The 72,089-nt window shown below is 45.6% G+C and overlaps 1 protein-coding gene across 1 annotated transcript; it reads right to left on the bottom strand.

Moving 5' to 3' along the window:
* Positions 1–16,636: 16,636 nt before the first annotated feature.
* LOC129133651 (transitional endoplasmic reticulum ATPase-like) lies at positions 16,637–66,122 on the bottom strand. The gene is made up of 17 exons (XM_054653277.1): positions 65,988–66,122; positions 61,433–61,544; positions 59,307–59,479; positions 56,287–56,429; positions 54,630–54,760; positions 52,791–52,922; positions 52,243–52,345; positions 49,362–49,495; positions 48,960–49,095; positions 47,860–47,972; positions 47,131–47,295; positions 46,898–47,020; positions 31,130–31,342; positions 20,674–20,982; positions 18,955–19,110; positions 18,457–18,611; positions 16,637–17,082 (listed from the first exon to the last, which is right to left on the bottom strand). The coding sequence occupies exons 1-17, from the start codon at positions 66,002–66,004 to the stop codon at positions 16,977–16,979; spliced, it is 2,421 nt and encodes an 806-aa protein (XP_054509252.1). The 5' UTR covers positions 66,005–66,122; the 3' UTR covers positions 16,637–16,976.
* Between the last annotated feature and the right edge of the window lie 5,967 nt (positions 66,123–72,089).

Below are 72,089 nucleotides of genomic sequence, written 5' to 3'. Positions count from 1 at the left end.
AATTTCCGCCAACGTTAGCTGCTCCCCTTCTTCCAGTATATAATCCGTTATCCCCTTGGGCAAAATTAATTGATAGACAAGCAGTATCAGAAAAAGAACCCCAAGAATTTGAACTCCTTGGTTCTGCAAAAGCATTTTATTGTGTTCAGTTTACGTTTACACCAAAAGATCAAGTAGATTTGTACCATGAAGTTAAACAGTTTAAAGTGAATTATACAGCAAAAATTTGGTGTAAGAAAATTTCCCAAGTAGGAATGCCTTCTACCCCTGATAATAAGCCCCGTGCCCTCCCAAAAGGGTTTTTCCTCATTTGCGGTGACAGGGCATGGGCAGGCATCCCCTCTCGTCTAATCGGAGGTCCATGCACCATTGGAAAGCTGAGCCTGTTTACACCCAACAAAACCCAAATCATGGATTGGCGAACCAAAACCAGCGCCTGCGATTCGGCCCACAAAAAGAGAGATTTAAAGAATTTGGACCCAAATTGCGATTCTGAAATTGTACATTGGTCCAAACCAAAAGGGGTTGCGATCACCGTGTTTTTGCCATGGGTGTCTGCAGCTAAAGCTCTAGGTGAATTATCACATCTAGAGTGTTGGGTTGCTAAACAGGCCAATATTACATCAGCTGCACTTTCAGACCTCCTGGCAGACGATGAAACAACAAGGCAAGCCACCCTACAAAATCGTGCTGCAATTGATTTTCTTCTCTTGCTACATAATCATCGTTGTGAGGAGTTTGAAGGTCTCTGTTGCCTGAATCTGTCATCCAAGGCTGAAGATGTCCACAAAATCATCGGAAAGATGCAACAAATGGTCCAAGACATCAAGCAAGAAACAGCGGACTGGATGGACGGACTTTTTCAAGGATGGGGACTCTCGGGCTGGGTCAGATCCATATTGAAATCTGTATTTTTAGTTTTGCTTGTTCTTCTTGTTATTTTGATCAGTTTTGGGATCATCAAGAGCATTGTGACCAAACTGATATCGAAAGCTATTTCCCCTTTAGAGATCAATCAGGTGACTGTTCCCACCTCTTCTGAGGAAGAGACAGAAACCTCTGCAGAATTTACAAAACAGCCTTGGTTTGCTGATGCTTGATATCACTCCGAGCTGAAATTTAATGTTTAGGTGCCTCTTCCTTTTTTATTTAAACGAAAAGAGGGAGATGTTGTAGTGCGTTTTTATATTTTGTAATACTTTGAAGTAGTTTATTTTGTATTCCCATATTTTCCCAAATGGTTTATCCCAGACTGTACCCCCCTCCCTCTACCTGTGTTATCCCTTTCCCGGGATGAGATCATCTCCAAACCCCCACCCTGGCTCTCTGTCAATCACTCAGCATCCCATCCCCCCTATCCAGAAGTTTCGGTCCAAGTCATCGAGTGATTAGCCAGAGGCTAGGGGTCAGCCCCCCAAGCCCTGCCCCATACGCTGTTCTGTGTGTCTATCCCCCCAGCACCCATCCCCCAGAGATACCTATTGGTTGGTAAAATGTTATCTACTTTTGGTTTCCACCTCCCTTTAAATGTAACCTTGGGACATCCCCCGGGGCTCTCGGCAGGAGGCCCCCTGAGGTGCAGGAGCTCCTTCGGGACTCCTAATAAAACCTTGGATTAACCCCTGCTGGGAGTCGGCCCTTTCTCTTCTACCGATGTCTCTGCTGTCTCTGCTGCAGCGAAGGCAACCAGCCTAAGTGCCCTCAGCACCCTCGGGGCACAGAGAGTGTCTCCCTGCTGTCGGCCGTGTTGGGGCTGCTCCCCCCAGTGTCTGCCGACTCGGGTCTGGCCCAGGGGCTTTGAGAGGCTTGCAGAGAGACCGGGACACAGAAGCCCCTGTTGGATGCTATAACAGTTTATACGGATGCAGGAAGAAAATCCAAAACTGCTGCAGTAACCTGGCAAGAAGAGGGACAATGGCACCATCAAATACTCCAGGCTTCTGAGTTGGATACTTTACAAATGATGGAGTTATTGGCTGTTGTATGGGCTATGATGCATTTCTCTGGACCTCTTAACATTGTAACAGATTCCTTGTATGTTGCAGGAGTGTGTGAATGAATAGAGGATGCCTCTATAAAAGAGGTTCAAAACAGGAGGTTGCATGAGCTGTTCATACAGTTGCAGAGAGCAATTAAGCTAAGAAAGCATTCCTTTTGTGTTATCCATATCAGAAGTCACAAATGGGATATTGGTCTGGGAGAGGGTAACATGTGAGCAGATAAATTAGTCTCAATCACACAAGCAACTCCAATTCCCAAGCAAACTATAGCCAGAGAGGCACACTCCATGTTCCACCAAAATGCAAAAGGCCTCCATAGAGAATTTCAGATATCTATGGAGGAGGCACGGGCAATAGTCAAAGCCTGTCCTATATGTAGTCATCATAATGGAGGCTGTGGCTTAGGTCTGGGAGTTAACCCAAGAGGGCTGAGCACAAATGAGACCTGGCAAATGGATGTCACACATGTTGCTGAGTTTGGGAGGTTGAAGTACATGCATGTTACCATAGACACTTATAGTCATTTTATATGGGCCACAGCACAGACTGATGAGAAAGCAGGGCAGGTGGAGAGACATCTCAGTAGTTGTTTTGCAGTAATGGGAGTGCCACAGCGCATCAAGACAGATAATGGGCCTGCTTACTGTAGCAAAAGAATAAAGCAATTCCTGCAGATGTGGGGGATAAAACACATGACAGGCATCCCTAATTCTCCTACAGGGCAAGCAATCGTAGAGAGAGCAAATGGTACCTTGAAAACATATCTGAGTAAATACACAGATATCAGAGAGCCACAAGAAAGATTGCTGAAGTGTTTATTTGTTTTGAACCACTTGTGTGTTTTCGGGGAAAATAAAGTTCCTGCTGTGATTTGTCATTATGTACAGGAAAAGGATGGTGTGAAGCAAGATGTATGAGTAAGATATAGGGATCCTAAGACAGGACAATGGCAAGGTCCTGCTAAGGTGTTATATTGGGGCCGCGGATATCTTTGTGTTTCTACCCCTACAGGATCTCTGTGGGTACCTGCTAAGTGGACCCGAGCAGCTGCGTTTGATGGAACACCTCGATCAACTGAGCGAAGAAGATCGTCAGCGAGTGGAGACGAGGCTGTTGGTCATCCTTCGACCGATACTTCTTGAACTGAAAGGACAGTGTAGTTTTGCCATCGATCAAGCAGTTGATCGGTGCAAATCTGTTGATAATATATTAAGCTTGCATTTAGCGCTTTCTGATTTTGAATTTGAAGGGCCTAAGAATTTAGCTTGTATTAGCTGTCAAGATAGACATTGTGCTGCTTGGATACTGCTGTTTTGCAGAGGTTGTCAAGAAACTAAGTGGGTACATCAATCCAAATTACCTGAATTGTGGTGTAGGAGCTGTGGTTTCTATTGGCAATTAGACTCCTGGCAGAGAGAACTTAAATCATTTACAGGGCTACCTGGCCGGCAAGGATTACAGTTGTACGAATCACCAGAACAGAAAATCCTAGCATGGTTTAGGTGGGAAATTCAGCATTTAATTAAACGTGCTTTCGGGCAATCTAAGTCACACATTTTACAATCTAAGTGTGGTAGGGGTGTTCCCCTGTCACAGTCAAGTGTGATAGGTCCTATTTCAGAAGATCAGGATCCCAACCAAGTGTGGAGGGATTGTTTGAGGGACCTAAAGAAGCTAAATCTGGGAAAAAAGAGATATTCTTAAAGGTTTGTGACAAGCATGTTTGTTTCTGAAATGTCTGGATGGTTCAAAGTAATGCCTGGAAAGATCAGGGTGATGTGGAGACCTTATGCTATTATTTTATTAATTTTTGCTCTTTTTGTGAACAGTGCAGACCATCAAGCATGGGCCCCACTTCAACCCAAGACTAACATATGGGTCACCCTGGCAAAGCTAACTAAACAGGAGGCTATTTGCCTGTCATTATCTTCTCCTGGCAATCCATTCACAACCTGTTTGGTTGGATTACCGGCAGATCCCTGGCCGTGCCCTTCACATGTACCAACTTGTAAGGTCAGCAATGCTAGGACAAGTGTGGATAATTGGGATCAATGGGTTTCTCACTTTCCTATAGCACCGCAGGAACCCCAAGAGTTGGAGCTGTTAGGTTCAGTGATGGCAGATGCATGTATTCATTTTAACTATAGAAGCCAGCTGTCAGTCAAAAACCATTCTAATGTTGTAACTTCCAGCATGGCTGTCTACCGTAATGCATCGGCCTGGTGCAATTATACAACAAAGAGAGTGTCAGTCTCATCCAATGACCCTATTCAATTGCCAGCAGGATATTTCCTGATATGTGGAGACCGTGCTTGGGCCTGTATCCCATCAATGCTGCACGGGGGACCATGTACACTTGGACGGCTGTCTCTACTTACACCCAACATGTCCATGATACTTAACATGAGCCGCCGCCATTGTAGAAGCAAACGAATGGCTCATGCATTTGCTGCAGACTGCCGGGATGATGTAAAGTTTTGGTCTCCAGCGGCCATAGTTGCAGCATCTTTCTTAACTCCAGGGGTATCAGCAGCAGGTGCTCATGCTATTTTAAACAAGTTGGGATGTTGGCTTGCTAAACAAACAAATGCAACTTCTTTGGCAATTTCTAGTCTTTTGCTTGATGTTGATTCTATTCCCCATGCGACACTTCAAAATAGAGCTGCAATTGATTTTCTCTTACTTGCACAAGGCCATGGTTGCGAAGAATTTGAGGGCATGTGTTGCATGAATCTTTCTGATCATGCACAGTCTGTTCACTCACAGCTCTCTGAGTTGCGGAGGTTAACTGGGAACTTACAGGTAGAATCAGGCCTTGGTATTGATGGATGGCTCAAATCTTTAAGCTTAGGATCATGGTTACGCTCTATTGTTAAGGTTGGCATTATAGTAGCCATTGTAGCTTTGTTGTTAGTATTAATTTTACCGTGTTTTTGTATATGCTTACAGAATATGGTGCAAAAGATGATATCTACCACATTCAATCAGACCAGGCTTGTTCAACAGAGAAATGGGGGAAATGTGGAGAGCTTTGTGGATAATTGGCTAGCTGAGAAAGGCCACTTTGATATGATACCGTTGGATAAGTTTCAAGGAGACAAGCTGGGGATTAAGTAGTCAGTGTCCAATCACTGACAAGGGTCATGGTGACCTTGCTGCAACATGAAGATGGGGGAGAGAATCTTTTGCCAGAAAAATGAAGATAGCCTTGGTAGAATAGCCACAGGAATGTAAACGTAGAAACAAAATAATCATTAGAGCATAGAAGTAGGTGTGGTTGATTCATGTGTGTTTTAACCAATAATGAGCTCATCTTTGTAATATGTATAAGCTTCATTAACACCAATATAAATATGTGTGAGTGATCAATAAACTTTGGGATTTGCTGTTCACTCATATTGAGTGCTGTTCTTCCTCCGCCGACCTGACAATGAGGCAATCTGGCTTTGTTTTTAAATGCAGTTTTTTTTTTAAACCTTTGTATTTCCATTGGGAGAACTTTTATAGTTCTTACCTTTCTTGGCCCACTCTGCCTTGTGCCTTTTTCCTGGGAAGGCTCCTACAAAGTGTGAGGCACATTTGACTGACCTTTGTATTCTTCCACTACAGTACCACAGAGAAAACCTCTGGAATAATCTGCCAGGAATCCTTTTTTTTAAGGAGGAATCACTGACTTGAAACAGGGGGTCCTTTTGGATAGGGGAGGAAGGGCAAGCATCAGGTGTCCATCAGAGGCTAGGTGTACAGCTGTACATTGCATTGTACAGGGCAGGGAGGCTGGCTGCTGCCACAGCTCTGGCACAGGGTGAGGAGACTTCATTAGGCACTGTTTAATTTATCACCTGGTTTGAAAAGCAAGGGTATGCTATTGGTTCACTCCACTGGTCCTGGTGGAGTTTGACATAGAGAAACCTGGAGGGAGAAGACAAGTTAGTGCACAGATACAAGTTGCTTTGTTTTTCTCAGTTTTAATGAGATCCGAATGTTTTATAGTAAGGTTTTTTAAAAATATTTTTAATGTCAGTATTGAGAGAAAAAATAAAGTAAAAAATATACCTCCTTGGGGTGAGTTGTGATGGGAGATGCTGGGGCTGTGTTTGCCCTAGCCTGGGTGCAGACAGCAGGGCTAGGGGAAGGGGCCTGTCTCTCACTGGCACCAGGGCAACCCCATGGGGGTCCTGCATCCCCTTGGGGCTCCCAGCATGTGGCTGACAAAGGCAGGAGTGGGGGCCAGCTGAGAGGAATCTATGAATGGTGGAGTGGTGGAGCTGGGACAGTGAAGAGGGCTCCTTGCTGGCAGAGTGCCTGAGGGGGCTGGAGAGATGCCGGTGCTCAGCTCTTGAAAAAGAAAAGGTGGCCCTGAGGCTGGGTAAGAGGCAGCAGCACATGTACCCAGGGACATTTCCCACTGAAATCAGAAAAAATGCTTGCTCATAAGGCACCAAGCAAGAGCAGCCATAAAGGCAGATGGTTTGAACAAAATCCCATGGGCATTGCACTTGGGAGGGGCCTGGGCAGAGGCTGCCAAACCCCAAACGGGGGACATGGCTCACTGCCCTCTGCTGGCAGGAGCACCCTGCTAAGCCCAGAGACTTGGGGTGCTGCAAAGCCCCAATCTCTTGGGTCAGGGACCAACCTCTGATGCCAATGCCTTGGCTGGGGCAAGGGGATGCAATGCTTCATTCTGTATACACCATGGCTGGGCTACACATTGTGGATGCTGACAGTCTGGTCAGAGAGAAAGTCAGATAAACTTTCCCAGGCATTACTCTGGGGAAGCCTTCTCAAGCTCCCCCAGAGTAATGCCTGGGAAAGTTTATCTGACTTTCTCTCTGACCAGACTGTCAGCATCCACAACACATGGCCCATTGTGGAGCCTGGCTGTAAGGCTGGGGACAGGGGATGGACACGGGACACACAAGGACATGGGGATGTAACTCTGGGGCCACATGGGGAACCCCAGGGGGCACAAGAAGATGCTGACCACTGCAGTGAAGAAAGGGCCTCACTCAGCTGCTCACCTCACTAATCTTGCTCCATTCAGGACAAGCTCCAGCTGACAGCACATTCCTCCTGTCAGCACCTTTGGGGCTGCCCAGTCTCCCCAGCAAGATCCTGGGCAGGGGAGGAGTATGCTGTGGAAAGGCTCTTGCGCATGCAGCTTCCAGGGGTCTCTGCTGCAGGGGTGGCCCCCAGAAAAGAGCACAGATTGGGGCTGCTGGTGGTGGAGATGCGTGGGGGTGAGGGAGACCCAAGCCAAGCTCCCTGATAGATGCAGGTGTTGATTTGGGGAACACCTTCAGCCCCCCAGCAGTTTTAGACAGCTCCAGTGCAGGGCAGATGCTCTCAGTGCCACTGTGGGTGCTGTCCCCATGAGGAACCATGGAAGCATGTCCCAGAGGTGGCAGGGGAAAAAGATGAGGATTTCAAGCCCTTGTGATGGATTTAATTAGCTTTGGGGAGCTGGGACACATACATCCTAGTGTCCTATACACTGTTTGTCCCAGCCTGTTGCAGTGTGATTTCCTGTTTCACCTATCCCAACCCCCCCAGGTGTGCCAACCTTTCCCCTCCCCCTTTTTGCCCTCCTGCTAAGAGCTGTCCATCAATCTTAACATTCCAGCAAGGGCATCGTGTAGTTGGCAGAAGTTCAAAAGATGCCCCTCAGGTCCAGCCTCATTGGCCTGTCCAAGCGTCTATATCCCTTGAGCCTTCCCCTCCTCCCACCTGGTTGGCCCTCACCTGTCCCTTCCCCTCCCCCTGTCCCCGGGGCTTAAAAGGACACGAGACCATGCGGTCGGGGTTCTATTGGGAGTGGTTTCAGAGGTCTACCATTCTGAAATAAAACTCTGGATTAAGACTCTACGATAGAATCCGCTCTTTTCTCTTCACCGTCGCCTGAACCTTTTCCACCAGAGGTAAACTGAGTTCCTACTTTGCCTGGATTTGTTCCGAGTGCCTAGCTGCAGCATCCAGCCGGCCAAAGGTATCTCTGGGGTGAAAACGCCACAGCTGCTGCCTTTGGTCCAGCAGCGAGGGCTAGACGAAGCCAGGCACGACACACCCGGAAACATCGGGATTAATATTCTATATATTGGCACCCAAACGTGTGGCTGCACGGACCTGCAGCCCCAGAAGGAATCTCAGAACCTTGGAAAAGCGTTCAGGCAGCTTAGCTTCCACATGGTAGAGCTGTGGTTGCATAGCTCTCCAGAGGGACTTTGGGACTGAACCCACAAGAAGCCTCGCGGAACGCTCTGCGCCTCTGGAAAGTGCAGCTCCTTTCTGGTGAGCGAATTTTCCAGGGGAGAATAGGGGAGCCTCTCCTGCCCAAGGGGTCCTATTCAAGTGAAGAGACCAGCCTGCCTGACCTGGCCAGCAACAGCTTCGATTTCGGTGAGTATTTCTGCTCCTTGGGGGGGTAGAAGCTCAAATTCCATCTCTGCTGTGAGACTTGTTCCTTTTTTGCTCTTGCATTTAGGCTGCGCAGCCCTGCGGAGCGAAGGCGGTACCCTGTGTAAAGCTTTAGCTCTGCGGCGTGTTTTCACCGTTTTTAGAATTCACGCCGTCGGCTCGGAGGAGCGGGACAGCTCTGTCTGCCCCTCCCCCCGGCTCGGCTCTCGGTGCAGGGGGGCTGCTCTCTCTCGGTGCGGGGGGGGAGCTCTCTCATGCGGGGAGGCTGCTCTCTCTCGGGGCGGGGGTGCTCTCTACACGTGGCGCAGGGCGGCCTTGTTTTCGGCTTGCCACGCGGTGCCCGGGGGGGCTGCATTCTCGGGCGGGGGAGGCTTTGTCTGTCCCTAGGGGCTACACAAGATGGACGATGCCACGTGGCACCTTCCCAAACCTGGTCATCTTCTTCCCAAGATCCCCCTAAGTATCCCAAAATTCCTTTCCCATCCCCCTCTCCTCCTGTTCCTCGTGACACCTTCCCTCCCCCTCCCTTACCTGCTGGACCCTCAGCTCCACCCCTCTACTCCTCCCAGGGGGTGGCTGCTGAGGTGACGTCACCAGGTGTCCCCACCCCCTGTTCCCACAGTATCCCCGCCCCCTGCCTTCCCCCTGTCCCCGCCCCCTGTTCCCATTGCATCCCCGCCCCCTCCCCGAGTTCCCACGGTGGGGGCACGCCCACTGCATGTCCCCAAACTTGTATTTGTTATCTCAATTCCAATTCAAATGATACAGGGCAGGAAGCTGCAGACCCAATACAGGGTCCCACTTTGTCATTGGCCCCTGTTTTGTATCAGCCTGCAGCACAAGGAGGAGCAGCCCCAACTGCTAATTGGAGCTCTTTTGGACGACAATTGATTAAAGAGGTCTGTAAATCTCACCTGGAGTATGGCCCACACAGTCCATATTTCTGTGGCCTTTTAAATTCTGAATTGAGTAGGACTGTAGTAGTCCCACATGATTTAAAACAGCTTATCTCATGCCTCATGACCTCTACAGAATAAAAATTATGGGAATTAGCATGGAAACAACTGTTAAAGGAGGCTCTCCCAGGCTTGCATGCTGATCCAAAAACAGCGAAAGATGCTAATGGCATGCTAATTACCCTTGAGCATCTCTCCGGTGAAGGCCAATGGTCTTCACCCTCAATCCAAGCTACCACAATTCCTGTAGAAACACTCGAGAAGGTAAAAGAAGCAGCTGAAAAAGCATTCTTTTCCCTCCAACCTGAGGGGTCTTTTGACCCCTACAGTAAGATTAGCAGCTACCATCAGAGCCTTTTCTGAAATTTGTAGAAAGGTTAACTAGAGCCATTGAAATCCAAGTTAAAAAAGAGAATGCAAGGGAAGAGGTTTTAGAGGAAATGGCATTTACAAATGCAAATGAACGGTGTCGAGCGGCAAATTTGAGCCTTCCTCTAGAACCTCCCCCTACACTAAAAGATATGCTTCTAGTCTGTAACAGCAAAGTGCCTCTGATGAGTGTTGCTGAAGACACCAGACCAAGGCTGCTGCCAAGACCACCTCAGCGTGTTGCTGTGGCCAGCCTTGTGCCCATTCCCTCAGCACAGCAGTACCCTGGGCAGCAGCGACAACCACCAATGGTTGACCCCACAAAGCCATGCCTGCTTTGCCACAACCTTGGACATTGGAGTAGCCAGTGCCCCCTGAAAAAGCAATTTGATGAGTTTAGAAATGGCACAGGAGGAAAATTACAAACACTCCCAGGGGGGCAACAACAACAAAAAAACTGAAAGGGGAGCACCGGCCTGCCAGGCGTGCAGACACAAAAAGAGCAGGCCAAGGGAATAAGGAAAGCAAAACAAACCAAGCGCGCGGTAATATTACTGTTTCTGTAAGTGAAGCAGATGCTTCAAAGACCACGTGTGCTGGTCCACTGTTGAGAGTTAAACAAAATAACCTTTGTTATGATTTAGGTGAACCTATGTTAACCACGTCTTCTGTCAATGAGCCTTACAGGTTGCAACTGACAGAATCACTCCACCTGAAAGACACTGACTGGCATTTTGTCTCTGTCAACCCACAACAGCAGGGTACTTGGCACCGAATCCGTTGTAAGTACATCGTCATTGGGGACACCAAACACACACCACATGAGATTGAAATTGCTCCGGGAATGACAACATCAGATCCTGAGCAATTCGTTCTCGGGCTGCACTGTTTCCACCCACCCCTGTTTCTTCCCAAAGGACAAATTGTTGCACAAGCTATCCCTGTGCCGTTTTTGCCTGAAGGCACTGAAAAACAAGGGCCCACAGTCGCCCGGGTCCAAGTTATTGGGAGAGACAAACCCAAATTATGGTGTAACGTCAGTGGGGGTGGGGAGTCAAAACTCATTGAGATGCTTGTACACACGGGTGCAGACTGCACAGTGATCCCAGTACAAGACTGGCCAGCACATTGGCCTTTGCAAAACGTTGCTGGTCACGTTCCAGGTGTAGGAGGCCTGCAACTGGCGAGACAATCCAAAAGCATCATCCAAATCGAGGGACCAAACGGACAATTGGCAAATGTCCGTCCATTTGTGTTAGATTATTCGGAACCTTTGTTAGGGAGAGATTTAATGGCCCAGTGGGGTGTCACAATTGATATTCCAGATTCTCCACAGGATTTTTGTACAGCGGTCATTGAACAACAGCGCCCCACCCAAAAACTGAAGTGGAAAACAGACAAACCAGTTGAGGTGAAACAGTGGCCGCTCAGTAAACAAAAAATAAAGGCGCTTGAGGAGCTAGTGGAAGAGAAACTGAAAAAGGGTCACATTGTGGAGACCATGTCCCCGTGGAACTCTCCAGTGTTTGTCATTCAGAAAGCTGACAAAAAGAGATGGCGGCTCCTCCACGACCTCCAACAAATTAGTAATTTCATTGAAGATTTGGGCTCTCCCCAACCTGGTATGCCATCCCCAACAATGCTCCCCAGGATTGGATATTAGCTGCTATTGATATAAAAGATTGTTTTTTCAATATTCCCCTCCACCCTGACGACACACCGCGTTTCGCATTCTCGGTCCCCACCATCAACATGGAAGCCCCTATGAAAAGGCACCATTGGACAGTTCTTCCTCAGGGCCTTAAGGTCTCGCCAGCGATCTGCCAGTGGTATGTCTCTTCCCTGCTTTCCCCAGTGCGTGCAGCCGCAGAAAAGGCCATCATCTATCATTATATGGATGATATCCTTGTGTGTGCCCCCAATGATGATTTACTCACACATGCACTTGACCTAATGATCGATGCATTGATTGTTGCAGGGTTTGAGCTCCAGGAAAAGAAAATTCAAAAGATGCCACCTTGGAAATATTTGGGCTTAGAAATTGGAAATAAGACCATTGTTCCTCAAAAACTAGAAATCAACCCAAAGATCAAGACCCTTGCGGATGTCCACAAGTTGTGTGGGTCTTTGAATTGGGTAAGGCCATGGCTCGGTCTGACTAACAAAGACCTTGCCCCTCTTTTCAATGTATTGAAAGGGGGAGAGGACCCATGTGCTCCTAGGTCTATTACCCCAGAGGCACGGAAAGCTCTAGAAAAGGTTCAGATTGCAATGTCCACAAGACAGGCCCACCGATGTCGGCCTGACCTGCCATTCAAATTTATCATCTTTTAGGTAAGTTGCCACACGTCAATGGAATCATTTTCCAGTGGGAGGAAAAACAAACACCTAAGGCAAAGGGCACACCTAAAAAGGGCCAGGACCAGAGGGACCCTCTCTTGATCATAGAATGGGTTTTCCTCAGTCACAAAAGGTCCAAGAGAATGACAAAGCCTCAGGAGCTGGTAGCAGAACTGATCCAGAAAGCAAGAACCCGGATCAGGGAGTTAGCAGGATGTGACTTTAAGTGCATTCACATTCCAATTGAGTTAAAATCAGGTCAAAATACTATGCAAATATTGGAACAATTGTTTCGAGAAAATGAAGTGTTGCAGTTTGCTCTGGATTCCTACTCAGGACAAATTTCTGTCCACCGGCCTGCCCACAAAATGTTCCAACAAGATGTTCAATTTATTCTGAAATTAAGAAGTGCTCACAGTAGGAGAACTTTAAAAAAGGCTCTGACTCTCTTTACAGATGCGTCCGGGAGGTCCCACAAGTCCGTTATGACTTGGAAGGATCCTCAAACCCAGCAGTGGGAGACGGACATTGCTGAGGTGGAAGGTTCACCTCAGGTTGCTGAATTGGCTGCTGTTGTTAGGGCTTTTGAAAGGTTCTCAGAACCATTCAATCTGATTACGGATTCTGCATATGTGGCAGGAGTAGTATCCAGGGCAGATCAAGCAATACTGCAAGAAGTGTCTAACATCGCACTTTTCGAATTGCTCTCAAAACTTGTAAAGTTAGTCACTCACCGAGAGCAACCATTTTATGTGATGCACGTCAGGTCACACACCGACTTGCCAGGGTTTATCGCTGAAGGCAACAGAAGGGCAGATGCTCTTGCTGCACCTGCAGTGATGGCCACTCTCCCAAATGTTTTTGAACAGGCAAAAATCAGCCACCAGCTTTTCCACCAAAATGCACCTGGCCTGGTTCGTCAGTTTCACATCACTCGAGAACAGGCCAAAGCGATTGTGGACACATGCTCAAATTGCCAACAACATGCACTCCCTACAGTGAGTATGGGAGCAAACCCTAGGGGGTTGAACAGTTGTGAACTGTGGCAAACAGATGTTACGCACATACAGTAATTTGGACGGCAGAAATACGTTCATGTTAGTGTAGATACCTTTTCTGGAGTGGTCTATGCTTCTACCCACACAGGAAAATCATCTATCGATGCCATTAAGCACCTCTTACAGGCTTTTTCTTTCATGGGCATCCCCAAGGAGTTGAAAACTGATAATGAGCCTGCCTATAAATCCAAGGAATTCGGGAGCTTCCTGCAGCAATGGGGAGTAGAGCACAAAACTGGCATCCCCTACTCCCCTACAGGTCAAGCCATAGTAGAAAGGACTCACTGTGATATTAAAAGAGTTCTGGACCAGCAACAACAGGTTCTGAAGGTGGAACCTCCCCACATCCGGTTGTCCAGGGCGCTGTTCACAATCAATTTTCTGAATTGTTCCTTTGACAGCCTGAACCCGCCCATCCTACGCCACTTTGGGGGGAGCAGTCATACAATGATGAAACAAAAGCCTCTGGTTTTAGTAAAGGACCCTGAGACTTGGAAAACGGTGGGACCTTACAAATTGGTTACTTGGGGACGTGGATACACCTGTGTGTCCACCCCCTCTGGGTTAAAGTGGATTCCTTCCAAATGGGTAAGGCCCTATGTGCCCAAGGTCTCAGAGAAATCTACAGAAGTGCCCCAGGTTGCTAACGCTGCCTGGAGAAGGAAACGCCGCACACGTTCTCTGGAGGAAAGTCCATTTAAGCCTCCTATCTGGAATAGTTTGTAATATGTTTGTCTTAAGTTCCTTGTACCAGTTTAGATCCCATGGTTCGTGTGTAGCCTCAAGACGCCATGAGACCAAGCCTGCTCCTCATCCTACTCGCGATCATCTCACCAGCGATCTCCTGGATAGTCCCTCAGCCCAAAGCACATATGGACTACCTTGGCAAAAGCCCTCGGACATCAAGAGAGAAACTGACGACAGGCTGAGTGGACTGTTCAAAGGCCGGGGACTCTCAGGCTGGTTGGGATCTATTCTGAAAACTGTGTTTTTAGTACTGTTTATATTAGTTATTTTTGTTGTAGTTTTAGCATTGTTTTTGGACTAGTCAAACGCATGGTTCTCAAGTTGATTTCAAGCTCATCTCCCCCTCCTGAAGTTTACCATTTGGGAGCCCTTAGTGCTCCAATGAATGACATGGAACCCTCGGTGGAAGGCACTGAACCTCCTGTAGAGGAGGAACCAATTTACCATCCATGGTTTGGCAAGCATTCTGCACCCCAAACCCAGTCCTCTTCTTTTTAAACAAAACTAGGGGGAGATGTTGCAGTGTGATTTCCTGTTTCACCTATCCCAACCCCCCCAGGTGTGCCAACCTTTCCCCTCCCCCTTTTTGCCCTCCTGCTAAGAGCTGTCCATCAATCTTAACATTCCAGCAAGGGCGTCGTGTGGTTGGCAGAAGTTCAAAAGATGCCCCTCAGGTCCGGCCTCATTGGCCTGTCCAAGCGTCTATATCCCTTGAGCCTTCCCCTCCTCCCACCTGGTTGGCCCTCACCTGTCCCTTCCCCTCCCCCTGTCCCCGGGGCTTAAAAGGACACAAGACCATGCGGTCGGGGTTCTATTGGGAGCGGTTTCAGAGGTCTACCATTCTGAAATAAAACTCTGGATTAAGACTCTACGATAGAATCCGCTCTTTTCTCTTCACCGTCGCCTGAACCTTTTCCACCAGAGGTAAACTGAGTTCCTACTTTGCCTGGATTTGTTCCGAGTGCCTAGCTGCAGCATCCAGCCGGCCAAAGGTATCTCTGGGGTGAAAATGCCACAGCTGCTGCCTTTGGTCCAGCAGCGAGGGCTAGATGAAGCCAGGCATGACACACCCGGAAACATCGGGATTAATATTCTATACCAGCCTCCACAGCAGAGATGCCAGGATAGATCTGCTGGGGGCTTGCTGAATGGTCACATCCCCAAACTGGCAGGAAGAAATTCACCCAATACCAGAGCTGAGGAAGGTTTTTGGAAGAGTCCTAGAGAGCTCCCAACAGGGGTGGAGAGCCTTCCCAGGTGGCTGGTTCCTTCCCTGGCTGGAGCTGCCTCTCTTGGGCTTGCACTGATGAACAGGTAGGACACAATGAAAGCAAAGCCAGTACCTGCATCCACCCTGCTTGGAGGAGCACAGAGCAGCAGAGAAAAGTACAGGCAGGGAAGCAGCCCTGGAGTAAAGGTTTTCAGGTGCCAGTTATCCCCAGAAAGGGAAGTGCCAGCCTGAGAGGGACAGGCCATCCTTAACCCTGCTGCCATAGACAATGGCCAGCATTTTCTCTGCAAAGCAGAACAGAGGTGGCATAACGACAGGGCAAGAGTGGTGCTGGCGGGGAGACAGCTCTTAAATGGGACAGAGGACCTGAGAAGGGGCTACCCCCACTTCCCAGGGGCTTACAGGTTCTACCACAGCAGGTGTTCTTTTCCCCCATTGCTATGCACTAGTCCCCCTCTCATGGATAGTCCCATCCTTCTACCATTTTGAGACAAGACTCTTGCATGTCTCCCCTTAAATCTAGCCAGGTTGCTGTAGTTCTCCTAGGTCTGCCAAGCTCTTGGGCTGAAACTCACATTGCTCAGGCCCCACAAAACTCCTGCCGCAGGGGAGGTTGCCCTCTTCAGTGTGGCTCAGCCCCAAAAGCCTAGGGCACCCTTCTGCCACACAATCAACATTTTAACTTTGCAGAAATCCTCAGTTCCTGCACTCTCTCCAAGTCAATAGCACATGACCACTCTGGGAGTCTTATGGCCATTGTCTCAAACAGGCTATCCCCTTCAGTTCACAGCTGGGTCATATCCAGCATGCCACACTGCTCCTGTGTGCATGATGAGACCAGACCCAGGGCTTCTCTCATATAAAACACTGAAGTACAGCAGTACAGTTCAGAGAAGGGAAAATAAAACAAGGAGCAAGGCAGCAACCTGTAACCAGAAAGGAAGCATAAGAAATATGATCAAAACCCAACTACAGAGTATGAGGCAAAAAAAGGGGCAAGCTGGCAGCAGAGAGACATGCCTGTCATCAGAACTCCAAAAGTACTGCAGGGGAAGGGGGAAAATCTCTCCACAAAGCCTGATGAACAGTGCTGCAGCATCCCCTTTTATAATAATAATATCATGCTGCACCACAAACTTCAGAGACAGCCCAAGAGCCCCCTTGTACCAACCTTCAGGCAGGGCAGATCGAACCAGTATTACTGAAATCCTTTGCTGCAGAGGAGCCAAAGCAGCAGGAGACCCAACAGCTCAGGGCCAGCATCAGAGAAGCAAGAGATACCTGCTACCAGGCTCTCTTAGTTGGCGCTTCCTGCCAAATTGAAGCAGGGAAGAGACAGACTGCCAAACCAATTTCTTCTGTTAACTTGGGCTAAGAGACATAACAATGAAAAACAACCTTGAACACACCAGGGAAGCATGCATACAGATAGGCTCCACCAGACTGAGGAGTGTTCAGATAGCACAAGACATGGAGTTTACAGGGACAACACAAACTACACTGTACCAGGCACACACAAAGGAGTGTTGTGGGACTTTTATTAGTTTTTATCATTTTTGTGGGATTTTTTTTAATACAGGCTAGCATTGTATTCTTTACTAAAGCTGCTGATTCTGCCACATAAACTAGCACAGAAATTTCTCAGAAATTAAGTCAGTTCCCCTCCTTGTTAATTCACTGTCTGCCTCTCAACTGAACACCACTCTGGATTTGTGTTTGCAGAAAATATTCCCTGTACAAAGTCTGGTGTGCAGCTACACTGTTCTGACTGAAGAATGAAGAAGCTAAGAGTCCACTGAACACTGGATTTTTTTTGCTGTACAATGTGGCCTGATATGGAGCTGGTCCACCAAGCTGAGTGTTAACCATAGAGATCGTCGTCATTGTCTTCGCTGTACACGTTGCCCCCGCTGCCACCTCCTGTACCTTGGCTCGGACCGGTACTGCCCTGGTTGCCTGATGGGAACCTGCATGCAGCAGTGCAGGACAGGAGAGAAGAGATGCTGTTCAAAAGCCTCCTTGCAGCTCAGTGCCATACCCTCCCTCTGTGCCAAACCCCAGTGACAAGTAGGACAGGCAGGAGGAATGGGATGAAATCTTACAGCAGATCATGCAAAAGGCTTATATGACTTCTAGGTATCACTTGTCCTGGGTAACCCAAAATGTTATTGTAGTCCATATCCATCTGTGCCCAAAGATTGTTACTGTCTCCTTAAGACCCTGTGGCCAGAAATGGAACTGTGGGGCTGGGGGATTCTTGGGCTTTTTGAGGTTGAGGCATGAAGGCAGAGCTCTCTCTTGCCTCTACTAGCAACAGTAGCAACACAAGAAGCTGCATTTTGCAATCAAAAACTGCTACAGAGTGAATTTTGCCAGGTGAGGTTGGGCTACCATTCTTAGGTGCTCAGAAGTCCATTTTTTTTCTCCCCCATCAATCAGAACAGGGACCCGAGACAGCAGCACCAACACCAGTGGTTTGGAGGCTGCAGTGCCGACACTGGCTGGATCCAGCTGGCCAAGGAAGAGGCAAAGAGAGAGAGAGAGGAAACTTGCTGAGCCACCATGAGAGCCTATGTCAGCTCCCTGGCAGCATTGACTCTTTTTGGACAGAAATAGTTTTCCCAGGTTTTACTTTTTGTTTGCCCCTGCTCCAGTTGTTCGTTTTGGGGGGGGGGGGGAGCTTTGGAACTGTGGATGCTTGTTTGCCACATTGATTCCTTTGTTCTCTCTCTCAAATGCATGGCCCAGAAAGAGGACTCTCTGCCATTTTGTCATTGTTCCACGGGACAATTAGGGGGATCTCCTTTGCATTTATGGGTGGAGATTAAACCGTTTTCCCTTTGTTTCCCCACACATGGTCGTCTGTGGAGGGCACCATCTTCAGAGGGTTTACTCTGCCATTTTGAGTTTCTCTTCCTGGGGACTCTGTGAGATTTAGCAACTTTGTAACTAGTGATTATCACTGTTATTTTTTTGTTTTGTTTTTTTAGTAAACTTTTATTTTTTCACTTATATCTACTCATGTTTGTCTCTCCTTATTGGTAGAAAGGGATTATTTAAAGCTATAAGGGGAGGTAACTCATTTTAGAATGTTCCCCTTAAATTGTCTTAAACCAAGACACTTGTGTTAAAGGAAAAAGGGTTGTTGGACTTCAGGAGTACTGAGAGCAGCTAAAACCAACCAGCAGCACAGCCTACACCTGCCACACACTCAGCTTTCTGCTGTACATGCTGGGGAAAATGCAGTGGAAGAGGAAATTTTTTACCCAGAATCCAGCAGAAAGCTGCCTCAATGCTCTGTTCTGGGGCTAACTGAGCCACACCGCCCTTCTCATGTTTACCTGAAGCTGCCAAAGCCACGGCTCTGCTGTAGGGTCTGTGCAAACATCTCATATTTCCTGATGTCATTGTCACTGACAGAGCGGCGAGCAAAGCGCATGGCCTCCTCAAAGTGATCCCTGCGTATCTCAGGGACCGGGTCGTCCTCCTCCACCTCCTGCAGCAGGACAGAGGAACCAGGTGAGCTGCATGCCTAAGCTCTGTAGCCCAACAGCCACACACAGCATCCCACTAGATCAGGAGGCTCCAACACCCACCAAAGCTGGAACTGGAGAGAGACACTGTGGCAGACTAAGTCAGGGCTGCAGCAGGGGCTGGCTTTCTGAGCAATGCTGACAGTGAGGTACCCCAGGAGGGCCTCATGCTCCCATTCCATGCTCTCTGCTGAGACCCCACTCATCCCCAACTGAGGATTATGAAGAGGAATGCATTCTGCCTCACCCACAGGCAAAGGTGGGCTGCCTGTGTCATAAGTGGGGAAAGCTTGGTGTACCACTCACCATGGCAGAAGGGTTGGTCTGCCTCTCACGCTCTCGCCTGATCTCACTCTCGATAGATTCGCGGATGGCCAGTTTGCAGGCACGCTGGCAAATTTCTGTCAGGTCAGCCCCCGAAAAGCCATTGGTCATCTTAGCTAGGAAATCCAGGTCAACATCCTAGTGGAAAAAAACCCAAACAAAACAACAAAAACAACAGCAACAACAACAACAAAAAAACCCAACAAACAAAAAAAACCCCAAAACAAACAAAACAAAACAAACAAACAAAAACAACCAAAAAAACAACCCCCAAGAGAAGCCTATCCTTTATACCTTACATCCTCAGGTGACAAAAAAGTGTCTTTAGATCTCATGGTATAAAGGTGCTGCCTCCACTTTGGTCAATTTTGAAAAGATGAGCTGTTAAGGTTCTTGGTTTTGGGAAAAGTTAACCACATATAAAGGCAGGCCATACTCCCCACACACCCAGTAAGGTCCTGGGAAGCAGCTGTAAATCACAGAATGGTTTGGGTTGGAAGAGACCTCAAAGATCATCTAGTACCAACCCTCCTGCCATGGGTGGGGACACCTTCCACTAGACCAGGCTGCTTAGAGCCCTATCCAGTCTGACCTTGAACACTTCCAGGGATGGGGCATCCACAACTTCTCTGGGCAATCTGTGCCAGGGCATTACCACCCTCACAGTAAAAAATTTCTTCCCAGTATCCCATCTAACCCTGCCCTCTTTCAGTTTGAAGCCATTCACCCTTGTCCCATCACTACACACCCTGACAAAGAATCCCTCCCCATCTTTCCTGTAAGCCTCCTGTACGTATTGTAAGGCTGCTATGAAGTCTCCCCAGATCCTTCTCTTCTCCAGGCTGAACAGCCTTGTCTCTCAGTCTGTCTTCATAGCAGAGGAGCTCCAGCCCCCTGAGTATTTTTGTGGCCTCCTCTTGACCTGCTCCAACAGTTCCATGTCCTTCCTATGCTGGGGGGCCCAGAGCTGGACACAGTACTCCAGGTGGGGTATCACAAGACTGGAGTAAAGGGGAAAAATGCCTCTGCATTGGTTACCCTCAAGAAGATGCAGGTTGTCTTGTGGATTTAGGATATTATTTACTTTGGTCTCAGAATAAGGAGTCAAATGAAACACTGTCAGACTAGAAATAGGAATGATACACAGGCAGACCAAGACAACCAATCTTCTGCTCCTTCCCTTCAACTGAGGGAGTAGTACTGCAACCTCCTTTGAAGCTTTCCTTCCCAACAGCACCTAAAAAGGTAAACTTGGCATAAAATAACTTGAGCTCTCACTTGACATCTGTTTTTTTCTGATTAACTATCAGTTTCATTATTGCCTGCTCCCAATACAAGGAACATAGCTCTTGCAACAATTCAGTTCAGCAACAATTAACTTCAGTAGTTCCTCTTCAGTTTCCATTTCCAATCTGTTTTCTACATTTACTTTTCTTTCAGAGTACAATAATCTTTTCCATCTTACCATAACAGGCTTTCCTGTTCCCATGCTGTGGGCAGAACTTCACCATGTGACAAAGACCTGCTGTGATACCTACTCTCAGAGCTCAAGCGTCCCCCTACTTCTTCACTTCCATTTTTCAGGGACTGAAGATTTCCCAGCTCTGGATTGTAAGGAGCAGTCACCAGCCCTCTGCTTGTGAGGAGCAGGTACAGCTTACAGCAAACCAAAGCCAGACACAGTCAAAGCACAGATCCTACCTTGGCAACTGGTGATTTCCTCAGATTGGCCTTAAGAATTGCAACCCGGGACTTCTCATCAGGCAGGGGGATGTAGATGAGCTGATCCAGGCGGCCGGGGCGCAGGATGGCTGGGTCAATGATGTCTGGCCTGTTGGTGGCACCAATGATGAAGACGTTTTTCTTGGTGGACATGCCATCCATCTCGGTGAGAATCTGGTTGATGACACGATCTGCAGCACCACCGCCATCACCGATATTCCCACCTCGGGCCTTGGCAATGGAGTCCAGCTCATCAAAGAAGAGCACACATGGGGCTGCTTGGCGAGCCTGTAAGAAGCAAATGGGAACAATTACTCCATGTTAATACCACTAGGCAGTCTGGTATGGCTTTCTTGCCCCTACCTTACCATGCCTACGGGATTGCTGCCCGCAGCAGGGCTATAATCTTCTCAGTGGCGAACACAGGGGCCAACCTGATCTTGCCCTCTATTTCTTGTTTTATTTTACTTGTTGGTCCTTAAGGAAACTGCCCCAATACCTCTTACGGTTCCCCTGTGTACTTCCCCTCAACAGATGCTTGTAATTCCCATCTATTAAAACAGGACAATTACATTAACAAACTATACAGTTCAAACTCCCCGCCCAAAGTGTTAGTTAAAACAATCTTCAAGCTGGCTGGTGGAAGCTCGACTCTACTTTTTGGATGCCTTTGAGCTTCTTTGGTTATCTATCTCTCACCCAGTCTGGATGTTATAGTCTATTCTTTGGGTTCTTTTACTGGGCCTTTAATTCTGTTGACATGAGTCCACTCTTGTTCAGCGGTTCACACAGCCGATTCAGTTGTTAGTAGTACCTGAAAGGGACCTCCCCCCGCTGAGGGGTTAAACTGAAGACAATGCACATAGCACTGCCTCATATGTTTAAATGAGTCTTAAAGTAGTTACTACTGTTGACATAAGGGAACTATGGCCTAGGAAACATTACAATCACAGAGAGGTTTAGTACTTGGCCTAGCATCCCGTTTTGATGGCAGCAGTTTTTAGGGAACGTGGGTTAGAACAGCAGTGGATCACAGCAATTGTAGATACCCCTGTTTATAGGGATTTAATGGAAACTTAAACACTATTAAATTTGATGGAAATCACTATACACAACTTTACATAAACTTTTTGGCAAACTTATATGTAGAGGAAAATTTTTTCTCCTTACAAGAACAGAGTTTACACAGACAGCCAGGAGCCACTCTAGCCAGCAGAGCTAGGTAGTGACACACACACACACACACAAATACATATATACACACATGTCTGTTTTTTCAGGTGGGACAGCAGCTGGATGCACAGAGCTGTGTATCTAGAGCTATGTCCCTGGGTGTGCCCAGCCTGTGTGTGCACACAGGAACATATGCAGAGCTAGTGCACATACACACAGGTACCTGCTCACCGGCACAGAGCTCTTGTGCACTACAGTACTTGCTAGCAGCACACACTTGTGTACACCTAACCTGCCACACTAGCACACGCACAACACAGACACTCACTTATGTACAGTCCCTACTAATGCACATGTGCCTACAGACACAAGACCTGCTTCCACATAGAGCTTGAGTACACCAATATGTGCAGTGTCATACACATTAATATACGCATGTCCCACTCAGAGCCATGCTCACATTGCAGAACTTGTGCACACTCACAAGCATGGAGCTGTGCATAGACCCACTCACACCTGAGAGTGTGTAATTTAACACACATGTAAACAGCAGTGCACACATCACGTATACATGTCAGCAAATCTATATGAATAGTGCTGTGCACACTAACACACGTACATTATGCAAAGCAGGACGTGTACACCCACATCTGGGCACACTAGAAAACACATGTGAACACAGAGCCATACACACCAGTACACACGTGTACAGCACTCTCTCAAAGCTCTCCTGCCCCAGATGCCCTCGTGGGTCTCTCCTCGTGGGATCATGTCACGGTGGGGATGGGGACTGGAGAGGGAAGTATGGGTGGGACATTGTGGCACAGTTTAAAGAACACCCTCTGTGCCTTTGGGGTGGGAACAGACAGGCCTGTCTTAAAGAAAAGGTCAAAAAGAGACTATGTTGGATTCTTGCTTTTTGCCTCTCACTCTACAAGGGCAAAACTGAGCACTTTTTGCTGTCTTGTTTTCTCTAGGAGCTTGACTAGCACAAAGAAGAGGATTAGAAGGATTTATTGAAGATCACTGCTAGTGCATAGTACACGTGGTGTTTCTCATCCCTTACATTATCATGGGATGTTGGGGTAGGAACTAACAACAGTCTTACTCCACTGCCTTGGAAGCTTGTGTTTTGTCAAGAGGCACCTTTTATTTCTTAACTGAGGAGGGGTATTTGTGGCCTTTATTACTGTGGAGGGTAGCGCACAGTCCTCTGGAGATACAGTAAGGAAAGCTTCAGGCCTCTCTGCAGTGGTGACAGTGACTTTGAAACAAAGTTTTTTATCAAGATTTAATCTTGGACTGAAAGAGGGAAAGGTATCTATGTTATGCATGGAAATTTGAGTGGAAAACAACTGTAATTTCTAATAAATAATTCTCATCAATGTAAGGTCTCCTGTTTTCTAAAGAAGTTTGGTTCAGTCTGACAGAAAATCACTTCCGGATGTACAGCTGTCAGTGCTGGCTCAAGGTACACTTTTATGAGGTATATATTTAGTTTTCTACAGCAGTGCCAGAGATTCCATGAGCATCTGCATCCTTGCAGTGTAACAAAGCACATGAGCTATGACACACAAAAGAACATAAAATATATACACTTTGGGTTCAAACCTGAAACATTCATCTTTTGGGAATTCCATTTCCAAATGAAATGTGGCCAGATGAACACTACTGAAGCACACAAATACCAAGACCACTACCACAAACTGCAGAAATTACTGAAAGAGTAAACCTGTCTAAAGGTTTCTTTGTATGGAGAACAGCTACAATGAACGGTTTCAACATCAAAATCAACTGGAAAACAACAATTTCAGGTAAAGTGTTAAAAAATTAACACGGCATTTCAGGGATTTTCTCAGACACATTTTTAAGATGATGTACACAAACTAAACTGCCCAAGGGAAACAGAGCATTGCAGTGTACTGTAAGACTCAGCTTTTTCAGGGCGACGAGGGAAGAGCAGAAGCTTAGCAAAGCTTTGCCAACTTTCTTTCCTCTCACAGAGAACCTAAGTAAGGTTTAAAATAAAAGTGACTGCAGTAATGATCTACCAGTACTACTCAACACTATGCTACAAGAGCAGATCGAAAAATAGTATTCACAGAGAAAGAGACAAGAAGGCAGAAGGTGGTAAAAGGGAGGAGGAAAACAAAGTACACTCTAAGCTAGTGGGTTTTTTTCTGGAGTCTAGGATTTTCTTTGGATGGAGTAGGGTGTAGAGTAGTTAAAGCAATACATCTGCTTTTCTTTTGACTCACACCATGGCTAGTACATATATTCAATCTCCTTCTCATTGTATTTTATTACATAATATTGCATACTTTTGGTGTTGGGGTCACATCTCTACTGTTATAGATATATATTATAATATTGGCTTTTTGCAAATATTAAAATGAATACTATATGGGTTATGTTGGAAAGTAATGCTGTATTAATCTCTTTTAAGTAGTGTGGTAAATATAGTTTTTAGGCTATAACATAATATTAAAATAGAAGCTATGTGATGCAAGATACTTTTTGTAACTAGTTCAAGGAATGGAAAAGATAATCAAGAAATACTTCGCATTATCCTATCTGGATAGAGATAACAGCAACAAGACAACAAGACCCCAAGAGAAGAATGATTGCCTCCTTATCGGGAAAGCTCAGACTTTGAGGAACCAAGAAGACTGATTTACAAGATGAAGGGGGAAAGCTAAAATTAAGCAGAAACACCCCAGTGTGAAAGGAATGTTTGCATAATGTCTGAGATATATGAATATGCAATAGGCTATTGCTTTTAAGGGGTAATCCTTTGTTAGCAGGGTGTGCTGTGTGGCAGAGTGCCAGGCATCTGGACATCCATAATTCTTTGCTTTTTATTGTTTCTTATTGTCCTAATTTTTATTACTATTTTCATTACTGTTTTCATTACTATTAAACTTCTAAAATTTTAACAAAAGTGAATGGCGTTTTTCACATCTACCAGGTTTGTTTTCTTCTCAGTGGGTTATTGGGGGGTATACCTGTTGACATCTCTGTATTTCCTCCTTCTCTCTTTGGGGACTCCCTACTTGTTCTCAGTCTTATCTTAATCAGTCTAACTAAAGGGTCTCCCAGACGATCTAGGAGATCATTTGTGAGAAATGACCCTCACTTTTAAAATTTTAAAAGGTTTATTAAACCTTAAACAAAAAAATACAACCAAGGACTGAATAAGGAAAAATTGCAGTGCTGAGAGTCTTCGTGACTAGCAGCCACATGTTCGTCTACAAAATGGATGCTCTGACTTTTATACCCTTAGCCCCTCCCAAAGTTTTGCCTTGATTGGAGGTCAGGTGTTGTTATGCCGCACCTCCTAGTAATAAGCCAGCCCTCTCCAAATGCCAACTACTAAGGCTATTACAAGAGGGAGAGGAAAGAGGACTATGGCAGGACATATTACAATAACATCACTATACATCTTAACATACACATAATATCTATCTCTTAGTTGTGAGAGCCAACCATTACATTACTCATCTATAACATTCTGGAACTGTTCAGCTTTGCTCTGGTCCAAGAACAGACCATTGCCAGGAGCCAGTGGGGAGGCCCCAGGATGCTGCATTCCGGCTCTGGACCTTGGGAGGAGCCACGCCACACCTACAGAAAGAACTCTGAATCCATCAGCTTTTTCCACAGCGAGAAGGTTTTAATATTTAACATTATTTGTTTTTTCCCTGTGCCTGCATTACATTTTTTTTCACTTTCCTCCAAGAAATTCCTTTCATATCAGTGGTGGGGGAGTGTTGTGGTTTGAAATAGCTTGGTTTTAGTTAAGGGAAAAAAACCATCAGGTACAGAAGTAATTCTCTCTGTAAAGAACATTACAGCTTCCTCCATGCCTCGCAAAACCAAACTCTAGTTGGCTTTGATAACTGATACACCAATTAGCCAATTAGAGAAGCTAGAACCACCTCTATGAATACCATATTTAAGCAAGGAGAAACCATGAAAAGTTCTCTCTTATTTCCTGCTTTCTTCAAAAGAGTGGAGGCCCTCCCCCTCTACCCTTCCCAGTAAGGCCAGGCCAAGCCCGCATGGCCTGGCTGCTGGGCGGGAGGAGGGGAAGGCCAGGCTAGGCCGGGCCACAGCGCTGCTGCTGAAATCCTGCTGCTGCTGAACTCCACCCAGAGTCATCAGGCCAGGCCGGCTTTGCTGGGCTCTGGGCCCGGCCGGGCCCCGTTCCAGCTACAAGCTGCCAAGCCGTCCTGCTGGGGTCTGTCATGGCACAACGGGGCACCGTGTGGCTGAGACCAGTGAGCAGCTCTGCAGTCTGCGCAGGAAGTGGCCCCATGGTTGGAACTGAGAGCAGTCAGGGCCAGAAAACAGCCATGCGGCCAGAGCGGCCACCGCCATCCTAGCCCAGCCAGTGAGAGACTTTGCATGCCTGTCTGCTTCTAATCTGCCTCACTGCAGACAAAAGGACAGAAAACGGCGGCGGCCAGGCGCGGCTTGGGGAAGATCAGATGACCAGCAGCAAGAGGCAGAACATGCAATTCCCAGATGCAGGGCCTGGATGAGATGAACCCTTTCCGTACTGTACAATTCCACTTGAGATAAAACCTACAGACACCAATCTTCTCCCGAGTCAGAGAAAAGGAAAGGTGAAGGCACGTGAAGCAAACAACAGGGCGACACCAAGTTCAGTGAAGAAGGAGGGGCTGAAGCCCAGAAGAAAGAAGGAGAGGAGATGCTCCGGTTTTGGAGCTGAAAACCTTTTGCAAGCCAAGGTGAGAACATAATACACCAGACTATTTCCCTGTAATTCATAAAGCACGTGGGGGGGGATGCAGCATTCATCCTCAGCTCAGAAGAGAACTAGAAAATATAGATGTTGAAAGAAGCTGTGATCTGACTTGAAAAGAGAGAGAGAATCTTTGCTTTCAGAGATAGACGAAGAGAACCTTTGCTTTCAGAAATAGAATAATAGAATTTTTACTTCCAGAGACAGAAGAAGAGAACTTTTGCTTCTGTAATAGAACAGCTCATCCTTAAAATTATACCCCAGTAGCTAAAATGGCCCTTGAGAGCAGTTGTGGGAAAAACTGTAAGTCAGTGGGAGGGACTTTCATAAAGCAACAAGTTTTTAACGAGCAGACTGTTTAACTGTGAACTTTAAACCACAAGGAAACTGTTTATTGTGGCTTGGCAGAAGAGACTCCTATCCTTAAATGAACTGAAAAAAGATTCTTTTTTAGAAGTGGTAAACTGACAATCACAGGTTATGTCTCTTTATGTTGTTAGTGAGAAGGAAAGAGGGGCTGGGGGAAGAAAAGTGTTCTAAAGGTTTATTTAGTTCTTATCATTCTTCTTTTAGTTCTGTTAATAAAGTTTTCTTTATACCCTTTAAAATTTTGAGCCTATTTTGCCCCTAAAGCATTTTCTCCTAATCCTTATCTCAACCCCATGAGCTTTACTGTAACTGGTTTTTTCCCCCTCCTCTGCTCCAATTATAGCAGAGGAAGATGAGTAGACAATATTTGTGAATGCACTGGCATTTGGCCAGTGGTCAACCCACTATAGGGAGGGAGTGCCAAAACCTGCCTTCTTCAGACAAGATGTTCCTTTCAGGACATTTCCTCTTAAACTTGTCTCAAACCGAGACATTTAGGCACTTGAGTATCAGTAGGTAAGAAATATCAAATGGAAGGGGGAAATCCAATCTGTCTTCAGCTACCTAATTGTAGAGTTATAGGGAAAAGGGAGCTATATCCTTCTTCAAAATGCACAGTGTTATAAATAACTATGTATTTGTTTGCTTTCGCTATTATGTATTAGCTTTTGCAAATTGTTATTGACGATTTTGATGTAGTACAGTTTGTAATCACTTTTTAACTGTTTTTGATATAATTTGTCAGCTTTTGTGGCCATTTCCCTGGCCATGTGTACCTTATCTATGGATCAGTGTGATAAATATATATTGTAGTTTAGGCTTTCGCAAAATATTAAAATAGAGACTATGGAATGTTAACTTTTGCACGATGCTTTTATTTTTAACTAACTGACAATAGTGAGAATAACTTAGATAAGCTTGTGGAAATAGCTAAAACTGTCTGTATGATTAGATAACATTGAAGGAACCACACAAATAACTTTGAAAGAAAGGATGTGAAAAGGACTTCTGCAACTGACCCTGGGGCTATCAATAATACCCCGTTTGATGTTATGAGGAAATGGCATACACATTGTGAGGAAATGACATACACAACTCCCAAAAATCAAAACTACACTATTGCACAATGGGTCAGTGTTGAACAAAGCTAAAGAATTCTAGGAACATGTAAAAGAACTCAGAGGAATGTTTGAATATGTATAATCCTCATGAAAATGCATTTAACCAATGTAATGAAAAAGTATATAAGAAAATTGTTTTGAGCTAATGGTGTGCTTTTGGCAGTTTGCCAAGCACCCCAGCACCGGATATTGTCCCTTTTATCCCTTATTAAACTTTAAAAATTTTTAAAGAGTGAGCCTTGTTTCTCACGCACAGCAAAAGGATGAAAGACCAGAGACACAAATGGCTGCAAAGAAAATGCCAGTTAGAAACAAGCAGGGGGGAAAATCTTCACAATGTGAGAGCTCAAACACTAGCACAGGGCCCAGAGAGGTCAGGGATTCTTCATCCTTAGCACATGTTCATAACACAGGGCCCTTGTTGCAGGTTAGGTTGCTTGCTTTTTTTTTTTTTTCTTTCTCTCATGGAATTTTGTCCCATTTGTTACTAAGAGACAATAACCGAGAGACAAAAGATGTGGCTGGGAGGAGGAGGAGGAGAGGGAAGGGTGCAGCTGGCTACTCTCTTACCTGAGGGGTTTTCTCTTGGGGAGGGCAGAGATACTTCAATATTTTGGCCTGGGGGTGAGGGGCTGGGCTCAACTCCTCTCCCTCTCTCTTGTGCTTGGGATCAGAGGGAACAGTTGATGCCACTGCAGAGTCCAGCCCGTTACTGTTGTCTCCTACCTGTTCTCTCCTACCGCAAGTGAGGCTTTTGCTTGTACGAGTGGCTGTTGCACTGAGACCTTATTAACACCCTATCTCTCTGGAAAGAACCCTCACCATCTACTCAGGTGCCTCAGGGGAAAACCCAGGACCCCGAGCCCCTCCCCCTCCAAGGGAGCCTCTCCTGGCAGTGTTTGGAAGCCCAGCTGCTGCTGCCCAGCCCCACCATTTTTCTGCCACTGCTCTGGGGTTTTCGCTACATTGCAACCCAGCACTGTGCCTACCAGGACACCCCATGGCTCCTGCTACAGCTGTGGAGTTTCTGTTACATTCTCTTTGCTACCCCGGGTTTGCTTGTCCCTGCCATTCCAGCTTGCTGCTTGTGAGGTTCTTGCTACAGCTCATTTTGCTATCCAGAGGGGCACCGGGACTGACTGCCCCCGTGTGAGTTTGTAAAGGAAGCCCCTTTTCCATCTCTTCTGCCGGCTGTGCCCGCCATTACCCACGTGAGAGACAGCTGAGCTCATGCCACAGCGCCTCCTGCAGCCGCGAGTGAATTATTGCACCTGCCCTGCCCAGCCAGGAGTCAACAGTGCCCCTGCCGGCCGTGACTGTAACTACACCAAAGGGGAAAGTGCTTGACAGCCGACAGAAGGCTGTTACTGGGTTTTCTGGTTTTGTTTATTTGCCTTGTTATACACATACATATTAGTAAAGAACTGTTATTCTTTTCCCCATATCTTTGCCTGAGAGCCCCTTAATTTCAAAGTTATAGTAATTCAGAGGGAAGGGGGTCATATTTTCCATCCCAGAGGAGGTTCCCACCTTCCTTGGTGGACACCTGTCTTTCAAACCAAGACAGTCCTGAGCAATCTGATTCAATTTCCAAGGTACCTCCCTGCTCTGGACAAACAGCTGAACCAGATAGCCTCTGAGGTTCCCTCTCAACCTAAATTTTTCTCTCTCACTCTCTTTCCAACTTTGCTCTTTCAGCACCTTCCCTGACCACAGGAATGAGGATTCCCAAGATAATCCATGCAGATAACCTCCTGGGACAGGAGGTCACACCATCTACAGGGAAACTGGGCAGTGGAAGTGGGCTCCTTTGCAAGCCATATATATTGGAGAAGAGAAGAGAAGAGAAGAGAAGAGAAGAGAAGAGAAGAGAAGAGAAGAGAAGAGAAGAGAAGAGAAGAGAAGAGAAGAGAAGAGAAGAGAAGAATTTCAGTTTGAAGTGGCCTACAATGATCATTTAGTCCAATTGTAGAAAAAGAAGAACTGATAACATCCTTTAAAAATCTGTAGAAGGTGATGGCTAATGAGGTGTTGAAATAAGTTTTCAGGGATGCAGTGAATATCTATGCCATCCTAATGCTAACCTCACTGCTAAGACATTGGGGCATTTATAATCATGTAACAACAGATACAAATTCCAGTAGGAGAAAACCATCTAAATAGCTATATTGCAAAAGAGAATAAATACCTGTCTTAAGTTGCAATGCAAGGTGTAACCAAAAGTATGTATTCTATTACCATCTGTTAAAACCAGGTGGGGCAGTGTTCTTTATTGCTTCCACAACCCATCCTCCCTCCAGGGGGATATCTTCTGTTAATGAGCCATTGAGTCTCACAGCATGACTGATAAAATTACACCATCCCATTGTGAGATGCTCCACCCAAGGGGAGGAGCCAAGCATTCATACCTGGATATAATCTGAGATTTTGAACACCACAGTCAGCCTTTTTCAACTAGATTCCCAGAAGACCAGACCCTTCTACAAGACCACTGGACCTTCAGAGGAAAACTACACCCTTCTACAGGATCACTGCTTCAACAGAACGACATCTGTTACTCCAGGAGTACTGCAGCCACCACTTAATCAGACTTCTACCACCACCCTGACCAACAAGGTGTTAGGTTGTATTCTGACACTAACAGTGTTTTTTGTACTACTGCATTTTATTTTAATTCTCCTATTAAGTTGTAGGGTTTTTTAATTTATACATACTAGTAAAGAACTGTTACTCCTATTCTCATATCTTTGCCTGAGAGCCCCTTAATTTCAAAATTATAATAATTTGGAAGAAAGGAATTTGCATTTTCCATTTCAAGAGAGGCTCTTGCCTTCCTTAGCAAACACTTGTCTTTCAAACCAAGACAATACCCTAACATCAGAAAAGCAGCCTCTTCTCTCAGTGCAAGCAGGGAAAACAAAACCAGGCCAGTAAGATGGGTGCAGTAGAGGGTTTGGGAGTACCTCAGCACGAACATAGCACAAGGAGTAGAAGAAATACTTACTTTGTCAAAGATCTCACGCACGTTGGCTTCAGACTCACCAAACCACATGGTGAGCAATTCCGGCCCCTTGATGGAAATGAAGTTTGCCTGGCATTCATTAGCAATGGCTTTGGCCAGGAGTGTCTTACCACAACCAGGCGGCCCATAGAACAGAACCCCTTTTGATGGGGTCATGCCAAATTTGAGGAATTTGTCTGGGTGTTCCACAGGATACTGAAAGAGAACCAAACAAACAAATTAAAACCTCGCAATATAAGCTAGAACAGGACTATATCTTAGAATCACATAATTGTTTGGGTTGGAAGGGACCTTCAAAAATCCTCTAGTCCACAGGCAGGGACATTTTCCACTAGACCAGTTTTGTTTCTGCTCCTACCAGAAGCACTACCTGAGATGACTTGTGCAAAGCATTTGGCAGAATCCCACATGATATCGTGGGCTCTAAACTAGAAAGATTGGGATTTGATGGGTGGACCACTCAGTGGATAAGGAATTGGCTGGATGGTCACACTCAAAGAGTTGCAGTCAACAGCTTGATGTCCAAGTGAAGACCAGTGAAAAGTGGTGTCCTCAGGGGTCAGTGTTGGGACTAGTACTATTTACCATCTGTGTCAGTGACATGGACAGTGGGATTGAGTGCATCCTCAGCAAGTTTGCCAATGACACCGAGCTGTGTGGTGCAGTCAACACGCTGGAGGGAAGGAATGGCATGCAGAGGGACCTGGACAGGCTTGAGAGGTGGGTCTGTGCAAACCCCATGAAGTTCAACAAGGCCAAGTGCAAGGTTGTGGATGCTGACAGTTTAGTCAGAGAGAGAAACAGATAACTTTCCCACGCATCATCCTGGGGAAGTTGTGAGAAAGCTCAGAGAAAGAATTAAAACAATTCTTATCTTAATCTCTCCACCTGGTGTTTGTGAACATGTGGAATGTTTGTACATGATGCTTATGGAAAGATACAATAACGTGTTGTTCCTAATTAACCAATGGTGTGAGGGGTGTTGTTTAAGGACCAATCAGGTTCTGGGTGAACTATCCTGTCTATAAATATGTGCAGTTTCTAATAAACCTTGCTTCATGCCTTCTAAGAAGCATTGGAGTCTGTGTCGTCTTTTCCTTGATTTCCTAACTCAACAGCGACATCTGGTTGCCCCTCCAGAAACTGCAGGACGAACGGGATGCTTCGGATCAACCCCACCGGGAGATGCCGCGGTGGCCCCACCAGTCCTCGCAGGACGGACTAGACACCCTCTGTCCTCCATTTAAGAGAGGTAACAGTGATTTTCCCCATGCCTCCTTGAGATGGCTGGTCTTTTCATGACCACAGGTAGCAGCCCAATGTCAAAGAGCTAGGGTGGAACGGCTTTTCCCACCATAGCTAAAGTGTCTACATCCCGGGGTAGACTACTGCTTCATGTGGGCTGCTGGGAATGGTTTCCTTTAACATGGGGAACCAACTTTCTACGGAAGAGAGATTAGTTCTTTCTGCATGGAAAGACGCTTTGCCACGTATGGGGGTTCCTGTGTCAGATCATTCCCTGCGTACTTTACTTGCCTGGGCAAGATCCCATGACTTTTCAGTAGATGTGAACACCGGATTTAATCCAGAGACTTGGCTGTTACTAAGCAACTGCCTGTGGGACGAGGTCATCAGCGGAGATAAGACTGCATCTTATTTAGCAGTTACCTGGGGAGTCCTTTCGAGAGCTTTGCAAGGTTGGACCCCAAGGGGAAGTGAAATGGAGATGGGGGACTCAGAAAGTGAAGATGCTCTCTCCGTGGACACAGACACCCTGGGGGGAGAGGGAGCCGGGCAGGGGGCTGCTGGCTCTTTCTCGGCTCCGCCTGGACCCCCAAGAGACATGGGGATTCCCCGCAGAATCTATCCCTCACCCAGGGACTATGTTCCACCGAAATATCCTTCTCCTGTGATGCCACCCCTGACAACTTTGGTAGCCACGTCCCAATTGGACCTGGCAGAGTGTCCCCCTCTATTCACGCCACCTTAGGCTCTCCCAGCACTGCAGGCAGCGGCCAGGGTGTCCCTGCCACAGACAGCGATTCTCGCTCCCCTGCACCATGAGCGATTGCAGGGGGGCCCTTGATGCAATTGGTTTCGTCCCCCCAGAGGCGCCAGCTTTCTCTGCTCTGCAAGCAGTAAGCGGCATGTCCTTGTCACAGCCAGCTTCGCCCTGCCGGCCGGCGCTAGCTTTCCCTGCTCTGCAAGCAGCTTTGCCACACCCGCCAGCCCCTCCCCTCTCTGCACCACAGCTGGCCGGGGGACAGCCAGCTTCCCCATCCTGCTGCCGGTTCCTTCTTCCTCTGCACTGCAGCACTGCAGGCAGCGGCGCAACTGCCTCCACCGCCAGTGAGCGGACGTGGCTGGAACGACCGCCCCTTCGGCTCCTCCGTTCCCACGTTCCCATCTGCGAAACCAGTGGAAGTGTATGTGCCACCCCCTCCCCCCGCACTGCCAGCGCTCGCCAGGGCGCCTTTGTTCCTGCCGACTTTCTTCCCCCTGCCAGTCCCCTCCTCCTCTGCAGTGCAAGTGCAAGTGGCAGTGGCAGCACCTTCACTGTCGACAAATGACACGACCGGATCCGTGGTCTCTTCCTCCCCTCCGCTTTCATCTGCGGAAATGGCGCAACTGCCTGTGCCTACTCCTCCTTCTCCTCCCTCTGCTGCATGCGGATCAGTGGGCATCATGTCTCTTGCAGCTTTACCGCCACAGCCCACATCACCCACCATGGCCGGGTCCCCCACCTCACCGGCTGCTGCTGACTTTCCCGCCTCGGGGCTTGCAGCTGGCTTCACTGCTTCGGTGCCTCTAGCTTGGCCTGCCATCCTCCACCTCCCACAGGCTGTCCCGCCTGCCCCAGGACACGGACAGCGACAGCAACAAAGACTGGCAACCTGCCCCCCACCAGGGGTGTGGCCTGGTGGCGGAATGCTGGCACCGACAAGCAGCGACATCATACCAGAGTCATCTCTGGACGCTGCCCCCTTGTCAGGTGACCATGAGACTGACAAACCCTCGCCAGTTTTGGGAATTGGTCAAATTGCAGGCTCTGGAAAATGGGGATTGGGACCTGTTAGAGAAGGTGGGAATGCCCGGGGGCAGACTCATCAACACAATAAATGCAGAGGAAGGGGCCACAGGGGACAGTCAAGTAGTTAATCCAGCATCTGAGGAGGGAACACAGGTGGATCAGAGAGGCAATGTTCTGTTGGAAGGGGGAGTCCAAGCCTCTCCCGTGTATAAAGCTGTTCCAAATACAGGACAAGTCGACAAGCACGGTGTCATAGCATGGCGAGTCATGCAAGATTTGCAAGGTAAGGCAGAAAAATATGGGCTTGGTTCTTCACAAATTATGCAAATTATCAGAGTGTTAAACACTGACCTGCTTGCTTCATTCGATATTAAACATATAGCTCAAATATTGTTCCAACCTGTACAATTTAAAGTTTTTAAGGACAACTGGAGGAAGATGGCAGATAGGGCTGCAGCAGAGAACCTGTGATTGCCTCTGAATGATCCCAGGTATGCCGTGGGAGTGGATGCTCTCATGGGGAAGAATGCCTTCTCTAATCCTGATCTTCAGGCTACCTGGGACCCTGCCATTCTTGAGCAGTCAAAAGATAGGCTTTGGAGCACTGTTAAAAACTATAGAAATGGCTGCTCCCAAGCCACAATATCTGAAAATAACTCAAGGAATAAGAGAACCATTTTTACCATTTGCTGAGAAAATTGCAGCAGCCCTGGAAAAGTAGGTTGAGGATGATAATTTGAGGCAGATGTTACGTAAGCAATTTTCAAGAGACTGCAAACGATGATTGTTGGAAGATCATGGATGCTCTTCCAGGCGACCCAACATTACCAGACATGGTCCAAGAATGTTCAAAAGTAGGTTCTGTAGACTACAAAACATCTGTTTTGGTGGCTGCTTTACAGCCAGGCCGGACAGCCTCAGGGGATGGGCAACAGAAACAGGTGAAAAATAAGGGCAAGCAAAAACAGGGAACACAGAAAAAGAAAGGACATAAGACTAATTTCTTGTGTGCTACGTGTGCAAAGCCAGGTCATTGTGCAAACCAATGTAACTCTAAATACCATGCCAATGGTCAGCTTTTGGTAGGTTTGGTGTTGGGAAGGATGAAAGTTTGACAAGAAAGTTTAACAGATATGTATGCTTGGCAGAAAGATCTCTGAATGTAGAACCTGAGAACGAAATAGAGATGGAAGCAAGTTTTGATATAGAAGAATAATAGATGTGTAAATTGAGGTTTGCTGAGCCAGTCTTGCTGGACAACTAAGAAAGCAAGGGTTATGTTGAGTTGGAAAGAGATTTGATGACTTAGAGCAAAGGATAAGCTGACCACAAACAAAAAGATGTTTTTACCAAGCAGAAAGATACCTCAGGCAAACAAGACATGTCCATGTGGCAAGTAGAAAAAAGGTTTAAGAATTTTCCACTGCAAGAAAACTGAAAAACGACTTCTAGCTTACCCTGTAACATACTAACTCATGTAATTGGATAGTATTAACCATAATATGGTAATGACAGTAGTTCTGATAGGCTATAGGTAAAAGTAAAGGTATAGATTGGTTCTTATGTATTAAGATGCTCAGCAAAGAAAAGTATATAATGCAGTGTAACCAAAACTAAAGCGCCTTCAGGCTTGTCTACAGCTGGAGCTGACAGCTGTAAGCGCAGGCTCTGTCACCCATGACCCTGGACTGTTGTAACATCTTTGATACAATAAACTGCATTTTGAAGAGCCGCCTGATGTCCCGCATCTCTCATCTCAGGCTCTTACTGTTTAGGAAACAGGAAGACAAGCGCAAAGGGGAACTGCGCTCCAACACAAATGATTCTCCAGGGCATGGTACCAGCACAGGCTTACTCAGCCAGCTTAGGGGTAGCACCCACAGAGCAGCCGGAGTGGATGTGCACACTACAGGAACAATCATCTTAGAATCTTGTTGTGTATATAAGGTTCCTCTGGATGCCTTTGGACCTTTGGGTCAAGGATTGAGTGCACTGCTTGTGGGAAGATCTAGTGCCACCCTCCAAGGAATCTTTGTGCATCCAGGTGTCATTGACTCTGACTTTACAGGTCAAATTTGTGCTATGGTTTCCATGCCCACCCCCCATCACTTCTTGTGTGAAAACTGATAATGGTCCTGCCCACGTCTCGCAGATGACGCGGCAGTTTTTGTGCTTATGCGGAGTCTCACATAAACTTGGTATTCTGCATTCTCCAACTGGTCAAGCTATTGTTGAACATGCTCATGGTACTTTAAAGCGTGTTCTGGAAAAACAAAAAAGTGGAATGCCCAGAGAAATCCCACACAGCTGACTGGAAAAAGCTCTATATACAATCAATCATCTTACAGTGCCACAAAATTCAAACAATCCTGTCATTTTAAATCACCTTTTCTCGTTGCAGTCTTCAGGTGAGATGCACCTGCCTTGAGCAAAAGTCTGGATACGGGACCTAACCACTAATAAGTGAGAGGGCCCGTGCAAGTTTATTGCTTGGGGTCGCCAGTATGCATGCGTTTCCACAGATACTGGGGTACGGTGGATACCTGCAAGGTGTGTCCGCCCTGAATTGCGACACCAAAAACAGAATGTGGCCAACAGGCAACATTCAAATGATGATCAAGCTGCCAATCATCAATCAGATGGTCCTTCTATGAGTAGGGAATGAGCATTGTATCTTTTTCTTTGTTTCTGGGAAAGGGTTGTTGACATGTTAGACTGCCAATTCTTTGAGCAGACTAACAATGTTTTATTACTGTATTAGAATTAGTAAGGATTTCTTGTAAGAAGGAACAACAAGACTTGATGTTGGTAAAAGGATGCGATTGTAAAGAATTCGATGGTATGTGTTAGAGAATCTCCCTGACCATTCTAAGTCAGCATCTGATTGAGGTTCTGATTCATAACCGGCAAATTGCAAAAGGGACCGCTTCAACTGTGTTTGTTCGCCTTCCTGCAAGGGGCCCCGCAGAGGATTACAAACGCTGCCTTCCGCTTTAAACAAAAAAGGGGGACCTGTGGATGCTGACAGTTTAGTTAGAGAGAGAAACAGATAACTTTCCCACGCATCATCCTGGGGAAGTTGTGAGAAAGCTCAGAGAAAGAATTAAAACAATTCTTATCTTAATCTCTCCACCTGGTGTTTGTGAACATGTGGAATGTTTGTATGTGATGTTTATGGAAAGATATTTTGCCAGAAGGTGTTGTTCCTAATTAACCAATGGTGTGAGGGGTGTTGTTTAAGGACCAATCAGGTTCTGGGTGAACTATCCTGTCTATAAATATGTGCAGTTTCTAATAAACCTTGCTTCGTGCCTTCTAAGAAGCATTGGAGTCTGTGTCGTCTTTTCCTTGATGTTCCTAACTCAACAGCGACACAAGGTCCTGCATCTGGTTGGGGCAATCCCAAACACAAGTACAGGCTAGGAAGAGAATGCATTGGGAGCAGCCCTGTTGAGAAGGACTTGGTGGTGGTGATTGATGGGAAGCTCAACATGAACCAGCAATCTGCACTTGCAGCCCAGAAACCAACTGTGTCCTGGGCTGCATCAAAGCATGGCTAGCAGGTTGAGGGAGCAAACAGCTCTTGAGCAGGCACATCCTGCAGCAGAGCAGGAGATTGCAGCAATCAGTGAGTTTCTAAAGGCAGGGTAACCCCAGGAGACCGTCAAGACCCATGTGGAGCTTGAACAACAGCAGCTGACTCAGCATGGGCTGGGCCAGGAGTGACAGCAGCTGATTTAAGCTCAGTCTGTCACTCACAGAGGTGAACAGCTCAGGTGCAGGAGCCCCCAGGGAGCACGAGAGACCAGGAGCATAGCAAACAGAGGGGGAAAACAGGACATGGCATGTCAGCCAAGGTGGGGTGCAGCAGTTTGCACTGCAGTTGACAAGGAAGGGCTCCTCTCAATAGGAGGGCCAACATAGTAGCAGTACCAGAGAGCAGGAAATAGGAGCAGCAGTTAATGCCAAGGGGCAAGGGAAGCCCTTTCTTTCCCAGTCTTACTAGTGTGAGCTCCCAATGTTATGGTGATGACACTGTAGAGCTTGTTCCCCAGTGGCAGTTGGAGTTGCTGCATCAGTGACAGACCTTTTGACAGTACACATAGCTCTGCAGGCCTCTGGTTGTAAGGAGTGCCTGATGCCTATCTGGGAAGCTGGGGCTGAGTCATCTCCTCTGCAGAAGGTGTGTCCCTGTCAGGGAGCTATGTCACCAGGTCAAGGAGTTATGTGAGGAAGCAAGCAGACTGCAAAGCGTTCATGAAGATGAGAAAGTGATAGGATATTCTCAGAGACCCTACAGACTCAGGAGTTTCAGCCCCCTTCTACATTAGAGATGCACACAGGCTCTGTACCATGTCTCAAGAAATTTAAAGTCAAAAGAATGCTGGAAACTAACCACTCTGTACAAGGAAGAATTCTCTTTTTCCTCCTGAAGACTCATTATTAACAAACAGGTTTAGTGCCCTCTAAGCCAAGGAGCTGGGTAAAGGCTTCAAGCAAAGCAGTAATATATGTTTTGAGATCTTGCAGGGAAAAAAAAGCTTGGGAAGCAGCTGAAAAGAAGCTGTTTGTCAGACGCCAGAGCAAAGGACTACAAGCCTACTTAGGTATGGCCGGATGGTGTCAGTTATGGATTGACAGTTATGGAGTACTGGCAAAACCCTTGTATGATCCTCCACCGAAAAATACTTGGTATGGACTCCTGAGAGTCAGAGGGTCTTTGAAGCCCTAAAAGAACCTTAATGACAATGCCTGCACTGTGACTCTCACATTTGAACCAAACCATTTGAGTTATTTGGGCATGAAAAGATGCACCTGGCACTAGGGGGACTGGTGCAGCATTTGGGGTCATGGAAGCAGCCTGTCCAAACAATTGGAACAAAAAGGAAGACAGGATATCACCAGCAGGATGCTGAAATACCAGCAGGACAATGTAACCACTGCTTTGAACTCAGCCATGTTTCTTCAGGCTTCAGAAGAAGCCCAGAGACCTTTGTACCATGACTGCCTGGTAACCATTGGACAAGTGTGTTCTGGCAGACTGGATCTCAAGAGCAATCCCATCCAGGACCAGGAACTGTACCTATACACCAGTGGGAACAGCATGGTATGAAACAGAAAATGGGCAGCTGGATATGCAGTGGGAACCTCGACTCAGACAATAGAAGCCAGGCTTTACCTTTTACACATCAGCACAAAAAGCATAAGTAATGACTTTACAATGAGTGTTAGAAATCACTGAAAGAGTAAACAGATGGACTGATTAAAAATATGTTTTTGGAATAATACACATCCATGAAACCAAATGGAAGGAAAGGGGATTGTTGTCGGCACAGAGGTCTCCTATTAAGTACAAAGAAGAAATTAGTCAACTACTACAGAGTGTGCAAAACTCAGAAGTGGCCATGATGCCCTTGTAAAGCCCATCAGTTTGGAGACTCCCCAGTTAATACAGGGAATCGATTAGCTGACAAAACAACTAAAGAGGTTGCTGAAAAAGGTATCCTTGCACTAATACGTAGCAAAAAGTTGAATGTCTGGGAACAAAACAAAATTATAGTAACCAGGACATGCAGTTAGCCCCATCATTAGAAGCTATGGGAAATCCCAGCAGGTGATTGGTAACCTCATGTGGGCAGGTAATTGTACCTCCACAATTAATGTATACGATAACAGAACTAAAACATCAGGAAACACATTAGGAAATAGAAAATATGGTGACTAGTTTATCAAGGAACATAGTTAGCACAAAGATGACAGAAAATAATAGATTATTTGTTGAAAAATGTGTGATTTATTTTGCAAAATAATCCCAAGAAAGGAAAAAGGCCACCGTCGGGATAGTAAAACAGGGGAATTCACTAGGTGATAATTGGCAAATTGATTTTGAAGAACTGTCCAGGCAGAATGGGAACTGGTACATTTTGGTATTGGTAGATACTTCTTCTGGATGGCCAGAAGCTTTCCCATGTTGTACCAACAAGGCAAGGGAAGTCTCAAAAGATTTGCTGAAATTAATATTTAATAGCACTGGAACTAACTCTTTTAAGTCTTAAAAGGTACAACACTGTCAACAGATCATTGGGGCTAGACTTGCCTGTACATCCTTTCTGACTGGGAGATACAGTGTGCATCAGAACCTTGAATTTTGGACCAATCCAGGAGAAGTGGAAGGGACCATATCAAGTCCTCCTGGTAACCTACACTGCACTCAAGGTAAAAGGAATCGAACCCTGGCTTCATCACATGTGGGTAAAACCAGCAACCACACATTAAACACAGCAGAAACAAGACTGACTAACACCTTGGAGGTTTTTCATCTAAATCCTACAGTTTTAGGTATAGAATGTGATTTTCTAGGGGGATGCTATTTATTGGACCTAGATGAAGATGATAAATAATTGCATATTTATAATAATAATAGAAACTATGATCTTAAATTCTTGGAAGGGGAATATGGTCCTAAAGTCAGATTACAGAATGTAACTTCTATAACAGCTTGTTTACCAATACCAACCTCTGCAGAAAATCCAGTTCCGTGGGGAACTTTAGTCAGCAATTTGACAAAAATCTGGGAACACATGTGAGAAGAATATGAAAACTATAGTGGGATGGATATAAAAATCCATCTTTACTCCTCAAATATTTACCTTTAGGAACAGACTAGCTATACACAATTTGACTCTGCAAATGGAAGCTTTAGCAAATACAACTCAATTGGGGTTTGCTGAAATAAATGACCAATTGCAAGGCACAACTAAAATGACCTTACAAAACAGATTGCCTTTAGATCTATTGCTACTACATGAACATGGAGTATGTGGATACTTGAATTTAAACAACAATATTTGTTGTGTGCACATTCTGAATGTGACTGCTAAATTGGATGATCAGATAGAGAGGATAAAATCAGTTGCTGCATCTAGCAGAAAATTAGGGACAAAATTAGAAAGTAACTGGTTAAATAAAATATTTAAAGGACTTGCATTTTCTCTGAGTGGTTGGTTGGCCTCATTTTTGCAAAGCATAATTGTGATCATAGTAATAATTGTGATTACGATGTTTGCTTTAAGTTGCATAAAAAACATGATTGCTAATGCAATGCGAGGAACTTATACAATGTTATTAAAAATCAAAGTGAGGCTTATGAAGGCTTAAAAAGACAAGCTTCACAAGCCTCAAAGGGGGGAATGTTACCAGATGAAAAATTGTCTACACCTGGTGAGCTAACACAATGCTTGTTCTTCAAAACCCACTGGCCTACAGAACGGCACAATGCCCATTGTGTAAGAAGAATTGGAAGTTCACCAGTCCCAGTGCCCTGCCAACTTGACCAGGTCAGGTATTACATTGGGGTCCCTCAATCACTAGAGGCCACCAGAGACCCCCAGGACAAAAGAACACATGTGTAAAGGGGAGGGAAAAAATGTTAATGATTTCTGGAAAATGATTATCATATGTATGTTTATTCTGGGACAATCAATGAATATGTATGTAAAATACAGTATATAAACTTTCCTGTACTCACTGTGCTCAACTTTAGGAGGAGCTATCCCCTCATGCATCCGGTCAAATAAAGAATGCCTGCTTCTTAATGCTACATTGGTGTTAAGGAGATTTGTATTTTACCAAATTTTTGGTAACAGAATGATGTGCTGCTTGACCTCATACTAATAAACAGGGAAGGCCATTTTGGAGATGTAAAGGTTGAGGGCAGCCTTGGCTGTAGTGACCATGAGATTGACAAGTTCAGTATCATGCGAGGAAGAAGCAGGGCAGCAAGTAAGATTGTAACCATGGACTCCAGGAGAGCTAACTTTAGCCTCTTCAGGGACCTTCTTGGAAGAATCCCATGGGAATAAGTCCTACAGGGAAGAGGAGTCCAAAAGACTTGATCGATATCCTCCCGGCTCAAGAATGGTACATCCCAATGAGCAAGAAATCAGGCAAAGGGGACCCAAGCAAAAGCAGGAAACACAGGAGATGGAAGCAGGGTCAGGCCACGTGGACTGAATATAAAGAGGTTGTCAGAGTAAGTGGAAATGAGACAAGAAAGGCCAAGGCCCCTCTGGAATTAAATCTGGCCAAGGATGTCAAGGACAACAAGAAGGGCTTCTTCCAATACATCAGTAACAAAAGGAAAACTAAGGATAATGTGAGACCATTAGTAACTGAAGAGGGGACCCTGGTGACAGAACACAGAGAAGGCAAAGTTACTGAACATCTTCTTTGCATCAGTCTTCACTGACAAGACCAGCCCTCAGGGATCTCTGACCCAGGAGACCAGGGTAAAGGAATGTTGGAAGGAAGACCTTCCTTTGGTCAAGGAGAGTTGGGTCAGAGAACACCTAAACAAACTTGATATTCACAAGTCCATGGGCCCTGATGGGATGCATCCACGAGTGCTGAGAGAGCTGATGGACACCAGAGCGAGGCTGCTCACAATCATCTTTGAAAAGTTGTGGCAATCAGGAGAGGTGCCTGAGGACTGGAAGAAAGCAAATGTCACCCCAGTCTTCACAAAGGGCAATCAAGAGGACCCAGGGAGCTACCAGCCAGTCAGCCTCACCTCAATCCCTGGAAAGGTAATGGAGTTCCTCATTCTGGAGGCCATCTCTATCCACATGGATGACAAGAAGGTGATCAGGAGTAGTCAGCATGGATTCACTAAAAGGAAATCATGCTTGACCAACCTGATTGCCTTCTACAATGAAATAACTACATGGATGGATGAGGGGAGAGCAGTGGATATTGTCTACCTTGACTTCAGCAAGGCTTTCAGCACTGTCTCTCACAACATCCTCATAGGCAAACTCAGGAAGTGTGGACTGGATGAGTGGACAGAGGTGCATTGAGAACTGGCTGAATGGCAGATCCCAGAGGGTTGTAATCAGTGGCACAAGGTCTAGTTGGAGGCCTGTCACTAGTGATATCCCCCAAGGTTCAATACTGGGCCCAGTATTGTTTAACTTGTTCACCAATAACTTGGATGAAGGGGTAGATCCCTCCTTAGCAAGTTTGCTGACAACACAAAGCTGGGAGGAGTGGCCAATACCCCAGAGTGCTGTGCAGGCATTCAGAAGGACCTCGACAGGTTGGAGAGATGGGCAGAGAAGAACTGTCTGAAGTTCAACAAGGCAAATGCAGGGGCCTGTGCCTGGGGAAGAATAACCTCAGGCACTGGTATAGGCTGGGGGTGACCTGCTGAAAAGCAGCTCTGCAGAGAAGGACCTGGAGGTCCTAGTGGACAACAAGCTGTCCATGAGCCAGCAATGCCCTTGTGGCCAAGAAGGCAAATGGGATCCTGTGGTGCATTAAGAAGACCATTGCCAGCAGGTCAAGGGAGGTGGTCCTGCCCATCTACTCAGCCCTGGTGAGGCAGCATCTGGAGTGCTGCGTCCCATTCTGGGCTCCTCAGTACAAGAGAGACATGGAGCTCCTGAAGCGGGTCCAGTGGAGGGTGACAAAGATGATTAAGGGACTGGAACATCTCTTTTATCAGGGAAGGCTGAAGGAGCTGGGCCTGTTCAGCCTTAAGAAGAGAACTGAGGGGGGACCTCATCAATGTGTATCTGTATCTGAAGAGAGTATCATCAAGAGGATGGACCAGGCTCTTCTTGGTGGTGCCAAGCAATAGGATGAGAACCAACAGGCAGAAACTGATGCACAGGAAGTTCCACCAGAACATGAGGAAGAACTTCTTTACTGCGCAGGTGACTGAGCACTGGAACAGATTGCCCAGAGAGGTTGTGGAGTATCCCTCAGTGGAGGTATTCAAGAACTGTCTGGATGCAATTCTGTGCCATGTGCTCTGGGATAACCCTGCTTGAGCAAGGGGGTTGGACCAGATGATCCACTGCAGTCTCTTCCAACTTCAACCGTTCTGTGACTCTGCCCCCCTGCTCTGCTCTTCTGAGACCCCACCTGGAGTACTGCATCCAGTTCTAGGGCCCTCAAAATAAGGATGTAGACCTGCTGATGCAAACACAGCAGAGAGCTGATCAGAGGGCTGGAGCACCTCTCCTATGAAGATAGGCTGAGAGAGCTGGGGCTGTTCAGCCTGGAAAAGGCTCTGGGGAGATCTTAGAGCAGCCTTCCTGTACCTAAAGGATGCCTACAAGAAAGCCAGAGTGGGACATTTTACAAGTACATGTAGTGATAAGACAAGAGGGAATGGCTTTAAACCGAAGAAGGGTAGATTTAGATTGGATATTGGGAAAAAATTCTTTACTGTGAGGGTGGTGAGGCACTGGCATAGGTTGCCCAGAGAAGTTGTGGACGTTCCATTCCTGGAAGTATCCAAGGCCAGGCTGGATGGGGCTCTGAACAACCTGGTGTAGTGGAAGGTGTCCCTGTCCATGTGTATTCAGTTTGCATGGCCTGGTTTTGGTAGCGGGGGGGCTACAGGAGTGGCTTCTGTGAAAAGCTGCTAAAAGCTTCCACCATGTCTGGCAGAACCAATCCCTGGCAGCTCCAAAGGCGGATGTGCTGCTGGTCAAGGCTGGCCCAATTAGAAATGGTGGTAACGCCTCCATGATAACATATTTAAGAAGAAAGAAAAGTTATTGCGCAGATGTAATTGCAGCCAGAGAAGAGTGGGGTGAGAATACGTGAGAAGAAAAACTATGGAGACATCAAGGTCAGTGGAGAAGGAGGGGGAGGAAGTGCTCCAGGCACCAGAGCTGAAATTCCCCTGCATCCTGTGGGTAAGACTATGGCGAAGCAGCTGTCCCCCTGCAGCCCATGGAGATCAATGGGGATGCAGAGATCCATCTGCAGCCTGTGGAGGACACCCATGCCAGAGCAGGTGGATGCCTAAGAGGAGGCTGTGACCCAATGGGAGGCCCGTGGAGAGAGGAGCCCTTGCTGGAGCAGCCTGTCCTTGGATGACTGCACCCCATGGAAGTGATTCAAGCTGTAGCAGTTTGAGGACTGTTGCCCATGGGCTGGACTCACATTACAGCAGTTCACATTTAGCTGTTGCTCGTGAGATGGACTCACGTTGGACAAGTTCATGGAGAACTGTCTCCCATGGCAAGGGACCCCACAGTGCAGCAAGGGAACAACTTCTCTCCGTAAACAGTGGAAGAAACCATGGGTAATGGACTGACCAAAACCCCCATTCCCTGTCTCCTTGCACTGCTGGGGTAGGAGGTAGAGCTGGAAAGGAGGGAGGGGTGGGGGGAAGGTGGTTTTTTAAGGGTTCATTTTACTTCTCATTGTCCTGCTCTGATTTTGTTAGCAATAAATTAAATTCATACTCTAATTAGATCCTATTTTGCCCACTATGGTATTTGATGAGTGATCTCTCCCAGTCCTCATCTCAACTCATGAACCCTTTGTTAAATTTTCTCTCCTCTGGCTGGCTGGGGAGGGGAGTGAGAGAGCAGCTTTGGCAGGTGCCTGGCATTCAGCCAGGGTCAACCCACTACACCATGGCTGGGGGGTTTGGAATGATCTTTGAGGTCCTTTCCAACCCAAATAATTTTGATTTCTGGTGGGTTAAACACAAGAGTCTGCCTGCTCAGTGCCACTGGTGTTTTTAAATGGGCACTGGTTTAAAAAGCATCACAACTAAATTGTAAAGCCTATGAACTAAGTGCCAGTTCAGGTAGTTTTCCAGCACATGTAACCCCAACTTCAGTCTGCCCTGCAAAAGCAAATGAGAACAGCTAGCTCATTATCTAACCTATTTTCTCTGCCCTCCAAAGACAGTCAAGATGTCTGATGTGAGCATTTATCCTTCCAACATGATCAGAGATAGGTGATGATTTTAATGACAGAAGTTAGATTGAAAAGTAGATTCTTTTATTCACAGACAGGCTGTTTCTACAGTGCAACTGAAAGCAGGGATGTATCAAACCCAAACCACCTCAATTCCACAGACCGTTCATGACTTTGTTCCAGCTTCTCCTTTCATAGAAGGCTTCAATTACTTCTCACCTCTATGCTAACACTGCTGCAAAGTCAAACTTCAGAGGCTCTCTGCATGAGAATCTTCATCTACTTTCTAGCATATTAAAGCCATCACATAACAGGATTCTTGGTAGCAGTGCTAATGCTAGTCTCCACTTAAGAGAAGCAGAACTGCTGCTGTTCCTGCATGTAGCACAACACCCACCCAAGATGTCCCGGTATACTCAGCTCAGGAAAGCCTGATGCTGCTTCCCAGCACCTCCCTCTCCCCAGGTTCACTAAGATGGAACAGCATGATATTTTCAGTCCATTACATGAAAATACCATATAAACTTTGCATTTACCCTGGTCACAGCCCAAACAGGAATGTGCAGAGGTTCTGAATTTTATTATTGTCCTGGTTCTGGCCAGGACAGGGTACCACCTCACGTCATGCAGGGGGCAGAGGGCGGGGATCCCTTTTGGTCAGATAGCGTGAAACAAGCAGTTGGGGATAATGTCATGTTCCCTATGGTGAGTACTCACATGTGAATCATTCACCTGTCCTGTACACTGTTATTAATATTGTTCATTTTCTTATCTCATTGCTGTTTACAGTAAATTGTTCTTATCTCAACCCATGATCTTTACCTTTTCTGCCTCCAATTCTCCTCTCCATCCTGCCACAGGGGAGGGGGGAGTGAGTGAGCAGCATGTGGTTTGGAGTGTTTCAATGGGAACACTAAATTGGGGAATACCATTCCTAAACCATGACAATCATTATTTTTCAAGCTGACTAGGAAAAAATCTGTTGGAAACCTTACCTGTACAAGTTCCTGGAGTTCTCTCTTTACATCTTCTAAACCACCAATATCTTCCCAGGTAACTTGTGGCACCTCCACTACTGTCTCCCTAAGAGCAGAAGGGTTGCTCTGGCTCAGAGCCCACTGTTGTTAGAAGAAAAAGCATTATATCAATTCTAATATTTTATGTTCATTTGCTTCAGATAAGCAATTAGACATTGCACACAAAAGAAAGAAGGGTACTCCTCCATTACCCTGAAGTCATCCATGGTCACAGCCAGTGAGTTCATCACTTCAGCATCAATGGTTTCATCTTCTAGGTCTATGAGATCCATCTTCTTTCTGATAGCCTGAAGAGCAGCTTCTGAGCAAAGAGCAGCCAAGTCAGCACCAACATGGCCATGGGTCTCGTTTGCCACCTGAAAGCAGAGCATTAACTGTGACTCTCAGGAACACAAGCAAGCACTCTGCAAGGGCAATGCATGCTCTGGTCCCTCATTCAGAGGTGCAACAAAACTCTGAAGGACAGAAACATTAGTGCTTTGCTGCAAATTCAAGATAAGTGCTATCACATTTAGCAGCCAAAGACACTGCTGTTCCACCTCTTACCTGAGAACAAAGTTGCAACTGGAATAGATAGTGTGCAGAAAGATAACCCTGAGGACTGCAGTTCTTCATTCAGGACAGAGATTAAATCCATACAGTATTACTACAATGTTCAGCCAGCTCTGTGAGTGCTGTTTCAGACTTGCTTTATTTTTAAAGAGAATGCCACAGCAAACAAACACAGGACAGTGGCAAGGCACTTCCAGACTGGACTGGTACACATTTGTTTCACTTAGCCACAGCATTCTTAACTAGCAAGTGAGGATTTTTGGTCACTGGTAATCTAGTTAGGAGGAAGCTCAGAGATCACATATTTGCTCAGTCTCACGCTGTCCTAAATGAGCAGAGGCAAGCTTTTGTAATAGCATGCTACTCACCTGTTCCAGATCCACATCATCAGCCAGTTTCATATTTTTTGTGTGAATCTGCAGAATCTCCAAGCGCCCAGTGGCATCTGGGATACCAATATCTACCTCTCTGTCAAAACGACCTGGGGAGTACAAGCACACGTTGAGTTGCTGATTCTGCAAACTAAGGGAGCTATAGTTGATACCTTCCTCTGACACAGGAACTTGATGACAAGCCACAAACAATTTCAGAAAATACCAGAGCTTTGGGTTTCCCTGCAGCATCAATCAGCACAGAAGCAGAGTCAGATCAGAGAAGGCAGAAAGGCTTATAGCCATTTAGGGAAAGTGAGACTACTGCATTAAGTAGAGTTCAGGATTATATAAATACAGAGGATTTCGGTTTTTTTCCAATCCTAATTTATAGGAAAATATGCTATCCTAACCAACACACCATGGAACATTTTTATTTATTCCTACCTTTGTGTCCACAAATACTGAGAGATTAAATTTTTCAGAACTTTCACAGCAGCACCCAAGTGGTGAAAAACATGAACTGCCCCAATATCTGGGGAAGCAGGAAACTCATGTATTACTGTAATATTACCTAGGGCATGTACATCTATCATTTTCTTCTAGCTATAGCTGTGCATTCAAATGCCTCACTAGACATTTAAGAGGCCATTTTTCCTGCAAATTTGATTTTACCAACTGGTCATACAACAGACATTCATTTACACTGCAAAGTTTTGAAAACCTGAATCTCAGAAACTACCAGACTTTTCATCAATAAAAGATAAATGGGACAATTCAGAGCCTCCTGCAACCTGAGGCATGAACAACCCCTTAAGCATTTAGTCCTGAAATAGCCTCACCTAACTGATGCAGTGAAAAAATGTGCTACCCTCTAAGTATTTTATTATTTCTACAAGTTCTAATCTAATAAAGCACAAAAGATTATACCAAAAGCTGAAATCTAGAAATTATTTCCAAACAAGTAGCTGGAAAGAAGCTTATGTAACACATAAGATGTTTAATATTCATTTCTACTCAGTCCTTCCAAGGCCCCTGAAGCACAGTCCATAACAAAGTATCTGATACACAGAAAAAGAGATGGCAATTATGGTTACCAAATCGCCTGAGAGCTGGGTCAATGCTGTTAGGTCTGTTGGTGGCTGCCATAACGATCACATGTGCTCTCTGTTTCAGTCCATCCATAAGAGTCAGCAGCTGAGACACGATGCGACGTTCCACCTCTCCGTGTGTCTGTGGAGAAAGTAATATCTAGACCAAAAGCTCTAAAACACAGCACCCAGGAGCTAGTACTGCACCAAAGCAGACAGATACAACAGACATGAGCTGTTAAGAAACGTCGTGAACTACATCAGATTCTTCTGATATCCAAATTCTGACGTCCAACTGCTTTCAAGCATTAAGTGAAATACTGCTTTACCCTATAGTCAAATGCAGAGACTCATGCCAGCTGCTACCAAAAAGGATGCACTCCTTTACGTTCTAAATGCTTTCTTTACCTTCTCTCTTTTAGGAGCAATGGCATCCAGTTCATCAATGAAGATGATGGCAGGAGCATTCTTCTCTGCTTCTTCAAAGGCTTTCCTCAGGTTGCTCTCAGACTCACCAGCCAGCTTGCTCATGATCTCAGGACCTAAAAAAAAAGCAACTGTGGCACCCAGAAGAGAGGCAGCTAGCCCCAAAAACATGCAGCTGAATTTTTTTTAGTACAAGGTTCACATGTATCTATATTTCAAGCCAAAGCAAATACTATCAACCAAGTTCATTAAATTTACATCTGAAAAGGCAAGACCAGCATGCAGAATTACTTACTATCATCATTTCAGTGTTTTCAGTTTAACAGAATGTAACACTAGCCAATGAGCTACCATTAGCTGCCTCTTCCCTTACCCTATTTCACACTTGGTGAGCTTCTCTGAAATGTGCCACCACACAGTTAATGCTCACAATGGAAGCAATCAAATTATTTGGTGGCAAGTTATCAAGGTAGGGAAAGAAAAAGCTGTAAGATGCCAAAGCTGTCTATAGCATGCATTACACAGGTATGCATTTACCTCTATAAGATTTTATAAATGAGTTCAAAAAAACCCAACTGTTGGGAGGAATGGGTTAAAAAGCAAAACACTGGTGAGTGCTCAAGTGACCTTGCAGCTGAAAATAACCCTTGATAAGCCTGTGTGAACAGTAGTCAGTAATCCTCTGGCATGAACTAACAGTGCCCATAAATCTGCTTGTGTGCCCCCGTGCAGGTATTGCTTCAAGGATTCCCTCCGTTATTTAGGTAATGGAAATAAATTTACTCTATGTTTTAGCCATGGGTTTATGGTTGCCCTGGCTGCCTGACTGTATTGACTCACACACCAACTAACCAACCAACCAACAGCAACAAGCCACCACCAAAAAAAACAACACCCCAAACCCCATCTCCTCTCAAAGAATAAATAATAAAAATGTGTAACCACATTAATCCTAGAAGGAAGGGCAGCATTCCTCTGAGATCGCCTACAGTTGCTGAACACTAGTGCAGGTTCACAGATTTATTCTGTTTTTACAGATTTTCCATCATGCTGAAGGGAGTGGTAATGAAGAAAAAGTATGCTTCTAAAGGATCCAAGAAAAAGAAACCTGACCCTTGGAAGTGCAAGGCTGCCAGCTGACTGAAGCGGGCCAGCTGCAGAGACACTGGTACAAGCAGGTACTAATAATGCTTCATTACAGGTGTCCTGGATTGTCAAGCAAATTGTATTCTATTTGCCATCCGTATGGCAGTTGTCTTCTGTTAAGTGGGCAGTTTTTCTTATCTCTTTCACAACCACTCCTCCCTGGGAGAAATCTGCTGATAACAGGCTATTGAATGTCACTGCATGACTGATAAGAACTATAACATCCCATTGTGAGATGCTCCACACAGAGGGAAGAGCCAAGCATTCCTACCCAGATATAATCTTGAGATTCTGGAACAGCAGCACTGTTTTCTCCACTGGATTTCCCAGAGGAACAGCTGCCTCTTCCACTAGATCTTCAGAGGAAGACTGCACCCTTCTGCAGGATCCCTGCTCCAACAGAACCACACCTGACATTCCAGGAGGACTGCAGCCACATTTCCAATTGGACTGCTACCAGCACCCTGATCAACAGGATGTCAGGTTGTGTTCTGACTCTGTCAGTGTTGTTTTGGTTTACTGCATTGCTTATTTTATCTTTTTAAAATTTTCTTCCCTAGTAAAGAACTGTTATTTCCTGCTCCCAAATTTTTTGCCTGAGAGCCCCTTAATTTAAAATTTATAGCAATTCGGAGGGGGGGAGGTTTACATTTTCCATTTCAGGGGAGGCTCCCGCCTTCCTTAGCAGACACCTGTCTTTCCAAACCAAGACAACAGGTAACTCACCAATTCATACCAGCTTCATCTACAACACTGCAGCTCCATGCTTGGGACTAGCAGACAGAGAATGCATTGCTAACTCTGACAATGTTATTTGTATTATGCAACAGAAATACAAGTGTCTAAAATGTCCAGTTCATTAGCATGCAGTAACACCTTCCACATACTTAGAAAGTATACGACAAAGACAACATATGGCTAAAACTAGTCCATTTATATCTGATATCTTGAGATATAAAGCAAGTCACTTCCCTACTGCTGCTCACTGCTATACTGTGCTATATATTTCTTTGCTTTCACCTTCATGGGTCTAAGTGACTGAAATCAGAGAAGAAAAGCATCACTCTTTAAGTACAAATGTTCAGTTATTCCAACACTGAATGTAAAATGGCACAGAAAAGCACTGAGGAAAAGTCACAGTCTGATCTTTACAGGACATAAACCAGTATCCACCTCAACTGCTACAGATGAAGAGTGATCAATAGGAAGTTCTGTCACTTGTAGCTAAGTCCCAAGGTACTCATAGCTTTCAGGATAGCTCCTCACAATTAATATTATATGAAACAGAAACAGGTCTTGTGCTTTACTTGAGGGGAAAAACAAATCCACTGCAGATCAGCTTCTTTTCTGAATGGAACATGCTGGCAGCAATAGAAACAAGCGTCCTGCACCGATTTTCATAGAATAATCTCACCACTCTCAGCTCTGCCCTCAACAACATATGCAAACGCTAAGCCAGACAGACTCCAGGTCCCTGTATTACAAAGCTGTCTTTCCAATGAGCCAGCTACAAAACAATCAAGCTTAAGGGAAGTGCCACTACAGATACTTCCACACAAATGGCCTCCAATTGTCCCCAGATGCACACTTCAAAGAGGTAAGAAAGGATGTCAGGGAGACAGCATGGCTCTACAAGCCCTATTGACACCATTCCTTACCATAAGATGGACAAGTGAGCACACAGCAGACCTGGGGCCAAAGCAGCCACAAAACTTACCATTGATCAGGAAGAAGAAAGCCCCTGTTTCATTGGCCACCGCTCGGGCAATCAGTGTTTTACCAGTGCCAGGAGGACCATACAGCAGGATCCCACGTGGAGGCTGAGGACAAAGGCAAGGGATTTAGGTGGTGAGTATCTGAATGCCTAAGTAGATTCACAGCAAATCTGTAAGCATTTGATAAAGCCAGTCTGAAATTGTGATGCAATCTTATGCAACAGCTGCCATGTCAACATTGCTATCAACACCCTTTACTACTTCACACAACACACAACAAAAACCTTGCCAGTAACTGGCAGCACTGATTCAAAGCACCCCTCTGCTTTGCAAGTTGTCAGTACTTTAATCTGTGTCCAAAACATGTAAGGAGATACTTTCCTAAAACCAGCATTTAAAAAAGCCCCAAACATAAGCAAACCAACCCCCCCCCCCCCCAAAAACCCAAACCCAAATTACTTATTCCCCTCCCAATACGTCATGAACCTCTGATATCAAGTCATCTTCAAGGGCAAGCCCACTCATCTACCTGGTGCACATGGGGACATACCTTCACCCCTATGGCCTTGAAGAGAGCAGGGTGTCGGAGGGGAAGTTCCACCATTTCTTTGATTTGAGCCAGCTGCTTCCGGCAGCCACCAATGTCATCATAGCCCACTTCATTCAGCGACTCCTCTTCATCCTACCCAGGAGGAAATACATTAAACATCTGAGTTAAAACAGTAGCTCAACAATCCATCCTAGTCTACAGAACCCAGGTTTTTGCTCATTGCCATTTCTTTGATGTCTTGAGATTCTCATTTTCAAGTCTTTCTGGTATCTTCTACAACTGTTTCTTAGCTCTCTCTTCCCAGACATGCAGAGGGAAATTCCTCACTGAAGCCTACCCTCTTGAATGACAGCCTCTGCTGCCAGGGCCCCTACAGACTAGTGCAAAACAAGTTGTGTGACCCTCTGATTTGGCTAGCAAAGATGGTAAGACAATGAAGCCCAGCATAAAATATACTTATTCTTTAAACTCTAAGTGGTATTTCTAACTACCTGACATATCCTAGCTACCATACAATTCTCCAAGATAGTGTTTTCTCTTGGGATTGACTCAAATTAACAGAAAATGTTACAATCCAGATGTGCAAATAAGACCACCTGTAACCAACTCTTTCAGTATAGCTCTACAGGATTCGTTCATTTGGCTGTCCAAATTTCTACTGGCCTTAGTTATCTGTAACATTAGGCCATGCTAAAATAAAACAACACAGCCAGGAATCTCAGAGGGGCTCAGTCCGAGTCCCACAAACTGGAACTACTACACTTCAATCAGGTTGCTCAGGGTCTAGCCCTACCAAGTGCTGAAGGTCTCCAGGTATGGAGGTTCCTGCCCTCTCCAGGGCTTGTTCCACGGTTTGGAGAAACCTTTTTCCATTGGGATTTTTCCTTGATCCAGCTTGTGTTATTGCTTCTAGTCCTGTCCCTGGGTGCAGTTCTTGGGAGAGCCTGATTATCCACACCTTCCTATCAGGCAGTTGCCAGTAACCCTGAACCTTTGCCTTCCCTTCTTTGTGCTGCATCAACCCACTCTCAGCTGTTCCTCATTCATTCTGACCTCCAGCTCCTTCACCAATTTTGGTGGCCTTGACTGAACTTGCTCCTATCTCTGTTGTATCCTGAAGAACCCAAACTGGACTCATCTAGTGCCCAGACATGGCCTCACGAGTGTCAAATAGGGGTGAATTTTTTTGAAAAGGCAGAGCTAACTACAAGCTAAGACTCACCCTGATCTGCAGGCAGTAAAAAGGCACTTACTTTATGAAGAATACAGTCACCTTAGCCCATTTCTGAGATTTCCTACTCTGTAACAGTAAGGTGGCCAAGACCTGACACACAATCCACTCAGGCTGCCTCAAGCTTGGGACACTCAAGGCTAGACACCTTAATGGACTGGGAGGAAAAAAGAAAAAAAATCCATAATTTACACTTCAATTCTCTCACTAAAAAAGTACCAATTGCTTTCTTTTCACATGGCATGAAATTCAGCAACATTGTAAGCCCTCCCTACTAGGTATCAAGGGAACTTTAGAATTAAAAGATGAATCTAAGTCCAGCATGAGATATATGGAAGCAGATGCAAAAGAGCTGCTGCCAAAGTATGGCATCTCGTCAGCAAACCTATGCACTGGTGCTATCTCAGCATATGAGGAAGGATACTGGAAGCACATTTCTCTATCTTCAGCAGCAGCTCATCTCCTGAAACCAGAGGTTTTAATCATTACATTCAATACACAAAATGCCAAAACAGGAACTGCAAACACTGCTGCTCTTAAGGAGTGTCACTAAAACAGATTTCAGACAGAGGGGATTCAGTAGAACTGCACAGCAGGATTCTGCTCACCTCTCTTTTGATGGGCTCTCCCTCACAATGGATCACTGTGTCCGGAGCCACTATGCAGTATGGGCTTGGATCTGTCTCCACCACTTTGAACTCCACTGCACGCATCCCTCCACGCACCAAGAAGATGTCACCTATAAAACCCCACATTTCAGTAGCCTGCTGCAAAATGTCAACCCTTGTACTACCAGCAGCCCCAGAGAACAATGAAGTGGGTTACACAGGTATACACTGCTGGCATTTTTAACACTACTCTGCATTTTAAATTCAAGAGCTGCATGTACTGTGACCACTTGAGCACCATCAAATTTCATCAAAAACAAACAGCAAACAAAACCAGCAAACAACAGAAAAATAATATTCTGCCTAAATACAAAACACAAAGGCAAGGTATCACGATTCTTTTCCATCCAGTTTCAATTTAACATTTCTAAAAATGGCAAAAAGCCTTTATTTAATCCAAATTAATTTTGAAGTTATTATAACTAGATTGGTTGGCTCCAAAAAAAAGAATAATACATGATATTGCACTATGAATCCTAGGTAAACTGGACTACAGAAGCTGGATAAATTCAACTTGTGTATATATTGTATTAGGACCTATTTGTTCCAGCAGAAGTGCTACCAGCACAACTCTAAACATATATTTGTTTTTAATGCACTTTCCCAGTTATTAATTAAATTACTTTGGAAAAAGTGTATTTAGTCAGGGTGCCAGCTAGTATATCTAACCCATTGATTAATATGTGAGCAACTCCCAAATCTCATCAAGTGGTAGCAACTCAGGAGAAAAATCTCATTAAACTGACTTTGACCTAAGCCTTTTTTGATGTCCTTCCATCCCGCGTAGCAAAAAACCACAGGAGAATGTCTTGGTGTCATCTGGGATAAGAGTTCATTTTCTTCTGAGTAGCTGGTACAGTGCTGTGTTTTGGATTCAGTATGAGAATAATGCTGATAACACACTCATGGTTTTGGTTGTTGCTGAGCAGTGTTTACCCTGAGACAAGGGCTTTTCAGTGTCTCATGCTCTGCCAGTGAGGAGCTGCACAAAAGAAACCAGGAGGGAGCACAGCTGGGACAGTTGATCTGAACTGGCCAAAGGGATATTCCACACCATAGAATGTCAGGCTCAGTATGTTAACTGGGGGTAATTGCCCAGGAGCCACATATTGCGGCTCGAGGATGGGCTGGGCATCAGCCAGTGGGTGGTGAGCAATTGTATTGTGCATCACTTGTATCTCTTGGGTTTTATTCCTCCCTCCCTCTCTCTCTCCAATTATTATTAGTATTATTATAATTAATATTATTAAACTGTTCTTATCTCAACCCATGAGTTTTACTTTTTTTCCAATCCTCCTCCCCACTGAGAAGGAGGGAGGAGGTGTGAGCAAGCAGCTGAGCTGCATGGTACTTAGTTGCTGGCTGGGATTAAACCATGACAGAGAACTATCAAGCTGTTCTACCAGCCAGCAACAGATATCACTCTTTCCTCTGAAGTTTAGGAAAAAATTAAATCCACAACAACAAAATCTTACTCTACAGTCGTTAGTCTAATGCTCCATGGAGATTTGTGCAAGCTTCCAGAAATTCTTTTTATTTGGTATCAGGACTAGCTCACATTCACTGCCATCAGGACTTCAATAACAGGTGCTATTACCTTTCCTGATGGGTCTGTAAGCTTCCAGGAAATATGGCTTGAGATAGACCTCAAACAGATTCCCTGTGATCCCTTCTACTGTGTCATCAATTGGTAACACATGGATACGTTTGCCATATTTCACATCTGGGCAAGGCTGGATGCTGCAACAGAAGAAAACTTCAGTTAACCATATCATGCTGGACTTAAACGCAAGTTTGGGAAAGGCAGTGATGTCCCTTCTCAGGCCAGTATAAATGCCAGAAAGGACCCTCCAAAGCCCTATGGAGACTTCCCACGTGCATAAGAATGCTGACAAGGCAAAAATCATGCCCATCAAAGAGCTAGTCTTTTCAACATGTGCTTTCCTTCACTCCTCTCAGCCCTATCCAAAACTGCTGAAGGGTTTAGTACTATCTCCCCTCCCCCCCACTCTTCTGAGGTTCCCCTTTGCTGTGCCCAAGATACATTCACAAGTTACTAATGCAGCCTCAAGACCTGTAAGAGTCATGAGCTAACTTTTGTTTCAACACATGCTCCTGCACCTGGGTCAGGGCAATCCCAAGCACAAGTACAGGCTCGGTGGAGAATGGATTGAGAGCAGCCCTGCTGAGAAGGACTTAGGGGTGTTGGTGGACAAGAAGCTTGATATCACTTGGTTATGTGCACTTGCATCCCAGAAACCAACTGTGTCCTGGACTGCATCTAAAGCAGCGTGGTCAGCAGGTCAAGGGAGGGGATTCTCCCTCTCTGTGCTTGTGAGACCCCACCTGGAATATGGTGTCCAGCTCTGGCCCCCCCAACATAAGGAGGTCATGGACCAGTTGGAGCAAGCCCAAAGGAGGCCACAAAGATGATAAGAAGGGTTGGAGCCCCTCTCCTATGAAGAGAGGCTGAGAAAGTTGGGGCTGTTCAGCCTGGAGAAGAGAAGGTTCCAGCAAGACCTTATAGCACCTTCCGGTACCTGAAGGGAACCTACAAGGAAGGCTGGAGGGACTTTTTACAAAGGCATGCAGTGACAGGACAAAGAAGAATGTCTTCAAACTGAGAGAGAGATGATTTACATTGGATAATAGGAAGAAATTCTTTACTGTGAAGGTGGTGAAGCCCTGGCACAGGTTGCCCAGAGAAGTTGTGGATGCCCCATCCCCAGAAGTGTTCAAGGCCAGATTGGATAGGGCTCTGAGCAGCCTGGTCTAGTGGAAGGTGTCCCCACCCATGGCAGGAGGGTTGGAACTAGATGATCTTTGAGGTCCCTTCCAACCCAAACCATTCTGTGATTGCATGAGCTACTACTGAACTAACTGTAAGGGAAAGGGAGTTGAGAGGAAATCTTTGTTCCTTCCTCTCTTCCTCATAACTTAGAATAGAGTTCCTGTTGATGATAAACCTGATTCTGAACAAAGGCTCTCAGTACCAACCAGGGATAGCTAGGTGTCCGTCAATCCCTTTTTGTGGAAATTAACATTTAGGTTAAAGTCTGAAGGCCCATTCCCCCCTTTTAAATAAAAATTTCAGCTATTATTTTACAACGTAGGCCAACAGCCTACTATAGCAATACATCAGAGCATCAAGCTGCGGCAGAGGCAGAAAACTCAAACTGGCTTTGCCGGCTAAAAAAAGCCTACGGGCAACTGCAGCTGAGCACTCAAGTTTCATATGCTAGTTTGTTAGAGACTATTAGGAGATTCTTTAACTACATGCTTTACAGTGAGGATATAGCAGAAGAGTAAATGAAAAGACAGACTGACTCACTGAAGGAAAACAGCTGACAGACTACAAGCAGGAAGCGATTAGTGCATGAATCTGGATTTTGGCAGAAACCAAGCCAAAGAAATTAATACAATAAGTACTTCAGGATCAGCAAGAAAAACTTTGTGTGCAAGAGGTGTGAAAATTCTCTGACCCTTGCAATGAAGCCAAGACAATCAGTAACACACCTGAAAGGCTGAGAACTGTTACAGACAGTCCAAGCAGAGAAGGGGATAGCACCAGCTGAACTGTCACACTAGAAATTACTCCAACAGTAACCTCATATAAAGTAAGGATTCACCTTTATTTTAAATCCACAGACTAGCTCAAAACACTGTTCCAACTACAGTCTCGTTTAAAACTTGCATTTTCTAATGGTAGAGAGATGGGTGAAACAGACTTGTCCCTCTCCTCTACAGTTCATATGAAACACATTTTTATTTAAGGATTATTTCAGATATCACCCCTGGAAGTCTAGTGTCAGAGATCAGGTTCCAATTTTCCCAGAACATGCACAATATTCCAGATTAGAAGAATGCTCAGGAGAAATAACTGTCTGCTCTCACATATCTAAACCTAAAAATTAGCATTTTTATGTTTAAGAAATGCTGACATATTTTTTCTTTCCACTCCCATCATAGAATGGAACCTGCCTCCTGTAAGTCAAAATGTATCCTTCAATGCTTTCCCACTACCTTCTGCAAGCATTGTACAAAATTCCTGCAACACTTCCAGCATTCGTAATTTTAAAATTATAAAATAACAAAAATTGGTATATAAACAACCTTCAGAGATTTTCAATATTGATATTTGACTACTTCAAGTTTTAACTTCTGTTTGTTATAGGGCAGCTCAGTGCTTGAGCTAGCCATACTATAAGATCAATTACAATGTTGCTTACTAGCTTTCAGTTATCTTGCAAACATAAAAAATTTAGATGGAAAAAACTTGTGAATTCATTTGACAATGTAAATTTGGGAAGAATACTATGACAACAGTGGGGTAATTCAACTACTTAATGACAGGACCGGGGCTTGTGAAGGTCCCAAAGAGTCTTCAAGAATCTTAGTATTAATCTGAATATGCATACAGCCAGAAAGACATGCAAAAGTAAATTGAGATCCTTGATGTAAGACACACTGGAAAACATTTCTGTGACCTCCTCCAGAAGATGCAAGAATACTTCCTGCAGGACCCTGTCTCTGCTATGGACCAAAACAATTCAAAGCCAGGGCACAAATTATTTCGGCAACCCAGAGATACACAACAGTTAACAAACTAGTCCTCACCTGATGACGTCACCCAGGCGCACTCTCAAGTTGTTTCGAACAACCCTATTCATGCGAATCTTCTCATCTGAGCAGGTATCATCTGACAGAACAATGCAGACTGCTTCTCTCCTCTTCTTTCCTTTTAGCAGGACAGTGTCTCCTCTAAACAGCTGCAGTTCATCCATTTTTGCCTGTAACCAATAACAGCATTAGAACAAACTTTTTATAAAACAATTGAAGGAAGCAGTTAGTAACCTGCTGAGCCACTTACACCATCACCGGTCTATGGAGCCAGATGAGATTCACCTGTAAGTACTGATGGAGTTGGTGGAAGAGCTTAACAAGCTACTCACATTCATTTGTCAGCAGTCCTGGTTAACAGGGGAGGTCCCAAAGGACTGGAGGTTGGCCAATGGGATACCCATCTGCAAGAAGAGTTGGAAGGAGGATCTGGGGAACTACAGGCCTGTCAGCCTGACCTCGGTGCCCAGCAAGATTATGGAACAGATCATCTTGAGTGCAATCACACAGCAGACACGGGACAACCAGGGGATCAGGCCCAGCCAGCATGGGATTAGGAGGGGCAGGTCCTGCCTGACCAACCTGAGCTCCTTTTCTGACCAGGTGACCTGCCTAGTGGATGAGGGAAAGGCTGTGGATGTTATATACCTAGACTTCAGTAAAGCCTTTAACACTGTCTCCCATGGCATTCTCCTGCAGAATGCTGCAGTCCACAGCTTGGACAGGTGCACTCTGCTGGGTTAAGAAGAGGCTGGATGGTATGGCCCAGAGCGTGGTGGTGAATGGTGCTGCATCCAGTTGGTGGCCAGTCACCAGTGGTGTCCCTCAGGGATCAGTGTCGGGCCCAGTCCCGTTTAATATCTTTATTGATAATCTGGATGGGGAGATCAACTGCACCCTCAGTAAGTTCTCAGATAACATTAACTTGGGTGGGAGTGTGTATCTGCTGGAGGGTAGGAAAGCTCTACAGAGGGATCTGGACAGGCTGGATTGATGGGCTGAGGCAACGGTATGAGGTTCAACAAGGCTAAGTGCCAGGTCCTGCACTTGGGTCACAACAACCCCATGCAGTGCTACAGGCTTGGAGAAGAGTGGCTGGAAAGTGGACCAGTGGAAAAGGACCTGGGGGCACTAGTTGACAGCAGCTGAACACAAGCCAGCGTGTGCCCAGGTGGCCAAGAAGGCCAATGGCATCCTAGCTTGTATCAGAAATAGTGTGGCCAGCAGGCTGAGGGAAGTGACTGTCCCCCTGTACTTGGCACTGGTGAGGCCACACCTAGTACTGTGTCCAGTTTTGGGCCCCTCACAAGAAGGATGTTGAGATGCTGGAGCATGTCCAGAGAAGGGCAACAAGGCTGGTGAAAGGTCTAGAGAGTCAGTGATATGAGGAGTGGCTGAGGGAGCTGGGGTTGTTTAGCATGAAGAAAAGGAGGCTCAGGGGAGACCTTATCACTCTCTACAACTCCCTGAAAGGAGGTTGTAGCCAGCTGGGAGTTGGCCTTTTCTCCCAAGCAACCAGTGACAGGGTAAGAGGAAATGGCCTCAAGCTGCACCAGGGGAGGTTCAGGTTGGACATCAGGAAGAATTTCTTCACGGAAAGGGTTGTTAAGCATTGGAACAGACTGCTCAGGGAAGTGATGGAGTCACCATCCCTGGAAGTATTTAAGAAACAACTGGACATGGCACTTAGTGATATGGTTTGGTTGACACGGTGGTGTTTCATCAAAGGTTGGACTCAGTGATCTTGGAGGTCTTTTCCAACCTTAATGATTCTATGAATTCAAGCATTTGAAGGAGAGTTGGTTGACTTCGAAGGATTACATCTTAGAAGCAATATACTAGACCTACAATGACAGGGGTTTTCACTACACTAGTCAAGATCTAATCCTAAAGCCAGACTAAGGGCATGAGCTCAAGTGAATCCTAAAAGTTAGAATATATGTTCTCATTTATTAATAATTATTATATATGATTATTTATTTAACCCACCTCCCTCACTTGTAACTGCTGCAGCTTCTGACACAAATACTTAGATTCATGTTGCAAAATTAGATTTCAAGTTAAAAGACAACAACAGCTTGCAAATTGTCAGAGTAAATGCTTTGTTTTTATAGGTGACACACCTGGGAAAGTGACACAACACTGTTGTCTTCATTGATGGCTTCGTCAACAATTAACCGATTAGGCCTGTTCTTCTGCTTCAGAATAGCAGTTGATAAGTCATCACCTTTAGAGCTGGGAGAGAAAACAGAAGTTAAAGAGTCCAAGTGATATTGCTCCCCCTTTCACATGCACCTGTTTTGTTCTCCATTTTTTACAGGTTTCTTTGTTGTCTTGTCTTATAGAAACTATACTTGTTTGCAAGTGTCCTGGTTTTGTCTGGGATAAGAATTAATTTTCTTCTCAGTAGCTGGTACAGTGCTGTGTTTTGGATTCAGTATGAGAATAATGCTGATAACACACTCATGGTTTTGGTTGTTGCTGAGCAGTGCTTACCCTGAGACAAGGGCTTGTCAGTGTCTCATGTTTTGCCAGTGAGGAGCTGCACAAAAGAAACCAGGAGGGAGCATAGCTGGGACAGTTGATCCGAACTGGCCAAAGGGATATTCCACGCTACAGAATGTCATGCCCAGTATATAAACTGGGGAGAGGTACCTGGAAGAGGAGCCAATCTGGGTTTAGGAAGGGGGTCTGGCATCAGTCAATTTACTACTGAAATGGATACAAGCTATGAAGCTATCTATAAAAAGAAGTGGTCAGTGAGATGCTGCTGACTCTAAGATGCTTTGCCTAAAAGAATTAGTCAGACTCATCTGAAATCACATATAACTGCTGCCACAGAAACAAAAGTTCAAGTCTGTTTAGTGTCAAATCCCAGATAAATAGGGGAATTAAAGGACAATGCTGTAGCTCTCCTGACAGGAAGAGTTGTAAGAGTTTAGGCTGTCAAAGCCTATTAGTTAAACCTAGCAAGCCAGTAGAAATATTCAAGTGCTCATGAAAAATGGGGTTTACTTTTTTTTTGAAGATATAAACACCTTTTCATAATACCATCACAGGACTCACTGCAGCTCTAGCCTACTACACCATAAGATATGTGACATAATTCATTTGCCTTGACAAAATCGAGCACACCAAACAAAAAGGAAATGGAAGAAAGGCAGATTAATTTATTTACTTCAAAATCTAATATAGCAAATAGTTCATTTTACAAAATAAATATGAACTTGGACCAACTGATTCCTAAGGAGCTCTTAGAAGTTGTATATTAGCCAGCCACAATAGCAGCAGATTACTGTAACTTGCCTTGATGGGCATCTGACTACTCTTTCAAAGCAGTCCAGATGTGCCAGTGACTAAGGTCAAAACAGAAACTTAGCACAGTTTGGTTTGATTCTCACCAAAAAAAAAAAAAAAAAAAAAAAAAAAAAAAAAAAAAAAAAAAAAAAAAAGTCTTCCTTTGTTCCTTTGTCCTAAGCAAACAGCAAGCACCAGCAAAGAGTAGGAAGCTTTGCGGACAATGGTGCTGGATGTACGCTTTGGCTCCATTTTGCTGTTTTGGGCACAAAATAACCAGGAGAAATCAAACCTTGAGTGGAAGTGGCAGAGCAAGCAGCTACACAGCATAAACACAGACTGTATCAGCAGTGCATCACTTGGCATGTTCACTGCATTTTTAAAAGCCACCTTTTTCCTCTCTTCATTAAAGAATGCAAGAGGTGAGAAATCAACATCCATCCCTTTCAATGACCATGTGAGATGCTACAGATTCATTTTCTAAACCCAATGCAGACACAAGAAAGGCTATTGGATACCTCCAGGGAGGAGCTCATGAATTCATTCCCTCTTAAACCTAAAACATGGTCTGGGTAAAGTCCTAAAAGGTCTGGGATTTCCAGGAAAACTTAGAGTGCAACAAGAAACCAATATATCATCATGTTAAACAGGATCTTGTGGTTAAAACAGTGTATAAAAACAACCACCTACTTGTAAGGACCTTGCCTCAACATTCCTGGACACTGGAAATTAATTTAGCATGTATATTTTAAAACTTAGGCTAAGGGACACCAAAAAAACAATTTAGCCTATTCAAAGTGTAAATGCAAATCATATCCTTCTGCACATGAAATGTGGATCCAAAGGCCTTTTGATAAGAAACCAATGCCAGACTTTGGCTACATAAGTCATCACTGAAACTGAGCAGCTGCCCCTCAGGATGCAGAAATTGCTGTGCAGCCTAAAAAATGGTCTGGGATACAAGATAAAAATAAATGGAAGAGGAACTGGGCGGCAAGTGGAAGCTTTTGGACCAAAACTTCCAATAAATCAAAAGTTGTATTATATATATCTGGAAAAAAAGTTCAGATATCTTTGAACACACAGCAGTGCTGAAGAGCACAGCAAGATGTCCACTTAGTTCTGCTGAGTGTGAGAAAAAAAGTTTTAGTACTGAAGAACTGAATCTGCAGTTTCCTAAGTAAGAAGCAAAACTGGATCAGTGTTGTCAGTACATTGCTGCACTTAAAGCAACTGAAAAGCTCTCCAAGAAACACAGCGTGTAAGTATCTAAACGCACGGGGTCAGCTTTAGTTATCTGAACTAACAGTTCTGCTGACAAAGAAAAAAGGTTTTAAGAAATTATGACAGCTACACAGGAAAGTAATGTTATTTCTCTTACAGACAAGAGTAAGGACTTTGACAGACAAGCACTACCCATCTTCTAATAGCAATTTAGAATATTATTATCACCATTTGCTATCACTGCATCTCTCCTGTGGGTTCATAAAATCATAGAATGTTTTTTGTTGGAAGGGATCTCAAAGATCATCTAGTTCCAGCCTTCAGCCCTGGAAGTGTTCAAGATCCGGCTTGATGGGGCATTGAGCAACCTGGTCTAGCAAAAGGTGTCCCTGCCCATGGCAGAGGGGTTGGAACTACATGATTGTTAAGGTCCCTTCCAACCCAAACCATTCTGTGATTCTACAATTACATCACTTCATCACTTTTCTGTGTCAGAGCTTTCCTTGTTCAGCATGTGATAATGCCCAGAGGCTATGCATTGTGGTAGACAGTATGAAGAGTGAGATCAGAAGGTAATTACTGAATCTTCTGAAAACAACTACCAACCTTCAGAGCTCCACATAAAGTAGCAAACTAACTTGTTCCTGCATGTCTATGTTAAATATACAATGAAAAATCACCAACTCAAAATTATTCCAGGTTTAGTAACAAAAATGAAAACAGTCATGCCTCCTGTATGCTGGTGTACCTTTTTATCAATACCCTCATGAACTCACTTCCTAGATAAAATGTCAGTGTTTTTTTACCACCCTGAACATCCTAATTACAGTCTGAACTACTTTCTTTGGGTAAGTATTTAAAAAAAAATCCCTTGAAGTAAATGAGTGGAATATCTGATGATTGCAGCTGCTTTACTGGAACACCACATGACAATCAAGCAGCGAGTTCATACCCATGCTCAAGATGCTAAATTCTCAGATACTGTTTCAGACAGGTACACACACAAATCCAAGAATTTTTTCAGAAACACTCTATTAGGTCTTGCAATGCTATACTCTGTGCTAAAGCTCAATTAGACAAGATGGCTGCCAACAGCATTGACCCAAAAGTTGTAACTAAGAAGTAACTGTTTTCCAGTTGTACGGGAACTTTTTTTGATTCCTATGTGTTGAGAACAACTTTGCAAAAACATAAATTTCTTTTTAATAACACTGCTCATCTCAGACTCAAAATACACCTCTGAGACCATCACTTCCATCACAAGCTCTACCACACACCTTAAATTCTTGGCACACCTTGCTGGAACTGACTTAATAAGACCAAGTGGGTCTAAATTGCAGAAGTTGCAAAAGAAAAGGAGAAGATAAACCACAGACACTAAAGGGACTGAAAGAGCCTCTGGTGAAGCCAACAAGTCACTTGAAGTATTCTTGGATTTGGAAATTAGCTTTAGGTTTTATTTTTACTCCTCTCAAGGGACTGTGAAGTGACTTGCACACATGGGCTGGGCGCAGAGAAGCCAGTATTACTCAACTGACTTTTGAGGAGCACAAAATATGACCCTCAGCCTGGAACTGAAGACAGTGAGGCAAGACACTAGAGACAAAAATATAGCTAATTGCTTCAGCTGCCACAGGGGCTAGTCCGGTACAACAAATCTTCCTCTTCCAATGCCAAGTCTCTTCCAGCCCCGATCCGAGGGCCGCTGCGGACCTGCGGGGAGGAGACCAGGACACGCCTCTTCCCCCTCATGTCCCGGCCAGCCGCTCACCCCAAAGCTCCGGGCTCTGAAAAACAAAGCCTTCCCTGGGTGAGGCCTAGCCCAGGCGAGACGGCCCCGGCCAGGTCTCGCCCCCCATTACTCAACACTTCCCAAGGAGACTCGGCAGGCGAAGGGTGGCGGTACCTAGGGCCCCGCTGCAGACAAGCTCCTGGCTGGGCAAACACGAAGAGCAGCCCATCCCCCTCCCGGCCCCACCCCCACTTCCTCAGAACCTGAATGACACAGCGAGATCGGGAGGAGGATTGGGCTCGCCGTCAGGCCCAGCCTGGGTAGCGCCGCGCGAAGGCGAAGTAAGGAGAGCTAGGCCAAGCCGGGCCCAGCGCCACCGCAGCCGGGCCTAGGCCGCCGCCTGCCGGCGGACGGCCCACACTTACTCGGATCCTGAGGCCATGGCGCTGAGAGGAAAAAAGGCGAGGCGGCCGGCAACAGTTCCTCAAGACGGGTGACAGTAGGTTTTGGACAGACTCGCAGAAGCGATGGTACGACGGGACGCTTCGCGTTGAGCGAACCTCAGAACCGACTCATCGGAAGAGGAAACTCCGCCTCGCGCTGCCTCACCCGCCTAACAACAGCGTGCGCTGACCAATCGGAAATTCCGTCCGGTTACCATCTCAGCCAATCGGAAAGGTGGAAGCGAGGGAACGAGGAAAAAAAAACGCGCACTCTTCCCTCTTCCGCCCCGCTCCTATTCTCTCCCAATCATAACGAGCCAATAACAACACCCGTCAATCAATTGCAGCGCCTTCCTTGCTGTGGCTGTTCTATAGGGCAATACGGGTCGAGCAGCCAATGGCAAAAATCCACCAACGCGAAAATCCAGGCGGAAAGTCCCACTACGACAGCCATCCGAGCTACCCTGGCCTAGCGATTGGCTAAGCACCCGAGGAAAGGGAAACGTGTGGGAAGGATTGCAGCCAAGCAGGAGGGGCGAGAGGCGAGTGCTCGAGTGCCCTTTGCGTGCCCGGGCTCACCTGACTGGACCGTGCGCCTAGGTTCGGGCAGTGAGAGGCAGGTTTGGACCCGTAGAAGGTGGTCTCTTTGCGGCCTCGGCGAGGCTTTGCGGGGAACATGTCCCAGAGGATTGATTTTTCCCCGAGTGAAAAGGTGTGTGAAGGGACCCAGCCCTTCCTCTCCACCCAAAGGTACCTGTAGGACTCGTTTCCTCTTTTTTTTTTTTTTTTTGGCAGGTTTTTCTTTTCCCTGATTGATTTTTTAGGCAGGACTGGACTGCCCCACCAGGCCCCACTGCAGGACTCGTTCCTAGCCGCTTGTCCCAGCACAGACCCTGTTCGACCAGGGGTTTGAAGCTCTAGTTCCCCTTGAACCACCTGAAACAGCCATCCCACAGCTCTTCCATCACCAGCCACCCCTCCACAACCACTTCTAGGTCTGTTTGGGCACTCACATCCTCACCTGGGTGGCATTTCCTTAGGACTAGAAACATTGCTACAGCCAAGTGGCATTGCATCTACAGCCCCAGCCCTGCTCATATCAGGAGGAATCATACATGTATGATGCTTGTTCTCAAGCATCCAGTGCTGGCAGGCACTGCCTTGTTTTCTCCTAGATGCTTATGAATCATTTAATTATCTGGTGGTCTCTTCCAAAGAGCCGACTAGTACTTAATCCCTGCCTCCTCTCTTCTGCCTTCCTTTTCTTAAAGCCCAAGCAGTAAGGTGGGACTGAAGAAGAGCAGCCGTGGGGCTCTTCCAGCCCAGAGGAGTCTCTCTGCTGAATTAAACCTCTCCCAGCAAGGTGTTTGTCGTGGTTTAGGAATGGTACTCCCCAATTTGGTGCCCCCACCTAGACTCTCCCAAACCACAGGCTGTTCTCTCTCCCTCCCTCTTCCTCTCCCGCTTTCCACTGGGTCTGGGTCGTTTGGATCGAGTTGAGACTTTGAGGCACAGAAGGTGAAGATCATGGGTTGAGATAAGAACAATTTACTGGAAACAGCAATGAAATCAGAAAACTGAACAGTAGCAGCAACAATATTAATAACAAAAGGTATAAGAAAAAAACGAATTTACATGGAAAGCCCCCAACAATAAACAAATGCCAGACTAGTCTGCCATGTTTTCTCAGCCCGGAGGAATCCCTTCTCCTCGGAAGCAAGAATCCCTTTGCCCCGCCCCCGGCAATGATGTGAGGTGGTATAGAATAACCTCCCTCCCGACTACTGCAAAAGTGAACCCTGTTCTGGCCAGAACCAGGACAGAGTTTTCCCCCAGCATCTGGGTTTTTAATCCCCTCTGTTCATCCCTCACTGTCCGAGTTACTTTTTCTGAAGGAATTGCAGGGCAAAGTCCTCTTAGGGCCCCTTCAGCATTCAGAAGAGGCCACAGCAGCTCCTACCTCACCCTTCTCTGTCATGTCCTGTTTCCTCTCCCTCAATTCACCCTTTGCCTTGCAGTTCCAAACTATTTCTTCCCTCTTATGGGAGAGAAGGCTTGCCAAAAGCTTGGCTAATGTGGTTGTGGGACCTTCCTCATACAAAATTAGCTGCACCAAACACCAGGTGGGAGCAGGTGCCCCTTCACCCTTGCTCACTGTCACACAAAGGAGCCCAGAGCCATGCAGTGTGGTTAGGACAGACCCCTCCCCCCGGGGATAGAGGGGACACACAGGCACAGGTCTCAACACTGCCACCTTCCCTGGCTAGTGCAAGGTGATTGAAGTCAGACCTATTATGCATGCTTCAGGCAAAACCACTTCTCTGGGCTCCAAACTACAGTGATCGAGTAAAGCACCAGTATACCAAGTACAGGTAGGACAGATGATTTGACAAACCCTTTGCATTATGAGATGGTCTGGCTCTGACACCAGCTCCCTGGAGCAGGGAGCACAGAGCTGGCTCCACTGTATACAGCAGCACAGTCGATGCCCATTTCAAAGGAATGAGGACATCTCTGCCCTTGATCTCCCACAAACCCAGGGCATAGCCCACAGGCTCACAGCAGCTCTAGGCAGCATCAAGGCCATGACTGCAAATGTTCACTCTGGAAAAAGGACACGGTAAGACTTAAAATAAAGCCTCAGCTCTATTAGAAAAGGAGATCTAGTCTGTTTCACTCCTTTGGGAATCCAGCTTTATCCAACAGTAATTCTGGGTCTTAGAGGCCTTAAAGGCCTCATGCCAACCTGGTGCAGGGAGACTTCAGCAGCTGGGGATGGGGAGTCTGACTGGGTTAGTTCGAAGGGTCCTGTCTTGTAGTCCCAAAGTAAACCTGTATGCTTCTGGCAAGAGACTCACTGTGTGGAAAGTGTGAAAAACGCCAATCACTTGTTTTTAAAAATTTAAAAGTTTAATAGTAATAAAATGATTATAAAAATAGCAATATAATTAGAGTAATAATAATTTGGACAATTTGGATTAGGACAATATGAGACAATAAAAACAAAGAGTTACGGACAGTCCAGGTACCTTTTTCTGGGCAATATAAGCCTGAAAAAGGACACCCGTTAACAGAGGATTAACCCTTAAAAACAATAGCCTGTTGCATAATTATACACCTCATACATGATGCATAACTCCCATTCAAACAAAGGATTCTGTCTGGTCAGTGTCAGCTTCTTTCTCTTAATCCTAACGGCATCTTCAGGGCTGAGCAAGGTGGGAAGAAGTTAGTTTCTTCTGATAAGAGAGCAATAAATTCTTTTTCTCTGAAAGATTTAGGTGTCCTGTGGCTGCTATCTTGCTGCAAATCCTTTCTTTAAAAAAAGTATCTTACATAGCATAGTTTCTATTTTAACATTATGTTATAATCTAAAACTATATTTGACACTACTTAAGAAAATTAATACAGCATAACTTTCTAACATAACACATATAATATTCATTTTAATATTTGCGAAAAGCCAATTATAAAATACGCATTTTTCACCGAAAGGTTGTCTGCTTCAGATACTGTTGGGAGGAAAGGTTTAAAAGTAGAAGAATGGTGAGGAGGATGGTAGATTTGCTCAAGGGACCTTGTAGCTGGGAATGCCAAGGCCTGGAGAATAACAGTGTGGGAAACTCCATGTATTATGCCTACTGCTGTTTATCCTGTCTGTTATGAGAAGTAGAATCTCTGTGTAGAGATAACGTAGATCTTTGAAGAGACTTGGAGGCCCTCTCACGGACATGCTTGAGCTCCCTGTTTTGGGAGAAAGAAGATCAAAGCTCAGAGATCATAAAAAAGCACAGAAGTCACAGCATGGTGGTAAAATATGCGTGCGCAGGCCCTTGATAAATGGGTGCAAACAGCAGCCCCACTGCCTACTAGCATGGACTGAGCCTGAAGGTGCTGTGTTCCCGCTTGAGTGTCTCCGCCCAGGTGTTGCTTCGGGATCCTCCAGATAGCAAGGTAATGAGATAAATTTACTCTTTGCATTTCAGCCATGTTTTTGTGGTTATTCTGGCTGCCTGCCTGTGTCAACTCACACAGACACAAAACCACGTACTAAGGGAAAGGCCTGAAAGAAAGGGAGTATCGAAGCATTAAGAAGTTTACCCCGCCCCCAGGTTCTGCCCTCCCATTTGCCATCACAGAACCGAGCTTTGGCTTGGTGCTAGCCCTTTTGTGCCGTGGGGAGTCCTGCAAAGCTACAGTCCATGGTTTCTCAGAGCAGACATATGGGGAAGCTCTTCATACACACTGGAGCTGTGGGTGCAGGCTAGCAATTGATGAGCTAAACTGTCCACAGTTTGAAACACAGATGACCTGGTTTTGTCTGGGATAAGAGCTCATTTTCTTCTCAGTAGCTGGTACAGTGCTGTGTTTTGGATTCAATATGAGAATAATGCTGATAACACACTGATGGTTTTGGTTGTTGCTGAGCAGTGCTTACCCTGAGACAAGGGCTTTTCAGTGTCTCATGCTCTGACAGTGAGGAGTTGCACAAGAAGCTGTGAGGGAGCACAGCCAGGAGAGCTGACCTGAACTGACCAAAAGGATATTCCACACCGTAGAAATCATGCCAAATATATAAACTGGGAGAGGTATTAAGAAGGGAGGCCAATCATGTTTTGGGAACAGCTTTTAGCATCAGTCAGCAAGTGGTGAGCAACTGTATTGTGCATCACTTGTTTTTCCTGGGTTTTATCTCTCTTTTTAAAATATTTTTTTATTATAATATTTTGTTTCAATTATTAAACTGTTCTTATCTCAGCCTACAAGTTTTACTTTTAGTTCTCCTCCCCCTTCTTCCAGGGTGGGGAGGAGGTGGGGGAGAATGATCGAGCAGCTGTGTGGTGCTTAGTTGCTAGTTGGGCTTAAACCACGGCAGTCCTTTTTGGTGCCCAGCGTGGGGCTTGAAGGGTTGAGATAACAACAGATCTGACCAGAGCATGTTAAAACAAGATTGTTATAAACGTTCATTGTACCGGTTTAATAGTTGCAGGTTACAATGTGGATTTATTTGCTCTCACAGTTGTTGCATTTTGTCTCAGGGTTTTGTTCTGTAATACCAGTAATACCTTACTTGCAGCACATGTTCCCTGGTGTAATGTTTATTGTCCTTGAGGCCTGGGCTAAGACTATCATTGTGGGGTACTGTTTAGTATTGGCTTATGATATGACAATGTCACTGGTCAGGACACCAATCTGGTGTATGTATTCAGTATTGCAGGCACCTCTATACTTTGGGAAGCACCTATAGGGAACGATTAATAATCACAACTTCAGCCTTTTCTCTTCAGAAGAACAACATATGGGGGAGACACCTTCCTACATCTTTCTTCCCTCCTTCTTTCCTTCCTTCTCCTCCAGGCTGATTACAATAACATTTGAGAACTTTGAAGATTTTGAAAACCTTTGAAACTAATCTGGTCTTTTTGCTAGGAGCTAGCATGTTGCTGCATATGGTTCAGGTCTTTAAGGGATGTCCAGTACACCTTGAATCAACTACCCCAGGGGTGGAAACACAACCTTACTATCTGCCGTGGACTGATCCAGACTGTACTGAAACAGGGTGAAGCTCTAGAACACCTGCAATACATTGATAATATGATTCTGTGGGTGTCACAGAGATAAGAGGAAGAGTTTAACATGAAAGGTGACCCAAAATCATATTTTCCATATCTTCTCTAAATCAACCCGCCCAAATTCGTTTACTGCCTTTAAGACCCACACTCGGGAAGCAAAACTTCTGTGCTTTACCGAAGTTCACAGAAGAGGGAGGGGGGTAGTGGGGGTGCAGGTGCAGGGTCCCTTTAAAACAGGCAACAGACATACAGAGGGCTCTCTATTGTTCTTTCTAGGCTCCCGAGGGGGTTGTCTCAGGCAGGTTTCCCAGTCACAACCCAGGAAACCTCATTTAGCAATCCGAATCTACTTTGAAGTGTATTTTGTGATGTGAAAAACAGGTTCACTCTCCTGTGAAAATTTAAAAAGTTTAATAAAGGACAATAGGAGACAAGGACCATAGAGCAAATGTTATTACGGCCGGGTGAATCTTGGCATTCAGCCAAGACCACCCTGTTATTTTCGGAGATA

The sequence above is a fragment of the Agelaius phoeniceus genome, chromosome W, assembly GCF_051311805.1.
Source record: "Agelaius phoeniceus isolate bAgePho1 chromosome W, bAgePho1.hap1, whole genome shotgun sequence".
In the NCBI taxonomy this organism is placed as follows: Eukaryota; Metazoa; Chordata; class Aves; order Passeriformes; family Icteridae; genus Agelaius; species Agelaius phoeniceus.
Note: the sequence above shows the minus strand (reverse complement) of the source record. Positions and strands in the feature narration are given on the sequence as shown.

What these genes read in the sequence shown, in the direction of transcription:
- LOC129133651 (XM_054653277.1), bottom strand. An exon ending in TTACAGACCCATCAGGAAAG is followed by an intron (nt 54,761 to 56,286) that starts GTAATAGCACCT and finishes GGGGTTTTATAG; the next exon opens with GTGACATCTTCTTGGTGCGT. An exon ending in GAGAGCCCATCAAAAGAGAG is followed by an intron (nt 52,923 to 54,629) that starts GTGAGCAGAATC and finishes CCTCCTGGGTAG; the next exon opens with GATGAAGAGGAGTCGCTGAA.